The 72,089-nt window shown below is 35.3% G+C and overlaps 1 protein-coding gene across 1 annotated transcript; it reads left to right on the top strand.

Annotated features, from left to right (window-relative positions):
• Window positions 1-30,815: 30,815 nt before the first annotated feature.
• On the top strand, window positions 30,816-65,784 carry EPYC (epiphycan). Its single transcript, XM_017666308.2, has 7 exons — window positions 30,816-30,901; window positions 33,222-33,399; window positions 53,563-53,731; window positions 58,402-58,560; window positions 59,395-59,597; window positions 60,820-60,915; window positions 65,534-65,784. The coding sequence occupies exons 2-7, from the start codon at window positions 33,235-33,237 to the stop codon at window positions 65,702-65,704; spliced, it is 963 nt and encodes a 320-aa protein (XP_017521797.2). The 5' UTR covers window positions 30,816-30,901; window positions 33,222-33,234; the 3' UTR covers window positions 65,705-65,784.
• The last annotated feature ends 6,305 nt before the right edge of the window (window positions 65,785-72,089 follow it).

The following is a 72,089-nucleotide window of genomic DNA, read 5'->3' as shown; positions in this document are numbered from 1 at the left end:
GTGCACATGCACTCCTCTCTGCCTAAACTAAGGAGTATTCCTTTTCCTTCCAATTATAATATTTTGTTCTTCAGTTAAATGTTAAAATCGCCATGTCATTGCCTCCTCTTTTTCCTCTGTATTTATGAGGCTCCAAACTTATACTTTTTTATCTCTCCCGATTTAGTGAGATGCACTTCTCTTTCTAAGACATGAAACCCTATGTATTCTTGTGATTGGTGGGTGTATTTGTGTCCTAGGGCTGCCACAACAAAAATGCCATAGTCTCAGTAGCATAAACAACAAAAGTTTATTTCCTCATGGTTCTGGAGGCTGGAAGTACAAGATCAAGTTATTGACAGCTTTTGTTTTCTCCTGAAGCCTCTCGTCTCGGCTTGCAGATGGCCACCTTCTCTCTGTGTCCTCACAAAGTCTTTCCTCTGTGCACACCACACCCTAGTGTTGCTCAGTGTTTTCAAATTTTCTCTTCTTATTAGCACACCAATCAAATTAGATAAGGACTCATCATAAAAAATCTCATTTTAATTTAACCACTTCTTTAAAGAATTTATCTCCAAACACCATTCTATCTGAGGTACTGGGATGAGGGCTTCCACATATACATTTTGGGGGACAAAACTGAGTGCATAACAATGGTTACCTGAAAATTTCATGTTACCTTTTCTTAAATATTTTATTTCAAAACTGGTAAAGACACAGTAATAGAATATGTGAGTGTTTCCTCCATATTTTGGCAGACTAAACATTGTTATTCTCTAATATGCAAAGGTATATTTGTGAGGTACTGTTAGTGCTTGAAGGAAAACCTGATTGCATTCATTGCTATCGCTACAGGATTGATCCAAATGGTTCTTTTACATGCAATACAGCCCAGAAAAAGAAGACACACCAAAATCATTCCTAGAGTCAACCCTCAATCAACAGCCCTACAAAATACATCAAACTTTAAGTATAAATGTACATAATTTCTGATAGAAATAAAGTTAATTAGTAAAATGTTGTCTCAAACCAGTTCACTGTTTAAGATGAGTTTTTCACTCTCAGAAACTAGGCAGATAAATTTTACAAAGAATGACTGCTCAATCTAAATGTTCAGCAATACTGAACAGCTAAAATAGTTCAACAATATCTAAGTTATCTGACAGAATCTTTTAGTCCCAAGTAGTAATTCCAAATGTTTGGGGAAAGATCTCAGCAGAATAAAATGAGAATTGCCACATCAAGTCATCTGTGTTTAGAAAAGAAACAGCTGTGACTAAGGGGCCTGAGAGCAATGAATTGATATTCAAAGTTATCTTTCTGAAATGGAGTTATGAATTTGAGCATGTTCACAAGAAATTAAACTAAATCCACACCCATTTGAAATGATCTTTACAGATGCCATGTAAATATATACCAACCCACTTTGCAATTAAATCCACATAATTAGGCCAGGGACTTCATGCCAAAAGTATGTTGTAATTCTACTAAATTTAAAGTGTTCACAGTGGTAAATGAGAATAAGTAGTCTCAAATGATAGCTCATTTAGATGTTCACACACACACATGCAAGAATCAAACCAATTCAAATCTGGAAATACTTACATCATTTCTTTATTGGCAAACCCAAAGGGAAAGTTCACAAGGCAACTACTTTTACATTAAATTTATCATATTTCATGCACACAAGGAAAAATAAATGATAGCAAAAAAAATAAGGGTTTCTATGTACCTTTTGTTAAAATCAAAAGATTGCATATTCAAGGAACATATTGTAAAGATGTCCAAATGTTCTTTCTTTATCTACTTTACTAAATGATAAGCATTTTAATTCCAGATGGAAGGTATTACACAATATCATTCATCAAGAGTTGTGTGATTCCAAGCACATAAAATCCTTTGCAAAAAAGTAAATGCTCTGGAGTCCCTTCCTTTTTTTATTGTTTCTTTTTCTTTCTCCCCTCTCTTTTTTTCAAGAAGTGGTGGTATTAATTTCTAGTAATGTGATATCTGGCAGTATCTTTGAAAAGCAACAAAGATTCAGACCTCAGTAGTGTTCTTCTCAAAGGGGAAAGTTAGCCTTTACTTGCCCTTCTTTTAACAAACATTTATCTGGCTATGTACTTTGTCTAGGAGAGCTGAAAGGCTGTGCAATGTAGTAGCTAAAATAAAAAAAGCATAACAAACGTGCTGGGGATGGCAAAGAAACTAATCATTCTAATCTGAGTAGAAGATAATGTGTCCAAATTGCCATGCCATGTCTGTATGAGCTTTTATTTTTTTCATCATAACCTAGAATTAGAAGTTCTACCCACTCCTAAATCCTAACAGAATCAGTTTCCTGTAATTAATCAGCAGCCCACATTGTCTAAGGGAGAATAGTCTAGTCACTGAGGTATGACTGAGATTAAGAAAAATACACTTAAAAAAATGGCTGCTTTTTTTTTAATCACCAAAAGTAAACTGCTAAATATATATTAATAACATTATGAATATTCAGTATCTGATACACACTGAGCAGTGAATAGAAGTTTCAACTGTATGCAGAAATCGGTAAAATATATGGTAAATTTAAAAATCAGAGGTGTTATTTCTCAGCCTGGAAAGCAGAGAAAAGAGATCGCAGCATCAGCTAAGGCAACTTCTATTTCTGGTTTGCTCCAGCCACAGAGAACATGTTCTCATATCCTGTAGCTGGTGGCAAGCAAATAACAGATTATATTTGTCAGTCACACCACCGACAACTATGGTTTCTGGCAACTACAACCTATCTAGGTTTTAATTTTCTCATTTGTTCAGTGAGAGTAACAGCAGTTGCTACAGCAGAAACGGTTGCGCAGCTCTGCCAAAATGGGCCTACCATCGCCAAGTCCTCCTATTTTCCATTTCCCACTTTTCTCTAGAGGCTAAAAAAGGTTAAACCCTCACTTTCTAATTCTCCCGTTGTCCTCATTTCAGTTGTGCCTCAAGCAGATTCTGAGACAAGGATTCGGGTATGAATAGTTAGTAGAAGTTACCTGAGAAAGAGATTTTAGGGGGACATGAGGTAGGAAAGCCATTAAGAGATGTGTTGATGAGCGATTACCATGGTGGGCAGCTAGGGGCCACACACTGTGGGGACTTGGAGAGGCTGTGGGGAAGACCTCGCAGAATTATCCAATGAGGGGTGAAGAAGCTGGGGTTTTTATATAATGACTCCCATTCTTACCAATTCTATTTTTCATCTCTGTAAAAGAGGCGACTGAACGTGATTGCGTCATGAGTAATGGGAAATGTAGTTATAGTTTGAAAAATGTCATGTTAAAAAGATACGCTTGGGCATTATTGCAAATTTGTCCTGGTAGTTGAAAGAGTGCACAATTTAATCAGGAGTCCTGGGTTTATCTCATCCTGATTTTGACACTAGCTGATAACAAAACGGGATATTCTTTCTGTCTGAGCCTTAGAATTTTGTCATGTGACAAATGATGAGCTGGAAATATAGATGAAATGGTTTTCCAGTTCTAAATTCTAATAATCTTTGATTAAATGCATTTTTCTTGTGTTTACAATAACTTTACCCTTTTCTTTGTCAGGTTCTAAAAACTTTCAGTGCCACATCTATCATTTTGCTAAATAGAAAATAGACTGTGTTTCCAATGTCAGAAAGCCATCTGTAAAGTGAATAATTTAACATAGCTAAAACAAAATCTTTCCACAGGAGAAATCAAATTATCTGTTAAAGTAATTGGACATAGCTCACACAGATTTTCATGACAGTCCATGTGGGACAAGCAATATTACTTTAAGACTCGAAAAGAAGTTAGTCAATGTTTAATTTTGAATTTTAAAGACAATGACACCATGTGTGAGTAATAAAGCTAGAATCCCAAACAAACCAAATCCCCCAAAAAACTCTTATGATTAAAATTGTTTCCTAAACTACCATATTATTGATGCCAGATGTTAATCATAAAAACAGCAGATAAAGAATTTATGAAGCTCCATTTTAAACAGTAGGATGTTAACTCATGAAAATAAGGAGTTGGCATAAGTCTGGTTAGCCAGTAAGCCTTCTATAACATATTGTAATATTTTTCCATTAACCTGGGTTTATATATTCAAAATATTTTTCCAGGATGAAATACATAACTTTTTGGGTAAAAGTCTTAGTTCTGCTAGAGGTTAGCAGCCATGTGGTAAGTGCACAAAAATATATCTTGAGAGGTTTCTGGGAGTTTCCTTTCTTTTAATCATATTTTTTCACAATGAAATTAGAGTCTTGTCTATGATTTGTAGCTATATCTCCAAATTCTGCATTTCTCTTATAATCAAAATTCACACTTCACAGCATTTGTAATATCTTTGCCTGATTTTGTCTTTAGCACAACAAAGTTAGATTGCCCAAACTTAAGTTCTTTCCTTCCTCTGATTTCCCTTTCATTCAAAAATGCATTCTTTCCTCCAAACATTCTCTCATTTATTTATCATTTTTTCCCTCAATAACATATACATGCCTACCACGACACAGGTATATTGGTAGAGCTAAGGAAGATACAGAGAATGGTAAAACATAGTGCTTGCTCCTGAGAGGTCTAGCAGGGGATTGTCACACAGGGTAATTAAAATAAAATGGAATGATGTTATAAATGCTATTAAAGAAGCCAGAGCACTTCTTTACTCTGCAAATTCTCCAGAAGGTGCCTCAGGTGGAATCACTTGACTTGAACCTTGAATGCTGAGTAACAGTTTTCAGGGTACAAAGAAAGATGATGGTACAGCACAGTGAAATCAAAGGGGTGGTGGGAGTGAAGAGAAGGATAGCATGTCTAGCCTCTAGGTTCCTATTTCAGAGGACAGTTCTGTTTATCCCTCATCCTTTGTGTTAGTATTATTGTATATACTACATCTACATATGTTACGGCTCCATCCAGTTCTGCTGGATACAAATACTCTTGTTTTTCATATATCAACAATATCTTTACTCTTACTTTTACAATTTTTTTTTCCTAAATATAAACTTCACAGTATGCATCCTTTCAGCACTTAAGGGTGCTGCTCCATTATCTGACCTCCATTGTTTTCGGTAAGTCAGTTGTTAACGTGTGTTGTTAATCCCCTTATAGATATTGCTATGTTTCTCTCTGCTTGCTTTTAAAATGTTCTCTTTAATTTTGCTTTTCAAGTTTTATTATGACAAAACTAGTGTGTTTTTCTTTACATTTATCTCACCTGGGGTTTTCTGAGAATCTTGCATCTGTTCATAGATGTATGTTACCACCTTTGGGGAAATTTTCACCATTGTTTTTCTGTTATGTCCTGAATTGTGTCCCCCCTGCCCCCACACCAAAATTTGCATGTTGGACTTCTAACCCACACTGTGGCTATATTTGGAGACAGGGCCTATAAAGTGGGTAGTAGAGGTTAAACGAAGCCCTAAGAGTGAGGCCCTTACTTCAATAGGACTAGTGTCCTTTTCAGATGAGAAAGAACGAGATCATTTTCTCTCTCTCTCCCCCTCTCTGTACATGGCCACTGAGGAAAGGCCAGAAAGGAACACAGTGAGCAGTCAGTCATCTGCGAGCCAAGAAACTAGGCCTCAGGAGACCCACCCAGGCGACGCCTTGGGCTTGGACTTGCCTCCAGAACAGTGAGAAAAGACATTTATCTTATTTAAGCCGCCCAATCTGTGGCATTCTGTTACGGCAGCCAGAGGAGACTAACATATCCTCCAAATACATATTTTTTTCATTCCCCATTCTTTCTTCTTCGCAAAATCCAATTATATCTGTCTTAGATTCCTTGATATATTCTCTCAGATCACTGAGAATCTACTAGCGTATTTTCAACTTTCTTCACTCTGTTCTCTAATAAAATTGTATATTTTTATCGATCTTTCCTCAAGCTTTGTAACCACTCATTATACGATATATGAGGACATTTTCAATACTACATATTATTTCATGTAGCTGTAGAATTGCCATTGGGTTATTTCCTAGAGCTTCCATTTCTCTGCTGAGAACCTCTATCTGCCTGCTCATTATGCCCATATTTTACTTGAAGTTCCCAAACATATGTGTTATTTTAAAATCTTTGTATTCTAATTTTAATACTCAAGATATTTCATAACTGATTTCTGTTGATTGCTCTTTTTTCTTGACTGTGAGTCAAAACTTTTTGTTTCTTCTCATCATCACTAATTCCTTTTTATTGCATAATAAACAATGGGGCTGGTACATGGTCAAGACTGGTTTCTGTTACCTTTTTTTCTGAAGATTATTGTCTTTTATTCTAGTAAGCCATTACATCAGCTTGATTCAAACTCAAAATTCTGGCTCCCCTGAAGTGGTCATCAGCTGAAACTACTCATATTTCTCAGTCTTCTATCTTTTGCTTTCATTGAGAACTCTGAATTCTCTCCTATACACAGGCAGTTCAATGGTTAGTAAAGGATGTGGGTAGAGTTTATGTACACATTTGGGGCTCTACCTCTGTTCCCCCCTCCTTTATGGGATCTCCTTCGTTACTCTCCTCAACCCAGTAAAACTGCAGATTGTGTACTAATTTGAGAGTGCCCTATGGTGAAAAGTTAGTGTAGTTCCCTTCTTTTAGGGCTCAGCTCCTTCCAGTTTCTGCTTCTTTGGTCAATCTCTGTGTCTTCATAGATTTTATCCAGTGTTTATAAATTTATCTGCATGAGACTCAGTCATATATAAGCTACTTTATCATTACAGGAATAAGAATTTGAGAGACAGTTTTAATAATGGGTTGCATTTTTTAAATAGCTATGGAGCATATCAGATTTTTTTCTTTCTTTTTCTGGGTCATAACTGGTAATTTGCATTTTTCAAGTACTTTATTTTATATATTTTTGTGAGGTTTCTTGGCAGAGATACTGGGTGTTTTATTATATCATTCAGTGATATATCATAAAGAGGTGCCTGTCCTGCTTTTGGACTTTGAGTTTTATCTTATAATATTATAAATTTGATTAAGATTTTTTAAATTTTTATCTGAATGGACTATCTGAGTGGACTAAAGAGTGCTTGTTAAGTAATATTGGTATGAATTAAATAGGTGAGATCTAGAATTTTTACATTAAAAATTCACTTTGTTTATACATTACCATCAAATAAAATCCTTAAGATGAAATTGGAAATTTTTATTTCAAATGTTTCATAACTGTCACCAATCTATGACAGTGAAGGAGGAGTATGGAAAATTTGACTACATCATTAAAAAGCTTAAAGTAATTTGTTTTTATTAGTCCTTGGCAGACACAAGTAAAACAGAATTATTCAAGTTATTACCAAATAATGGGGGTTAGAGGACTTATTATAAGGATATAAGTGGATATGTGGACATATAATACCCAGGCATGCAGCCAGATCTGAAGAATAATGGAATCTTATGTCCAGTATCACAAAGGTTGGAAATGATTCTAAGTAGCTCTAGTGATCCAGTAGTGATCAGCCTTTAATGCATTTTTATGAACCTCCAAACATCTGCTTTTCATTGTTTTCCCAAAATCAATCTATTTCCTCAGAGTTTTTGCTCCCTCATAACTTTGACTCCTTATGATTCCTCATTCTTCTCTCTGCCTCATAAATGACCCCTATCTCTTTCTTTTAAGCTTCAGATTTTTTAATCTATTCATAAATTTTTTGTATTAATTTGGATACTTTCAATTGTAACTAATAGAAATCCCAAGCAAATTAACATTAACATGCAACATAATTTATTGGTATAGAGAATAGATAAATAAATGTCTCCCATTAAATTCAGGAATGGCTGATGTGAGGGCTCAGATAATATTGCACCCTCCTCAATCTATCTGTCTATTTTAGACCAGATTACTCCAGGTGATGGGCTCTGTTGACACTATCAGTCCTAGAGGTGCATCATATCATCTTGGTGTTCTGGTTGAAAGAGAGTGTATATCCCAATAGCTCTAACGTAATATTCACAAGGAGAACTCTGATTGACTCTAATTAGCATAAGATATTTTGCACCCATCTCTGACCTATATACAATAGGTATCTAATAAGTAAGATTATTATAATCCTAAAAGAAATATGGAAAGAATTATTGGACAAAAACTCAAAGGGGGAAACAAACTCTATATAATTCTTGTTCCAATTTCTGATGGTTCTTATGTTGCCCTTCAAAGCACTGGGCACTTCCGTAGTCTGGCAGGATACACACTCCTTGGATACCGCATTTGGTCATAGTCTAGTCGTAGGTTCTTATAACGTGGTGTCACACTGTACAAAGCCAGGGGCACAGAGCCATCCTGTGACAAAAACTCTGAGTTGGAATTGTTTCTCTTTTAGAAGTGTTTGTGGGCTTGGAGGATATCACAATTGTCATATTTATTAATAAATATTATTTCATATGAAAAAAACCACTTGGTCAACATTACTTTTATAAACTCTCAAACTCAGTATTATTCTCTTTTAATTTGCATGTAATAGGTGTATAAATCTATGCCTTAACTCTTAGTGCAATGACAAATATTATAAAATATAGGGCTTTTTGTAAATATGTTGGTATATGTGGTATTTGATTAAGTTTACTATTTAGGTGAATGACAGAGGCAAGACAGCTGTAACGAGCAAATTCTCTCTACTAAGGAATTATTTGAAGCCCTATTGACTATGATTCATCCCATAAAATTAAACAATTCCAAGGATTATAAACCTTTATTAGAGCCAAGATAACACTTATGCAAAAATGACCATTGAAATTTGGAAAGCAGTAGAACAAATTTCACCTGGATTGATGTCTTTATTATTATTCATACTAAATCCCAGTTGTGCTTAAATTCTGAGTGTTCTAATAATGTATTGTCTTAGTGTTCAAAGCAAAATGTGTCTAGAAAAAAATGCATAGAAAAACTAAACAAGGAGAAAAAGATCATATATAATTGTCCAGTTTTAACATAAAATGGAATACCAACTGGGCACAATTATGCTTCACATCTATAAGTATTTTCAGTTAAACAACTGGGGCATACCTAATTTGAATTCCAAATTGTACAAAAAGTAATTCTTCGTGCAGGAAACCAAACAGAAAACAGAATGAATGTTCCTTTCCTTTCTATCTCGCATGCTAGGAAAAGGCTTAACTTTGAAATGTAAATTCTGAATTCAGTATTCAATAATTCTAAAGCCTTTTCAGTAAAATTAAAAGGAAATTCTCTTTCCTCAACTAATTCCTCATGCATTCCTCACAGTCAGAGATACGTTTGGACTCATCTACTTACTTATCATAAACACATGTGTAAACACAATTTTCCCACAAAGTTCATGAAAAGTTTAAGCGACTTCCCAGTCCAACTGCACATGTTTGAAATAGCCCACAACTCTCACCTTCATTGAGACACAGCAGCAGAAGAGTCAGGCTGTGGCTGCAAACTTTCCCCACGTGTTTCTAACTTTGCTGTATTCAGTAAAAGTCTTTTATAACAAAAGCAGTGCCAAATACATCATTCGGTTTCTTAGGTTTAATATTTGCAAAGTACTCAAGTCTTCCCGAAGTGAGAAGTAAAAAGTGACTCCAGGAGAGACTGTGTTCCTCTGAGTCTGCAGCTAGACCAGTGGCCACTGTGGTATTGAAATTCTCCAAGGTAACTTCTGTGGTGTACTGGTTTTCAGCTAAACCATGATCTTCTACTTTGTGTCCTTTTATGAGACCTTTCTTCTAATTTTACAATTTCAGGACTATGAGATCTTGCAACTCGAGACATGATGTCTATACTTATAAACATTTATACTTATATTCATGTTTCCATTTGGGGATAATGCATATAAACATATATGTGAGAATTTGGAATAAATACATTTTAATTCATAATTTTGTAAACTTAAAATTAATAAAAATCAACCACTGCCTGTCTCTATAATTATGTAGTGTTTAAAGCTTAGCTCATAGTCAGACACTCTTTAGCTACTCTTTCATTTGGAGTCAAATTTCATGAAAATATTGTCCTCACACTCCTTTTCTACGTCTTCATTCCCTTTACTCCATTTATTCTGATTTGCCTTCTAGTCATGCTGTGTCACTGAAAATGGTTTTTAGCATTGACGCCAGGGACATCTTGGTGGCTAAATTTAATCATTAATTTAACCCCTGTGGCAGAATTAGTTCCTCATCCCATTTGCCAAGTCTACCCAAAGAGATAACTACAAGCAAGACTAGAGGAGATGTTGCACTATGTTTAGATTTACTGATATAAGCACCATATCCACCATTTGGTTGCTTCCATCTTCTTTCTGCTTGGATCATGAACAGAAATTTTGAGATGAAGAGCCATTTGCTAACTATAGTTTGCCAGAAAGAAAATTTGTACATGTATTATTATAATGTCATCCTTAACAGATTCAACCTCTTTGCTGCATGTATCGTTCACCAAGTTCTTTTTTAAGGAAGCAGAATACTTCCACTGTTTTATGAAAACATTAATACTCTTGTTTTTCTCATTTTTTTCACTCCCTTCTTTTTCATAGAATATCTGCTTACTTTGCTTTGTGTTGCTTTCACTGTGTTTTCATTATGTACTAATTTTATTTTTTCATTTTTCTTGAGTTCTGCCAAATCATGTTTCAGCTTTTCTGTTGTCTTGTTATTTTTTCCCTTGAGTACTTGTATCTCTTCTTAGCTGTGTGCATTAAAGCAAGTTATTACTCTTTGTGCATCAGTTTTTTAATTTTTAAAGTAGCAATAAGGAAAGTATCTAGCTTATAGAGTTGTACCATTAAATGAGATAATGTGAGGTGACACCTTAAAACTATTGTTGGCAGAAAATAAGCATTCAATAAATATCAGGTATTATTACTTTATTAAGCTAATTATTTTGTTGTTTTCCAAAAATTTTTATGGAAGTATAACCATGTATGAAAATTATTAAGCTCAATGAATGACAAAAGATATGACAGAAATTTACTAATGTAAATTTCTTAAAATATGCTTTCTAAAGTCTGTGGGATTGTAATTTTTTCTTTCATTCCTCATATTACACCTCTTGCTTTTTTCTTTGATTAGATTTGTAAGATATCTATCAATTTTACAAGTTTTTTAAATTCTTTCTATTATATTTGTTTTCTATTTTATTTTAAATTCATATTTTCATTCTTTTCTTCTTTTGTTAGTTTCTGACGTGAATCTGAATTCTTTAAATGAATCTTTAAATCATTGGTATCTTCTCTTTTCTTTATGTTTAATAAGTCCATTTGAGGCTACAAATTTCCCTCTATAAAATACTTTGGCTGCAACCCATAGGCTTCTGGTATGAAGTATTTTTGTTGTCATTGAATTCAAAATATTTCTTGATTTCCTTTGTGATGATTTTTTTTATTTATGTGCTATTTAGAAATATATTTCTTAATTTGTAATTGCCTTAGCAATTGTTTTGTTATTGATTCGTGGTTTATTTCCTTTGGTCAGAGGTCATACTCCATATCATTTAGTCCTATGGAATGTGTTGAGAATTGCCTCATGGTTCAGCATATAACCAATTTTTATAAGCCCTAAAAATAGAGTGTATATATTCTACTAAGTGTGCAGTGTTGCATACTTGTGTTTGTAGTGTATTTTGCAATGAGCTCCAATTCTTTGCCCCTCCCTTCAGCTATAACCTCCCCATGGCCTCTCCATGAGTAGAATGTATTTTCTTCTTGATTTTAACCTTGGCCATATGATTTGCTTTGGCCAGTGGTATGTGGGAAGAAGTGACAGTGTACCAGTTTGAAGCCTATGCTTTTAAAGGTCTCACTTACTTTCCGCTTGCTTGTAGCATTAGATAAATACACCTCAGCTAACCTATTGGTCCCAGGTGGAGCAGACCCTTTGCTCTTATAGCAATCTGTGAGGAGAGTTGTCTCAGGTAATCTCAGATCTAGGAGAATAAAAAACTGTTATTTTTAAGCTGGTGAATTTTTGGATGGTTTGGCTATTTTAGAAATAAGAAATCATCAATATTTTCCAAAGAAATATATTCCAAAAGGTGACTTTTACTAAAGAAGTGAATTTATTCTCTGTGAAAAAACAATCCCTTTATGAAAATTCAGACTCAATTCACAGCAAACTTACGTTACATTAATGTTCAATTAATAGTGCACAAACAAGGATCAGAGATTTTATCTTCATTAGGGCTGAAAGATCCATGTAAGTACTTTCAGTGGGCTCAGTATTCCTGAACTCCAATATTCCCACTCTGTGTCCTGCCCTGTAATTTTAATTTGTAAATATCTGAGCCACACAGTGATTCCAGTTTTTATGAATTCAGTGACATTTTAGAGGACAGTGAGTCTTGGTTTGAAGTTTCTAAAGTCCAGAATAGTATTAACCTATGATGATTAAATACATAAAATGATGGGTGATTACTTAATGTTTGTCCAATATCTTATTTTTTACTTCTAAAGTAGTATCTGTGTCTTTAAACTCCTCTAAAATGTGAACCAAACTAGGGCAGAATCCAGAAGGGTCTGAAGATCTTTATCCCTAGGCAATGACTCATCTCTTTTAAAACAATTATTTATACATGTAGGTATTTTTATAATGCAAAGCAAATTTATTTGCATGCACACCATGAGGATTAGGATACTGGATACAAAGGAGAGCAGCCTTCAGGTAAATGGAGAATATGAAGACTCTTAAGTAGCTGACTTTGGAACCTACCACAAAAGGAAGACCTGCTGTGCGCCTCCTCTCCGATGCCTTCCTGCTGGGCAAGCTCTTCTATTTCCCTGTATTCAGCAGTTTGAATTCCAGACAGTCCATGTTCTTCATCTGTTTATCCAGGAGCCCCCAGGAAATCTAAGAGATAGTTTCCCTGTACTCAGAAACCAAGATGTTTGGGTCCTACTGGACTTGCTTACCACGTTCTCCAACTGCACAGCACACTTCAGGGCTTAAATGCTGCTCTCTCAGTTCTCTGTCAGACTTCTCAATGACCCAAAGGCAGGCACTACCTTCATGTTTTCTTAGCAACGGTTTCACATGTTCCCTCTTCACCTCAGCCTGCTCCTTGAACAGTGAGGCAAAGGAGGTGTTTCCATCTTCATCATAACAACAAGCCATGGATAAATAAGTATTACTGGCATGCAACTCATAAGATGCTACCTGGCTAATAGCATCCTTATGCTCTTCAGTAAGAGGATCCTGGAGCTGGGATTCAGATGCTTTGTTATTGTGGTAAGAGCTAGCACAGCTGTGTTGTTCAAATCTTCTATATCTTTACTAACATTTGTCTCTTTTTTTCTGTTGATTTAATTCACAGAAATGCATTTGGTCATTGCATTTATCACTGTGTCAAAATGTTATCTTTCTATAGATTCTGTGTTGGCTTAACTGTGTGTCCACATTTTATCACAAAATTTTCAGATATACTGAAAAGTTGAAAGAGTTTTACATTGAACACACATACACTCATCCTTAAGATTCCATAGTTAACATTCCAATCTGCTTGTATTTATGACTTATTTATCATACATAAATTCTTCTAGCCACCTATCATGCATTTATTTTTGGCACTTCTCAAAAAATTGCAAATATCAGTATACTTCTTCCTAAATACTTTGTTCTCTAGAGTTCAATGTGAGTCATTTTCTTTTCATATAAAATTCACATACAATAATGTAATATTAAACATTTAGCATACATTTACTAATATGTAAACCTTTAGTATACATTTACTAAATTTTAACCAACAAATACACCTGTAATAAATTCTTACCAAGTTATAGAACATCAGTGTCAATTCAGAACAATCAGCTCTTGAGCTAATGCTTCTACAAATACTCATATTTCTAAATTTTCCATTATAGATGTACTTGTCTGCTCTAGGATTTGATATGAAGGGGATTATTCAAACATGTACCCTTTGTATAAAGGTTCTTTCACTGAGAATGTTTTTGAGATTCACCCACATTATAGGCCTATCAATAGTCCATTCTTTTTAATTACTAATCCTTTCTTTTTCTATTTTGATAACTTTGCCATTGCTTTGTATTTTTTGTTTAGTTTAGCTTACTAACATTTAAAGTAATTATTTATATTCATAGTTTTAGGTCTATCTCTTTACTATTTGTTTTCTGTTTATACTGTTTTTTGACTATTCCCATTATTTTCTTTTTAACTTATGAATTTACTTTATAGTTATACATCCCTTTTTGTTATATTTTAGGGGATTACTTTAGTGATTAGACTATGCATCTGGAATTTTCTTCTATTTAGATTGCATGTTGTTGCTGGTTCATTTTGGTAACCCATGTTTGAATATAATGATTGTCTTCTAGCCTGAAAATTTGAGGGGGTTTCTTGAAGGATATGTCAGTGTTATATTCCAGGCTGGTGGGAAATGTTTTTATGCCCTATGTTGGTGTGTGAGTGAAGTTTATTAGCTTTTACTTATCCAAAAAATACTGAGGTTAGCAACTGGCAGGCAGCTCACAGTGCCATTAAGGTCCTCTCACCTCTCCTTGGACTAAACTGCAATGTAGCTTGTCTGTGTGATTCCCCAACCATCCTGAACCATCTTCTTTTCCTCAAAACAGAGTGAGGCCCAAGGCAGTTCCCCGACATCAGACCAGACACCCTGTTGCCATTTCTGCAAATAAGAAACTGTTGCTTTTGAATCTTTGGACTGTACCACCTACATAAGATCAACAGTGTTAATGGCTTTTTAGTTATTTCTATAACCACAGAGATCCTCTTATACCCTGTTGATCTTTACTGTCTGGACAATCCTCTCTATTTAACAATTGGGGTTGCTTGCTGATACATCTGAGATTTTATTCATTTATTTTTATTTATTTTATAATGGACTTTATATTTCTGTTTCTTATCCTCCTTGTTAGTTCTGGGCAATTGCCAAGAAAAAGAGAGAGATACTGATTATCTCAGCCATATTAAAATTAAAAGTTCATATTCCCAGTAACTTTTTTTGTTTTTAACCTGTTTTATTTTATTCATAACACATATCATTATTTAAAATGTATTATTTTTTTCTTTTGTCTGTCACTCCCACTTGAAAGCAAGCTCAACAGAAACAGCAGTTTGAACACTTGGATTATATCTGCATCTGTAGTGCATAGAACATCTCCTGACATTATAATTGATAAATGTTTGTTGAAACAATAGGGGCTCAGAAAATAGCTGTTTAGAACCTATATTTTCACATACATAAAACTAATTTTTCCAAAAAGCATGATAACAATTGCAAGTGGTTATAGGAGATGCAGATTTCAACACGGTATACAGACAGTTTTAAAATTTATTTCACAGAATTTGAAATCCATTTCTGTGAAGTTTCACAGACATCATGAGACAGTATGAAGCTAAACTTTTAAAGCAATCACATTGCATTTGACTTAATAAAAATATTAAGTAGTGGAATGGGTTTATACTCATATAACAAATATCATTAAAGTGATCTAGGAATAATGGAAGTTTGGAAAATAGTGCATTCATATATTTGAACAGACATACAAGGCCATACCAGCCAGGGACTAGAAATCAGGTGACCTTTTCTTAGTCACTCAAATGGCAATGACTTTAGTCTCTTACCTGCCTACACAGCCTTCTCCCATGGTTCCTCTCTCCAAAATCCCTAATGGATCTCTGTCTCTGCTGTTGTTTTCCTACTGTTCCCTAACGCCCCTGGAGAATTGGAAATCCTGGGTTCTTGAGGCTGCTTCATAGAGCAGAGCAAATAAGGATAGGGTGGAGGAAAACAGCAGGTGTGTTGGTTTTAATTTAGTTTCTTTTTAAAAGGAGTGGCAGACCTGAGAAAGGTCATCAGAGGTGTGTTGGACCTTAAATATGTTTCTTTTTTCCTGCTCTCCCTTCAAGCACAGATGCTTTCTCCTAATGAGAACTGTTCTCAGGTATGTCTGCTAAGGACATTACTTGAAGCTTCTCCCACACTTTACTGCACACCTCCTTCCTTTCTATCAAAGGACACATTTTTTATCTGAATAGTCACATTTCAGGATAATGACCGGGATTACCTCAAAGGCTTACCAAAGAGCTCTGCCTTGAAGTATCCAGAAGACAGTTAATAATAAAATGTACTTAATTTCTTATTTCTTAATGTTCCCTGTCTGTGGAGATCCCTTAAAAAATCGACCAGGAAGAACAGTGGTCAGGCAGTATGTCAGCATTCCTTGGATGTCTAGCTAAATAACCCAGAAATCAGCAATATTCTAATGAAACTCCTGGCAAATTATAGAATAATAACCCCTACCAATATAAACAAAAATTACTATTTATTGAATGTTTCCTGTGCTTTGGAAATTGTGCTATATACTTTTACATGCAATATATCATTTAAATAAATCTTCATGTTAACCCTTTGAGGGTATTGTTTTTCCTGTTTTACAAAACAATAATCTCAAGTAAAGAGAGATCAAATGAGTTTCTCAAAGTTACATAGCCAGTGAACATTGAACTCAGGATCCATCTAATGTTAAGCCAAGGTTCTTCAGCCTGTATGAGGAACAAAATGCTTTGACACCCTTAAATGAATGTCAGTTGTAAGAGTGTGTGGTTGTTAATTCTATACATCAACTTGGCTAGGCTATAGTCCCAGTGGTTTGGTCACCACTATAAACGTTGCTGTGCAGGTATTTTGTAGATGTGATTCACATCTGTAATCAGTTGACTTTAAGTATAAGAGATTACCTTTGATAATGTAAAATGGGACTCATTCAATCAGTTGAAGTCCTTTAGAGGGAAAATTGAGGTTTCCAAGGGAAGAAGAAATTTGGCCTCAAGACTTATATAGAAAGTTTGCCTTGAGTTCCGTTTACCATCCTAACCTACACATTTCAGACTCAAGGCTACAACATCAGCTACTGTCTGAATTTCCAGCTTACTGGCCATAGGCATTTTTGACTTAGTGGCTCCCATAGTTGTCTGAACTAATTCCTTAAAATAAATCTCTATAGGATATATACATCCTTTCCAGGTGGCCATAGTTCAATAGACATTTTACCTTGATGGGTTGATGATAAGTAACACTTCTGCCATTAAGAAATTATAATTTTGGAAAATTAAAATTGTATAAAAAATATTTAGTGGCAACTATCTGTTATTTTAACACATATAAACATCATTTTACCTTGTATTTCCCTCCAGTCTTGTGTGTGTGTATGTGTATGTATGCATGTGTATATATATGTATGTATATAATGTATGTGTATATATATATGTAAATGTATTTACACAGAATGTGATACAGATATGTATAGGCAGAGTGAAGAATTTATACATATTCTGCCTGTTGCTTTCTGCCAACCTCTCTGGTTCTAAAGTTTATCATGTTTATTAATTGTTATTCCCTAATAACTATGAGTAACAGGCATATCAGTACTGAATAAAGACTTCTTGAATGAAGGAAGGGTGGGTACTTACAAAGTGCTGGATGAGAGAAAAAATTAGGAAAACTCAACAATAATAACCTAGGGAGTAGTTGGAATGTGTGTCATACAACCAAGTGTTCAGTAAGTGGTCCAGCTCAAAAGCTAAATAATCACCAACAGACATTTTGACCATATGAGGAAATAGTGATACAGGTGGTCCTCCTGAATTTTATTTGGATCTGATGTATTTTGGTATTAATTCAACTCAGTGAAACTGAGTGGCCATGCAATTTCCATTATGAAGCTATTTTTTCTTTGTTCTACAAACATTGATTGGAGTCCTCCTGTGTTCCAGAAACATAGCTCAACAGTGGGCATCTAAGGATGGTAAAGATAGAACATGATTTTTGCCCCCATGGAATTCCAGTTTTGTGGGATTTAAATTTGATAATAAACACAACATATTCAATAGGGAATATGAGAAAATTAAGCAAGATGCTATGGAGAATAATAATACAAACAAGAATTTTGGTTTGGAGGAGTCAGGAAGGCCTCTCTGAGACATACAAGATTGGTGGTGATGTTTTGAGAGAGGATAGGTAGCACATATATTCAAAAGAGAACAATGGAGGTGAAGAACTTGAAACGGGAGAACTTGTTGTACTGGAGACAGTGACAGACTGATGTGACTGAATCTTTGGTGAACAAGGCACATGACAGAATAAGGTTGGAAAGGCCCTGGCTCGTATCAAAAAATATTTTGGATATATTTTAAATTACTTCGTATTTAATTCAAAGCACAATAAAGAGTCATTGTTCTGTTGTAGATCTTAACAACATTATTGGAGGGTTTTTTTAAAAGAAAACAGTGTAGGAAGATGTACTATAGATGGTTTAAAAGCATTCAGACCAATGCATTAGGTAGAAATATGAATTCTATAGTCCTTAGAACAGAAAAATTCCTTAGCTGTCATAAGCAGATTGTCCATATTTTCTCTTGTAAAAGAGAAACATTTCTGATTCTTTGAGGCATTTACTTTCTATTTTAAGTCATAATAAAAAGATCAAATGGAATGAAATCTTAAGGTTTGGGATTCATATTACTCAATATACCATACAGTTGCTTTATAAATATGTCATCAATTATCAATAAACTTACTAAAATCCGATCTTAACTCCCTTTTTTGGGTATATTTGTTTTCAATTTTATTATCTAACTGTGTTTTAAAAAATAATCTTGGCAATTATATATTTAAAACATGAAGTCTAAAAAATAATTATAACTGGGAGACCTATGAGACAAGGAGGGAAAAACTTAGTAGCAACTTAAAAAAACTGTATTAAATGTTATCTGAAGCAGAGCAAAGTTAATGTTGGAGGCATAGAAAGAGTCAAAGCTGGATGATGTTTTGGGATCCGAATCAAGCTTGGAGCAAAAACTCTATTCATCTCCACCAGCTGTGAAGGCGAGAGGAAAAACATATCATCTCATGACCAAGTACGTGAATTAACTTATTCAATTCAGAACAAATGACTTAACCAAGTTAGACCACATAGAGTTACTTCAGCCAAGAGAAGACTAGATTTAAATTGTAACAGAGCCAACAAACATCAGAGTTAGAAAATTTTGGAGCAAAGCGTTAAGAGCACTGGAAACAGTGCTTGAGTATGCATGAGTAGAACTTAAGAGCGAGAAGTCAAAAAATATTCTGTAGTAAGCACACCGTAAACGTACTGTGTGCCACAGTCCCCTGCTCTGGTAAAAGCCTCTTTTGATTCCAAATGTTTTCCTTTTTTGCTAAAGGAGACAAAATTCTTAAACATGACAATAATGTACACAGTGTGTGGGTTATCCCTGCAGATTAATGTAGGAACCCATCCATAACTAGAAGCAGTAATAGTGGGAGTGGGAATACCCATAATAATATTTACCTCATTTTAAAATGTGCTTTATCCTTAATCAGAATGACACTGTATATTTAGTCTAGGTTCTCACTACACCAGGAGAATTTCATAGAGGCGTATAACCCAAACACAGAGCCTAGGATATAGTAGGCTTCATAAAAAATAAAGCACATTAATGAGTAAATTAACATATTAATCTTTTCTATTGGTGTGAAATAACTAAATACTCTTTTGGAGGAACAGTTTTATATTTACAGAAATATTGCAGATGGTTCAGAAAGTCCCATGTTATTCTGTCCCACCCCCTACATATATTTCCTCTATTATTAATATCTTGCACTGGTGTGGAAATTTGTTGTAACTAATACACTGATATTAACACAATACTATCAACTAAAGTCCATAGTTTACATTAAGGTTCATTATCTGTACTACACATTATTGTACTATACAGTTGCCATGGGTTTTGCAAATGTATTATGTCTACTATTACAATATTATACAGGATAGTGTCCCTGCCCTAAAATCCCTCTGTGCTTCACCTGTTCACCCCTATCCACTCTTTTTAAACCTCTGGCAGCCACTGATCCATTTCTGCCGTTTTGTTACAGTTACTTTCTGTACATTTGTCTTTTCCAGAATATCATATGGTTAGAATCATATAATATGTAGACTTTTTAAGATTGGTTTCTTCCATTTATCAATGTGTATTCAAGTCTCTTCCAAGATTTTTTTTATGGCTTGAAAGCTCATTTTTTTAAATTTAAATTATGCTTCATTACATAGATACACCACTGTATATCCATTGATGTTTGAAGGATATCTTGATTGTTTCCTTTTTTGGTAATTATGAATACACTGTTATAAACTGAGTATTTTCAAATCCTCTTACTAATGCTTTATAAAATTGCTATTATTCAGTTCATTTGTACATATGCTATAATCACTTTAAACACTATTGCTATTATTTTGAACAAACTGTTATCTATTAAATAATAAAAGAAAGAAAAAATTATTTTATCTTCATTTATTCTTTCTCTTGTGCTCTTCCTTTATGCAGATTCAAGTTTCTGACCTATATCATTGTTCTCTCTCAAGGACTTCCTTAATATTTCTTACAAGCAGGTCTACTGAGGACAAATTTTCTCTATTTAAGTTTGTCTGAAAAAGTCTTTATTTCTTTTTCACTTTGGAAATCCATACTCAATGAATAAATAATTCTAGGATTTGGATTTTTTCCTCCCAACACTTTTAATATTTCTTGTTCACATGCTTTCTACCAAAAAGTACAATGTAATTCTTATTCTTGTTCCTCTAAGGGTAATTTTCCTCCATCATGTAAGGATTTTCTCTTTGTCTTTGGTTTTCTGATGTTCGCATATGATATATCTAGGTGTACATTTTTTAGTATTCATTTTGTTTGTTGCCCTCTAAGTTTCCTAGATCTGTAGTTTGGTGTCTGTCAATAGTTATGGAAAGGTCTGTTGTTACTACTTCAAATATTTCTTTGTTTCCTCTCTCCTTTTTCCTCCTTCTCCTGCTTCCATTATACATATGTTATACTTTTTATAATTTGTAACTCTTTTATAATTCTCCCACATTTCTTAGATATTCTGTTCAATTTTTTCTTTTGTGTTTGCATTTCACTTTTGGAAGTTTCTATTGACATATCTTCAAGCCTACTGATTCTTTTATTGGTCATGTTTAGTCTACTGATAAGCCTATCAAAAGCATTCATCATATCTATTGAAGTCTTTGATTTCTAAAATTTCCTTTTTACTCTTGGAGTTTCTATCTCTCTGCTTATATTACCTCTCTGTCTGATAATTCCTAAACCTATGTCATAATCTAAATCATGTTTTGATACTTTCTTTTTCTCTTCAGGCTGTGTTTTTCTTGTAGCATGCATTGTACTTTTTTGTTGAAAGTTGGGCATGATGTATTGGGTAACAGGTACTGAGGTAATTAGGCTTTTAGTGTGAATTCTTATGATCATTGGCTAGGAGTTGTTTGTGTTAAATGTTTGTCATAGTTGTAAGTAACAAAAGCTTCATTCTCTCTAGTTTTCCTTGTTAAACTTTTTACTTCCTGTTGGGTTTGAGCTTCCCTAATAACTTCTCTGTAATGGGCTCTGTGTTTTGAAGCCTTCTCAGTTGTAATCTGTTGTTTTTCTGTTGAAGCCCTGTTGATGTGGTAGTGAGGTGTTCAGGAGGTTAAGCATTCTATATTCTTATGACTAAATAGATTTATCAGTAGACTTTAGTCCCTGGTGTATGATTTTTCAGAAGCTTTTCTTAGTCCTTTTCTCTGTCTTTCTTTATGCGAGACAAAAATGCTACCAAAGGCTGGAGCTGGCTGACTTCCCTTTCTTCAAGTCAGACAGGACTCCGGTACAGTAACTTTCCATGAAGGGCAGGCCTTTGTTAGTTTTCCTTTGAGTGTATTTCAAAATATTTACTAAAAATAGTGGAAGAGTGGCAGGCCTAAGAAATTATTCAGAAAAAGAAGAAGAAGAAGATTGACTAGAATGAAAAATGATGGTGATGGAATAAAGTAAAATGAGTTTCAATGCAACATAATTATTATTTCAGAAAAGTGATTATAATGAATTAAACAGAAAAATAAATTTACAAGTTTGCTAGAAGAGATTTGTGCCAAAATTAAAAATAGTAATTAATCTGCAAGTAAAAATATATGCCTTCTGCTCCTGGAAAGATTGATACAGAATCATAAAGGCCAAGCGATCATTTGGTGATGTTACCAAGTTCAAGTTCTAGAAAACATCTTATGAGCCTCCAGAGGAGAAAAGAAAATGACCTAAACAGTGGAAAATAATTAAGCCAGCTTCAAATTTTTCCATTGCAACCTTTAGTGCCAGAAGACAATGAAGCAATGTCTCAATGTTCTAAGAAAAATGTGACCTAAGAATATCATACCAAACATTTTGTCCTTAGAATAAGAAGTTCACAGACATTTTTAAATATTCAAGAACTCGGGGATTATAGCACATATGAGACTTGTTTGAAATAAAAATCTGGAAATGAATATAGCTAAAAAAGACTTGTAACAAAATTGTACCTTCAAAAATGGAGGTAGATGTGGGGAAAAAGAAAAAATCATTAGACTAAATACCACTGTGTGTATATCTAAGATCAAACATCAGTGACACAGTATCATGTAATGGGACAAAGAGGATGGTCTGGATCCAGATTCTTATCATGTCAGTTGTGACATGTTTTAGGTGTATAATTATGTGCAAATTAATAACAATTACTACCTCCTAAAGTTGTGAAGTTTAAATGTGCTATAACATGTAAATAAAAGTACAGGAGACATTAGAAGCCCTCAAAATATGTTAGCTAAAACAAGCAATGTATATTCAGATAATAGGAAAAATTGTTATCAATCTCTGCAAAGTAGAAACAACAAAACTGAAAAATGAGAAGTGCAAATATAAATAAGTACATATAAATTTGAACCATTTTCAAATGATTTATCTCAATATTTTTCATAATTATTACTTAAATGGACAATTCTGAATATTTTTATGATGAAATCTCTATCTGATTTTCACCAAAGCCTTTACTTACAGTTCATTAAATTCTTTTCATACTATATATACAATTAAATACTTAAGTAAAATACATTATATTTTGTAACATTTTTGCATCTATCGATATCATCCCTTTTTTACCTGTAGATGTGCAGAGATTAACACATTTTGGGTGCTAAGTGTTTGGATGATTACTTTCCCTTGTTCTCAAAATATAAATATAGTCCTTGAATTTTTATATTCAGAAATACACAACTTCTACCAAAATAGTACATTTAAAAAAATGATAGATATGAAAGGTAAGTAAATTGTAATAATTCAGAGTCCAAATTATGATGAAATAAATATTAACTGTGCCTATAATTGTTATTTAAATCATTATTGATTAAACATGAGTAATTGAAAATGATGGAAAACATAGTACACCATACACCATACATGAAGCAAGAGATTTAATGACACCATCGTAATATCTTATTTGTCAATGATTTGTCAATATCTTACATCTGATTCATTTGGAAGCTAGATAACCATAAAATATTCGGCAAGTTTCAGTTCTACCAAAATAGGCTTCAGGAAATGTCCATGCACCAAAGTTCACAGACTTTTGCTAATCATAAGCCACTGGGATCCACTCTCCATTTCTTTTTCGGTCTAATACAGGTTTAGGGATAAGGCATTTGACCAGTCGTCTAAGTCAGTGCATTAATTTATTCAACAAATATTTATTAAATTCCTACTATTTCCTATGGACTAGAAATGTAACCATAAACAAAAAAGAGCATGCTTTTGTAGATATAACATTTCAATGGAGAAAATAAGTAAATAATAATTTATGCAATAATGTCAGATTGTTGTAAGTGTCATGAAGAAGTTGATGCTTTTCTAGATGGACTAGTCAGGGAAGGAGTAACTGAAGAGGTAACATTTGAACAAATACTCAAATGAGGTGAGGATTCAGACAATGAATCCTCTCAACTCCTTTTTTGAGTCATGAGCATGTGATTTGATCAATATCAATAACACAAAGGAATTACTTTCTTGGGTTACTAAAATGAAAAATTCCTCTCTTCTCCTCTAGATTTTAACCAGAAAAGATATAAGATAAGGAACAGATGTAGTCACCTCATCTGTTCAGAAGCCCAGTGAGAGTGGTGTCAGCCAGAAGAAAGTTCTCTGGGAAGAGAGAAACATACCTTTCTATACTTGGATCAATAAGTTATCTTTTTCCTACATTAGTTTGGTTTTTGGTTTTCTATACTTTTTTTCTGGAAGATGTCCTAAATAGTACAAAAACTCTCTCAAATAGTCATCAAAAGTCTGTAACATATATCTCTGTACATGCCACAAGAAAGTCTTAGCAACAAATAAAACTAGAACATTGTTGTAAGTGGCCCATTAGCAATGACTTAAAAAGTGTCACTGGACAGCATGGTAATTAGAACCAAAAAAAAAATGTAAGAAGAGAAAAGAGAAAGGATTTAGCATATTAAACAAGAACCACTTAACATAAGTGTGAGTAATCCAGAATATCTTAGAACAGAAAATCATAATAGTTTAGTAAGTAATTATTACTCTGAATTACTACACATTTAATTTATGCAGTTAATCATTAATTGATCGATTCATTCAGAAAACACTGAGCACAAATTCTTGGCCAGGGACTATTTTAGACACTAAGGATACAATTATGAATATTACCAGTAAGATGTATGCACTATGGGGTTTATATTACCTGGGAAAGATATGTATCAGAGCAAAATATATAACAGCTTGTGACAAGTGCTATGAAAAACAGTTGTGATGAGACATTTGATTGTAATGGGAAGGAAGAGGGTCTGCTTTGATGGGGAGGGGGCAGCTAGGGAAATCTCCTTTCAGAGGATTATTTATGCAGAAGCATAAACAGTTTAAAAAGTGAGCCAGCCACTCTAAAATGAGAGGCATCAATATTCAGTGCACCACTTTGAGAAAACAATGATCAGCATTATTCAACAACAGAGAGCTCATCCACATGGCGGTAGGGAGAGGCTTGATCTAAGCTCAGGAACTAGGCAGCCTTCAGCTGACTTTAGGGACATGACTTAGGAGTTTTAATTTTATTCAAAGAGAAATATGAAACTACTGAATGTTTTCAATGAGAAAATGTGGAGTTTCATATATTTACATTTTTAAATGACCTCTGCCCGGTGTTTGGAGACTGGGTGACAGAAGTAAAAAAGAAGCAAGGAGACTTGGTAGAATGCTTGTTTGGTAGCCCAAGTGAGAGAAGATGGTAGAATGTGATCTCTGAAGGAGAACTGACTTCTTTTGACAGATTAGATGGGGGAAATATTAGGGAAATGGAAGAAACCTATAATAATATTAAGGCTTTGGGCTAGTACCAATTAGAGAGGTATGATACCATTTAATGAAACATGAAGAGTAGAAGAATAAAGTTCAGGGAGTTTCCAGAAGCCATTATGTTAGCATACTGTGATTTTCCAAACAGATGTCCAAAGGAAGATGTCAAGTCATAAGGCGACAACAGCATACAAGAGTTTGCAGCTCAGAGTGAACTGTGAGGACCGGAAGCTGGAAAATTTAAAAATAAGGTGGTGGTACACTGTTGTGGGTAGAAACTTCAGCTCTGCTGCCAGACTGCCCTGCTTTGATTTTGGCTCTGCCTCTTCCTAGCTGAAGTCATTTAACCTCCCTGGGCCTTCGTTTCCTCTCCCACAAAGTTAGGGTGATAAACAATGTCAGGTGCATAGTGAGCATTCAAAATGTTAGTATCATGAGCATTAGTCTTGTTTTGTTGTAATTACAGCATGGAAACATGAAATCAAGGGAAAGGAATAAATAGAGAAATGGGGATTCATTAGACTAAAACCTGAGGCACTCCAAAATGTAAAGGCTGGGTGGAGAAAGAGGCGGCTGACCAAGACACTGAGGATGTAGAACCAATGGGGTAAGCGAAAAACCACCTGGAAACCAAGGTAGGCTGCTAGGACAGAAATTAAAATAAAGTCAGAGAATTCCTTATGGAGAGCCCAGACTGCAGTGGGATGGATGCTGAACAGGAACAGAGCAAAATGAAATAGTCCATGAACACCATTTGTTGGGGAATTTTTTTCTATAAAAAGGAACATAGAATATAGTCAAAATATTGTAACAACTTGGTATGGTGATAGCTGGTACCTAGAATTATCATGTATATAAATGTTCAATCACTGTGTTGTACACCTGAAACTAATGTAATACTGTGTGTAAACTACCCTTCAATTAAAAAAAATAATTATCTAAACAAAAAAAAAAGAATTTTTTTGAAAAATATAATTCTATAGTGTTTTAAAGGCACAATATATATTGTGATACATAGCTTTTATAATAGAATGCAATAGTGGTTGAAGGTTAGAACAACTATTTTTAAAACAATTTTCTATGCTGAAAAAAAAACAGAGATCAAGCAATATATGGAGACAAATGACAACAATTCTACAATGCAAAATCTGTGGGACACAGCGAAGGCAGTGCTAAGAGGAAAGTATATTGCAATACAGGCCTATCTCAGGAAAGAAGAACAATCCCATGTGAATACTCTAAACTCACAATTAACGAAACTAGATAAAAGAAGAACAAAAGAGGCCCAAAGTCAGTAGAAGGAGGGACATAATAAAGATCAGACCATAAATAAATAAAATCAAAAAGAATAAAACAATAGAAAGAATCAATGAAAGCAGGAGCTGGTTCTTTGAGAAAATAAACAAAAGATAAACCCCTAGCCAGACTTAGCAAGAAAAAAAGAGAGTCTACACACATAAACAGAATCAGAAATGAGTAAAGAAAAATTAAAAAAAATAAAATAAATAAAAAAAATAAAAAAAGGAACATAGAAATAGAACCTATTAAGATGAAAATACATTTTATAAAGATAAGGCATAACTTCAGAAGTCAAAATCATGATTTATAAGATAAGTCAAGTCTGTAGATACATTTTTAGGTTTGAAAGTATTTGGAAAAAAAAAACGATTTTGAATTTCTTTAGAATTAGCATGTGTTCTCACAGATCCTACTGTAGCCGCTGCCTTTTACTGACATGCTTTGGGTCCACCTGTGTCACACAGATTGTCAGTCTGAATTTTGCCCAGACCAAATATGTCTGTACATGGAACTGACCTAGTCGAGAGGGTGATACAGAGAGGGAGGAGATAGTTAAAGAAACATAAACTTTAAAAAGAGAAAAGGGAATGAGATCCTAAGTGTCATTTGGAGAATTTACTTTCAACTTCTTGCACTGTCGCCAAAGGGCAACCAGAGAAGATGCATATAACTGCAGGTGGATTTGACTATGAGTGTTAAGTGAGTATTCTCTGATGACTTTCACCGATACTCTGATGACTTTCAGTGAGGAGAAAAGGAATATAAGAGATTTGAAGACAGAGGAAATGTTATAAAACAGTCATCTTAGAATGTTGGAAAGAGAATCACCATCTGATCTGCTGGCAAGGGTTGAAACTTATCTTGAAGACTTTAAGGTGGCATCAATCATTGTTGTGTGTGATTTTCACTAATAATATACAGCTATTCAGAGGCAGGAGAGGAATGGGTTTGGAGTTGTGCTCCACCAAAGTTGAGGTTTTTCCAGGTGAGTATCATAGACTGAAAAGAACAGAAAGTGCTTGGAAAAGAGTAAATATGGTAATGGCCCATCAAATCTAAAGGTAAGGAGGGATGTGAAGATACGAGGCTTAATGAGTAGTAAAAAAGTCATGAAGTCAATGGAATGAAGATCTCATGAGGAGAAAAGAAAAAATTATATTAAATCAATATTTTTAAAAATGTTAAGAATACCCCACTAACAGATTATGCAGTACCTGGTGATAATAAGCTAGAAGGTATGACAATGATGGTGGATGGCTGCGTAGGAATGTGGTAACTTTATGACACATGGGAAGATATGTCATAGCAGCTCTCAGGTCACCAAGATAGATGGATCGTGCACTTGGAGGTTGGCATCACTTTGAATGATGGCAGGGGTATGCACTGAGGATATGAATGAGTCAGGAGCAAAAGCCATCAGCGAGAGATTTGGCTAAGAGGTCAGGCAGTGGATGACAGGGGAGAGGTTATAAATAATTAAGCCAAATATGTGTTTCAGAATGGATGAAGTCTTTGAAAGAGTAAAGAGGATAAATTATTTTGGGAGATAAAATGTAGAACAAGAAAATTCCTCCATCTTTTGAGTTATTTGAGTGAAGAAGAAAAAACAGCCACACTTTAAAGGATTGCACTGAACAACATTTGCCAGAAGACAGCCAGATTCTTTTAAGGTAAAGGAAGCAATTAGAAATTTTCAACAAACCGAAGACAAAAGAGAGTTTGCTAATTGCAAATCAGACTTTAAAGATGCTGGAGGAGGAGACAGGGTAAAACTAGCAGATAGAGGCAGCACCATGTGCATGGTTTTATGGTGATGGTGGAAGACAGAGTTTGGGCTTTCTCATGAGTAGAAGGCCTTTACAGCAACATGGGAATTCTTCACAGAAAGACAGCTAATCATTTCAGGCAGTGGTTTTATTCTTCAATAACAGTGGGATGAGATATCTGTACCCATCCGCAGCCCTTACTGATGTGGCCTTCTGGAGCTGAGGACAGGGCAGGTAGCAATGGGCTATTCTCAGAGTGACTGCCCTCCACCCACCACTGCTACAACTGAGAGAAGGCAATCATTAATAAAGACCATTCTGTTTAAAATTAATTCCATTTAAGCAAGCAGGGTGGCACTTAATTAATTTTCTTAAGAGTTATACCCAATTTGTAAAATATGTTGGATTTAAAGGAATACAGCCATAAAGCCTCAGTTCCTAGGTAGTGCAGCTTGCAACAATAACTGATCCCCTGAGGGTTTCTGATAACCAAGCTCAGGTTCTATTAAGAAAATTATCATGAAACTGGGAGATATTTACCAGAGATAAGAATGACTGGGACTGGAAATTAATCCTTCCTCACTATTCAAGGGAGATTAGGTTCTTAAGAAATTGTTACAAATTTGAGCTCCCACAATTCAACACAGATTTTGAAATGTTGGCAAGGACACAAAAGACCAAGAGAAATTATTTTAAAAATTGTACACATATCTGAGGAAAGGTGAAAGGTTTATGTATTTGGAAGAAGAGTAGATTCAGGAATGATCATTTCTGCTTTCAATCCTATATTAAGACAAGTAATTTTGTCATTAAATTGGCATGAAGGAACTGCAGTAGTAGAGAGTGCGCTGAAGCCTAAGGAAGACATCGCTTAAATACCAATAGTTCATCAAAGGGGAGTGTGAAAATGTTACTTCTGGAGCTAAAGTCTTACAAGTTCAGCTGACGCTCTCCAGAAAGCAATGGACTAGGTAGATCCCACCTCTGTTACCTAACAGTGTGTGCAGAATACTAGATTAAATAATGCATTAGGAGAAAAAAATGTTAGGCATTTTCATAGATATTCTATCTAAGCCATAGAATCTAAGGAATTGAGAGGTAACACTGCCTATTTACCTTTATCTCTATCAGACTAATTCAGTAAAATCTGGGAACTTGACCAAATTTGGTTTTCTTTGTGTCACACAGGGCACTGGATAGTTTAATGTCTGTCAATTTACCCATGTGTGAATAGTGATAACCGCTTTGAGAATGTGTTGGGAGAGTTGACACTGTATAAGACCAACTAACAGCCAGCATGGGGCATTGCTGCTACACAGAGCCAGCATAAGAACTGAGCCAGGTCTCTTTCCAGGGAAGCATCTGAAAGTTGCCTTCTATATGATGTGGGGAAAATGGAAGAATGCAGGGAAGTTCTCCCTCAAAGATGGCCTCACTACTTCTGGAGAGGTCTCGACAGATTTCGTATTTTACCCAGGATCACTGCTTCTTTTTCAAATAAATCTGGTCCTGGAAAAATAACACACACACAGAACAAATCATTTGGAAGCAGGTATGGTTAATGGGGATAATGACTGAGAGTGCTCTGAATAGACACGCATACAAGTTTTTTGGGGAAGGAAGGCAGAAGGGAAGGCAGAAAGAAGAGCAAAAATTCTATGGACAGAACTTCTCTTGGTCAATTTGCCCAGGACCCAACCTGCTTTCAAAACTCAATACCGCTATTTATTTCTGGTCATGAAGGAAAGATTTCCGATGTGTAGGTTAAAACCAGAATCCCAGATTTATGTAAAGCATTCCAGAAATACAAGACGCAAGTTTCATCTTTCTGTAGAACTTGTGCAGTGTGGATGAAAGGGGAGGATGGAAATTTAATACAAATATATTTTCTCTCTATACCTGTAACAAAACTCAGTTTCACAAACCTGTAACAAAACTCAGTTTCACAAGCCACTTCAGGCATCAAGAACCTAAAACACATCTTGTATTCTGGGGGAAAATTTTTTTATGTAACTTGATTTGTTTGGCTCTGACAGATAAAGGAGAGAAAAGAGAGCCTTTTTTTTCAAAACGCTCAGATCATATTTATGCATTATTTCTGGACATAATTTTTTTTGTAAATGTTCATGCAAAAGTTCATTGTTTCATGGCTCTCAAAGCATTCCAAGCAATCACAATAATTTGGAGATTTCTTTTTTTACTTAACATTAAACAGGTGAGGCTTTTGCAGCATTTACTAAATTTCAGTTACCATAAATGAAAAGCCAAGAAAGCAATTCAAGACATGCAAGGTTTAGGAAAATTATTTCTTACTAGAACAGCTCTGAAATATCTATCTATAGTATCACCATACACATTAACTTCTTTTCTTAACTGATGAATTTGTTATGGGTAAGATATGTTAAAACAAACTTTTTACATGTAACGTTGTTAAGATGACAAATTGGCAATTAGAGCTCCTTTAACATAATTTTAAGAGCTTTATATATACTATGTAATTTGGATTCTACTGCTTAATTTGAGTGACTATAGAGTAATTGGGGTTTTTCTGAGACTGAGAAGCATTTCTCAAGGTTAGTCTTTCCAAACAGAAAATTGAGTGTTGTGAATTCCACCTCCCACAGACCAGAATTCACAACCATTGGTCAGGGGCGAATACCACTGGCTCTGCGTCCTCAGTCACTTCGTGCCATTTCACCAAGTAGGAGTCAAAGGTAAGTTTTTACACTTGCTTTCTTCTTAGCCAGAGACTTTTTTTTCCTACTATAACAACCTTTAAAAAAATAATTCAACTTGCTTTAATGTCTCGTGGTGAACTTGGATTCAATGGGTTTGGTTTAATTATTTTCTATTTTCTATTTATATTATCCTTGGAAAATCCAAACTTCTGAATTAGCTTAGGAATTAATAATGCATACATTAAAACAGTTGATCTTAATAGCCAGGATAGATGCCAATAAAATTATAGTAGTTTCCAGTATAGTCCTTAAATCAATTGCCCTAACATAGTCCATGTTCTTTGCCAATATAGACAGGCACTATTGGATGATGTTGGTTGTAATGTTATGCAAATGAAGAAAATGGTTAGGTTCAGGTGTTCAAAAATATACTGATGATCATATGGATTTATGCATTTAGAATGCCTTTTTAAGCTATATATTTTAAAGATTTACATAAGCATACATTTTCAAAATATCATGAAATGGTTTAAAGGGACAACAAATTCAAAGTTTCAACAGACACCACATTAAATACTAATACAGTTACTTTAAGGAAGCTATATACAGTTTTTAACTAAACATAGATAAGCATTCTTCACTTTTCTAAGGTTCACACAGACTGCCTTATTGATTATAGTTTCAGGGCATACGCCAAATGCATACGCCCTGAAACTATAATATCTACACATTTATAATAAAATATTGAGTATAAAGTGAGAAAAAGACTCAGCAAATGCACAATTTTTTGAACAATGAAAGTTTACAAGATTTACAAGGAAAACAATTATTTTTAGGTTACTGGTACCCACTGTTAATGCTTCCCACTTAGATATGGAAAAATGCTTCCTGACAGATCTACAAATACCACTGTTTTATTAGGTAGGACTCTCCTGGTAATGGCATAGAACAGCTCCAAATATGCAATCCTGAAAAGCCCTCTGCGAGGGCAAGTAAAATAGAGGCTCAGTTCATCCAGTGTGAATAAAAAATTTTATTTGAAGAAAGTATAGGAAGGGATAAAAAGGAACTCCTTGTACTACTTCTTATTCTCAGAGGAATTTCATATCCTTCTGCCTAAACCTGCTTCATAAAGACTTTCTTTCAAGGAACTGAAGGTCAGTTTGTCTGCCAGTGCTTTCAAGTTTAAAAGTAATATTGATTATGAATTCCCTTTTTTATGGGTGTGTAGGTACAAACAACATATGTGCTATTCTTACAGTAAACCCAGAAAGTGTATCCTAAATACAAACCCTTTAAAATTAGATGTGCTTGAAAACAAGTTTTATAAACACTTTGCTTCCTCAATAAATGATTACTAGGAGACATTTTTGATAGGTCCAACTTAAATATTTAAAATTTAGCACGAGGGTTTTTTTTAAAACTAAAATGTATTCAAAAGAGTACATCCAGAGATAAAAATAATTAAAATTATAAGCTCTTGATTGAATTCTGCAAGATCATATTGTTCTCATAGAAGGTAAGAATTATTCTTATTAAAGAATTACAAAGGAAAAGGTTGCTCTAGTCCCTCATGTGTGCAAACTGTAAGGAAATTATGTCAAATAGTACCTTTTAGACATGCATTCCTATTGATTCTGGATTTAAACCTGAGATAGCTACTGAGAATTGAAATAAAACAAGAAAGACTTAAGGAAAAAAAATATAATCATCTTGTCTGCTTTACTTAGTTAAAAACAAGTTTTCAAAAATATTTCATGAAATATTAATTTATGTACATATTAAATTTTGTATGTATTAATGATATCCAGAGGCAGCAAGGAGGTAAGGAATAAAAGTTCTGTCTGGAAAAAGCCCTAGCTTTGAATGTACAAGAGACAGGTAATGATTTCTAGTTGTATCACTACACAGCTGTGTCCTCATTTCCTTCTCTCAGAAATAGTGTAACCACTGTAGCCATCATCATCATCCATCCTGCATCTCAGAATTAATGAAAGAATCTTAATGTTTAGTAAATGATAAGATCAGATCACATAAATGCTTTTGGGAATGAGTGTATCACAATATTTCTGCGTCCCATTTTCCCCATGTTTCTCTATAAATAAAATCAGTTTCACTGTACTTACAATATCTATTGTAAGAAGGTGGACAGATGTGTGAATTAACTTGAACATCAGAGGTAACAATACTCAGAATGCATACAATTTCCTGTGCTATGCTTATAAATTACCCATTTAAAGAAGCTACCAGCTTGAGTTCCTTTGTGTTAACACTGAGTCATCATTTTTATTTAGTGCCAACTATTTGTAAGTTACCATCAATTAAATATGTATGCATTTTAATATTTTATGATTAGAAAAGCTTGAAAAATGAAAACACTAGCAAGACTTATCCTGGGACTCATCATCTTTGATGCCGCTGTGGCCGCTCCAACCCTGGAGCCCATCAACTATGACTCAGAAACCTACGATGCCACCTTGGAAGACCTGGATAATTTATACAACTATGAAAACGTACCTATTGGTCAAGCTGAGGTAATTGATTCCTCCTACTCTTGAGACTTTTAAAAGCGTTTTATGAGGGGTTATTGGGGTTTGTTCTCTTCAAATAGATTTTTTATTAAGAAATGTAAGTGCTGTATCTCAATAATTCCCTATGAATATTTTCCCCAGAACATGTGCCATCCATTCATTGCAGGTGAACACTGGCACATCGTTTTGTTTTTTTACGGTTCACTTTACTTCCTTTATATCTCCTCATAACATTGGGGGAGAAAAAAGTTTCTTTCAAATTAGAACAGAGAAAATTCAAGGAAAAGACAATCATAAGGACAATAAGAATAACACAGAAGCAATGATAAGCTGAAGATAAAGGGTAAAGGAAAAAGGTGTGAGATTAAGGTAAATTAGAAGAAAATAATAAAGATGCAGAGAAAGGACAATGGTTTGGAATACCACGCATTCCAAGAGCGAGTATACATAATTATCTCTCAGCGGTAATGTAGGCATTGGCAAAGTTACAGGCCATTACATAAATCTGAAACGACATGTTCCTAATTAAATGCTAGGCTTTTTCACACAGCTAAAGGATACAGACTAATTTTTCTGAATCAGAAAACAAACAGAGCTTGAAATGCTGGATTGTAATTAGTGTACAACATTGACGAAAACCAATTAAGTATGAATCAACCAAAAGGGAAATTACATCACCTTTACAGGATCATAGCATAATTTCGGCAGTCGGTCAAGTGTAAATCTTCTTAAAATAGCTACTTTTGATAAGTAGGTCAATGGAATGTTTACACAAAAAGGTATGTTTAAATTGCATGGAACTCAGATATATCTTTATTAAGATGGCAAACTTTCTCATTTTTGTTTATGTTGCCATATCAAATACAAGAATCAGATTTTCACATGATTGTGTTCACACATCTTCTCCCCTGTTGAATTTGCCTCTCCCTGCCTTTCTCCCTTTTGCCCTCCCCTCCCCCCACCAATTCCTCTCTGTCCCTCTTTCTCTCTTTCCCTCCTTTTAGTAAAGTTTCAGTCTTGGCAGCAGATCACTATATTTCTGCACTTTTGGTCATGACTCTATTTTCAAAGTCTTTATTAATATTTGCTGTTTGATTCATTTCACTGTGTGGCTTCTCTTATTTTAAGAGTATTTTCTGTTAAGAATTTATGTTCATTGACCCCAGTCGCTCTGTATGTGGTCTCCAGCTCCAGCCTAATGCATCAATAGAGAGTATATGTTGTCAGTGCTTCACTCATCTGGCCTGCTCCTATTTGCCATCTTGCATAAATATTTTTAAAAGCTCAGTGTATATCTGCAATTATTTATTTAATGAAATATTTTAGTTTAAACTTCTTTGTCATTCCTCCAAAAATATTTAGTAGGATCAAAGAGGTTTGGTGAGTACCATAGTCAATCCTCTATTTTGAGCTGGGCTGGGGAGTGTCTTCAAGGGATAGCTTATTCCTTTCACAAGATCAAATGCAAAATAAAAGCATACCATGTGAAAACAATGCTGCCCTAGACAAAATTGTGAAGGAGGTGGGTTTTACCTGTAGACCTCCTTTAGCTACTCATGCTGTCAGGATTCCTTTTTGCTGCTCTGAAAGAGCTAGACCTTCTCATGAGATTCTGAAGCTGTTCTTGCCAATAAGAAAGTAAGGCTAATAGGAGATAGATAGATAGATGATTTAGTATACAACCTTCCCTCAGTACTTGCTTATTCTGGAATAGCAACCTTCCTGCAGGGTCCTAAATATGTAACATTGTTTCCTTACACACCCCAACACACCCCAACCTTTTCCTCATGTAAACATCCCTATTTTTCACATGAGCTGTTGTTAATAATCCCTTGTGGCTGACTGAAGTATATGTCATTCCTGATCTAATATCAAATTGGTTTAAAGAGAGATATACATGTGCTATAATGTATAAAACATATTCAAAAACATAAACTGTACATCACTTTTTTAAGTTACAAAATTAATTCAGTAGCAAAAATTAATCAACCAACCCACTCACCCACCACCTATGAAAATAATTTCCAAAAAATGGAAACAATATGACAGAATAAATAAGATGTGAGGAACAAAATTCAGAAGAGCTTTAGCTCAGATCCTAGCAAATTAGTAATTAAATGGGTTTACAAACAAAGAACAATATATAACTCCCTATGGGAAGATACGAAATGAGGCCAGTAGACCTGGTTGTATGGATGGATTCTAGAATATAGTTCCTTACAATATGAATTTCTTGAATGCAGTCTTGGAAGTTCAGAATTTGGCAACTTCTGGTAAGCTTATTTGTCTCATCTTTATAAATTAAGGGTAGTTCAACACGTTCTTGGTTTTACATGACACTTTTTTGAGTGAACATTGGTAACACACCCATATAAGGTACAGTTAATGAAAAAATTCATGGTAAGTGAAGTACATGGAGAATAGTGGGATCAGATTCTTCAGGTTTTTATCCTTGATCCCAAGAGTAAGGTTCTGCTTGTTTTAGCCTAGAATTTACTTATTTGTAGAAAAGGCAAACTTATATTCTAAAATTATAAATCTATGGGATAACTGAGCAATGTTTCTGAAATATATGCCAGTTTCTTTCTTATAAATCCTGAGGCTTGGCATCTTAGGCCAATGTAGTAGGCATTTTGGTCTAGACTTTGAATGATTAATCCTTAAAGATTTTGATATATGTTATAGGGAGAATTCTAGTGTGTCCCCTAAGTGGCCTATCCCCTAGTGTGTCCTTGCTCTCTATAATTCTTAACATCACGAATATATTGAGCTATCCCTGCATATATAAATTATGTTATATGGCACAGTTGAAATGTAAAAAGGGAGACCATCTTGGCCAATCTGACCTAAACTCACGAACCCTTTAAAGTTAGTGTTTTGAGATCAGGGATCAAAGATTATCTCCGTTAGCCTGCTTAAACTCTGAGCCCTTTACATCAGTGTCTTGAAATCAGGGACAAAATTTGAAGCATGAAAGAAATTCAGTGCAAGAGAAATCATCTGTTGCTGGCTTGAAGGTTGGATGGGTCCATGTAGCAAAGAATACAGGGAGTTGTAGATGCTGAGAGAAGCTGACAGTCAGCAAGCATATGGAGACCTTAGTTATGCAGATACAAGAAACCCTGAGCTCTTTATGAGAAAACAACCCTGGCTGTAACCTTGATTTTGGCCTTGTGAGACACTCAACAGAGAATCCAATCCAGCCATACCTGGACTTCTGACTCACTGTGAGTTAAAAAACAGTAGAGTTTTAAGCTGCTAAATTTATGGCAATTTGCTATGCAGCCATAGAAAGCTAATACAACATGTAATAATTTAAACTTTTGTCTGAAAACCACATTTGAATTATATTGCCACAAAGCTTGCATTTGTGAGTCCAGTGATTTATCTAGTCAATGAGCCAAACCCCTGGATCCAGAGGGTTAGAATCTCAGTACAGCTTTATTGCTATCTAACAGTAGGTAGTATGTTCATTACCTCCTTAGTGCTTAGAGAAGGGTCATGAAAGTTATTTCCTTTATGAAAGTTATATGCAGTAATAGTAATACAGACTGATGATCTAGAATATCCAGGATCTGCTGGATCCTGTGTTAGGAGATTTTAGAGCTAGCAATTCCAGCATAATGCTCTGTATCACCTAGTGTATAAATTTGTTGGTGGAACATAAAATTGTTGCAGTTTTTTACTTTATTTTACTTTAATGGTATGAATAGGAATTGGTTATAAGTGGTAAAACTAAAATACAAACCTTTTGCTTCCTGATGAATAATAGGTAACCCTGATTGAGCACTTATTATGTTCTAGGTACTGTTCTAGGCCTGTCACATGCATTATCTCATTGATTTCGCACAACAAAACTATAAAGTACTTATTGTCCTTCATATTGAATAGGTGAGGATATTGAGACAAGGAGCAGTTAAGTAACTTGACTAAGATTACATACTTATTAATAGTATAGAATTGTGGTGATGTTATAGTCTCCTATCAGAAAATAATTTCCAGCAGATTAATAAAAGATTACTTTATCCTCCCTCCATTTTCTGCCATTTTCCAAATTGTCCTTTTAATTTGGTATTGGTTTTAGTTGAACTGAATGCCAGGGACTCCAACACCCCTAAAAGAGAAAGAAAATTATTCTTCTATGGGTACAATAATGTCTAAAACCTTTATAGACAGTAGACTGTTACCTAATTACTATAAGAAAGAAGAATTTATGAGTAACCACTTCAAAGAATAATTGTGGATACCCATTCTCCAACTTATATCCAAGTTATGAGCAATAGCATAAATATATTTATATATGTATGTATATATCATGTTTGGTGGTCTAAGATCCAGGAAATAGTTTTGCTCTTTGCCTTCAAAGGTTCATCAAAAAACTACATAGTTCAACATTTAGTATTCTGTGAGTGTTTTAAATTGATATATGTTTGACCAAGGTAGGTATTTGGTGTTTCTATTTTCATAGTATACTTTTTGAAATATTGACTAACCATTTGTCATAGGTCTCAGAAAAACGCTGGCCCTGTCCATGAGTGATTTATTTTGCCTAGTAAAAAGCTCAGTGGCTGTATTAATATTTATAGGGGACCTGCCAAGGGTTATGGATTTCCATTCCTCCAGTAAAATTTCTTTGGCTCTATCCAGACAGACCTCTCATCTATACTACCTTACTTTCATCTTACATAATTACTTTCACTTAATTGCATTTGCAGTGTCACTGTATCTGCACAGATACCAAGAATGTTAACCTACAGAGCCCTGTGGGGCATTTCACAGTTTTCCTGGAGGGTGGTGTTGAGGATATTTGCATGACACTGTATGATTCCCTTCACAAGAATGTGGGGAAGAACCTTCTCTCAGGCCTCAGTGTCAGAATGGGTTGCAAAATTTAAAGAATTTGTTTGTTTTCTTGGCTTTACATCTTGTAACTAATTGTGCTTGTCGTTTTGCTCAGAAACCTGGAGCCTAATTTTTTACCTCATTCTTCCCTTGTTTGAGATTATTTCCCTCACTTTTATTCCCCTGTCTCTAATCTACTCATTAGATTATCTGAAGTATTACCATACAGGCTTTTAATACTGCCTCATATACTTTCTGGATTGAGATGGGCTATATATTTGTAAGTAAATGCAATAACAGCTCATAAAGGAATATCAATAATGACTGACCAACAGAAAGTCTCTTGAAAGAGGCAGTCTTTCCTTGCTACTACTCTCCATTGATTTTAAAATTGAGGCTAATTTTTCTCTTTCATAGAGAGAACAAATAGCTAGATTACTTCCTCATCCTTACAAAGAAAACTGCCATTAAAACAAATTAATTCAAGTTAAAAATAGCTTTTTGAGATTAAGGAACTATAAATTTCGTCAAAGGAAGGAAAATTAAATTTAGTAGAGTTGTAGGAGAGAGGGAAAACTCGATGAAGACAGTTTTATGAAGTAACAATCGAGGAAAGGTTTCTTTTCACTTGTCATCTTAATAAAATGGTGCCACATAAAATAAGTTTAGAATATATGTTGAGACCCTGTAACACCAGTAACTGCTTAAGAAGAATCAAATTGTTAGGCAGAAAAATAAATGTGAGTGGGTGGAGGGAGAATACGGCCAGTAAAGCCCTTTAAATGGGACTCAAAGAGTCAACCTGATAAAACCAGAGAGCCAGAAAAGACTCAACAGTGTCACTGCCCTTTGCAAAGTGAGCTCAAGCCACATGCTCTAAATCTGGGCTGACCTTGAGACTTGCCCTAGCTAATGCAAGTGAGATAGGTCAGAGACCTATGGGGACAAGCACTATGGTTAATTTTCCTAAAATTGCTGAGATGTGAATAGCATAGGGGAAACAAGGATTTATCTTGAGGCTAAGAGCAGAGAGTTGGGGGGTTAGATTCCTAACATATTCTTCAGTAATCGGCCAACAACTTACCTTAAGGCAGGGCAAGCAGTCTTAAGTGATGTGTTTCCAGTACTTAGGAGTAGCCACTATCCTGAAGAGGAACAAAAAGTTTGTGCTACAGAATTACCTAGAGGACTGACTATAGATAATGACATACTGTCTCTCACTGAAGATAGACATCGTGAGACCTCCTGACAAGTCTACATCCCCCAACCCTTTACCTTTATCCCATTCTTAAAACTCCTTAAAAGAAAAAATCTCAGCTTTTGGATACACCTCCCCTCAAAGTTGCCTGCATTCCCCTTTCTTCTGGTGTGTCATTCCCTCTGTCCTACTCCAGGTAAGTAGAGAGGGGCTACTGAGAGCTCTGATTTGGGCTTGCAAGTTCCTGTCGCCTGGATGACGGGGACAGAAGTGTGCCTATACAATCATGCTCCTTAGTAGCCTGCCTGAAAATCTCCTTTCTTTGCCTTTGGGTGGTTCTCAGGACATAATCTCACTCTATCCACTGCTCTGTGGCTCCCCCAAATCCTGGGGTAATAGGTTCTTAGTTCACATGCCATGCAGATTAAAGCAGACAGTAGATGCCACTGGCTTTAAGAATGACACTGGCTTTAAGAGTTGACAAGAGATTATGCTCTATGCTAAGCAGTTCAATGAGCTTCCCCTTCCTCTCTGCTTTATTCAAATAAACATGCCTTTATCTCCCTTGACTCTAGCCCGCTCTTCCTTTGGAGTATATTTGAATAAAACTTCCATTCTACTTCACTACTGTGTCTCAGTCCTTCAATTCTTTATTGCAATGGGGACAAGAGCCTAGGAGAACAAATTCAGCCCCAACAAAATAAATTTTGGACTACTTATAGATCAGTGTCCAATTTACATAATGACACACAAAAAGAATGTCTAGTTAGTTTACCTAAATATAATATATTGGTATACAACTTTGTTCATGCCGGTGGTTATCTTTTCTCAAAACCATCTCTGTATTTTCTGAATGAAAACCAGTTAATTAGTAACATGTCTACTAGTTATTTCCTCTGTTGACAAAAGGCATTATCTTTATATTTGGAATGATGTCTCACTTTGGCCAATTGATACAATGTATTTTAAAGTTCAAGCCCACAGTTTACATGTAGAACTCTTATTGAAAGAATTAACTCAAACTGAGCCTGAATTTAATATTCCTTTGAGGATACGGCAAAAAAAAATAAAAGCTAACCTTCCTCTTCACCTTCCTTCCCTCGTGACTGAAGATGCTCTGGTGGAAGGGAGGAATAATTTTGCTGATGAGCTTTTAATATGCTTGCCTGATTGACTTTCCATCGGCTTTTAAAAAAGTGTTAAACCGTTTGAGTCCCATTTTAAGCTATTTGAAAACCTTAAAAAAATGAAGCAACAAAATATAGAATCATATAGGCTCATCAGGAAACAAAAAAACACTGATAACCTCTGCCAGTGACTTGTTTGTATTTATACTATATGCTATTTATGAGACCACAAACATAATTTAATTCTCCTAACTATCCCTTGAAATAAGATGTTATTCTATTATTATTATTATTGAGAACAAGTAGGGATCAGAATTTTGCCCAAGGTTATTTAGCTGGTAAGTTCCAGGGTAAAATTTAAACCAGATTCTTTTAATGTCAAACCAGAAAGACTCTGGCATTAAAAACCTCCATTATTTTTCTGCTTCTTCTCTTTAATCTCTAATTCTTTTAGCTGTTTCCAATACTGAGGTTTATTTTCTCTGAAATTAAGTAATTTGATTATTAGAAGTCAGAACAATGAGAATTTTCAAGTGATTACAATTAACACACTATCTAAGCATCTCTTTTAGCTATCAAAGTATTTAAGGGAGTGAGAGGTAAGATGATCCTTCTTCACAGAAAGCTGCTTTGTGGGAAATTTGGAGACTGCTCAATCTTTGCCAAATACATTTCTTCCTCATCCATTTTCAAGATAAAATAGAAAAAAATATTCAGCCTGCATTGCCAGTGTTAATGGTCACATTCTTTTAGATAATTAATATGGATTACTTAAATCAGTTTGAGTCGCGGACTCACATTTAGAGCAGAATTCCATTGTGCTTCAGATAACTACAGGCCAGTCTGCGAAACCCATAAGAATACAGACTTAGTAACCCAGGCTGAACAGCTCAGAGCCTTCAAGCACCTTTGGAAGCCAACTGCTGCTGACAAGTTGGGACAATAGGCATAGCTTCAACAGTCATTTTATTTATTTATTAAATTGTATAGGACAGTTTTGGACAAAGATAAATTTAAAATTCCATTTTATTTTTTTAAAAACTCAGTTTATGCTAGAGTAAAAATTCAAATAACATTCTGGATTTCAAACACTTTTATTTAAATAAGAGACAAACCTATAATTTACATATCAGTTGAGGTCCCCGGCTTACAGGTTTGGAATTGTCTGGCCCAGTGAAGATCCTAATCAAAGCAAATATGTAGATGAGGATGTCTCTTTCTGTAATCTGGCTTTGCTTGAGCACTTAAACCATTAACACTCACTGAACAAAGAATGGTGGGAGAAACCACTGGCTTTGGGTGTAGCTCATATAGACATCTGTTTCATCATTAGGAGGCAGTTTGTCACAGTGTTGAGTGACATGGGCTCTGGAATCAGACTCACTGTGTGTGAGTCCCAGGGCTGCCATACCAACTGTGTGGCCTTGGGCAGTCATATACTCCTCTGGGCTTCAGCTTCCCATTTAATAAGATACCTTGAGAGGATTAAATAAGATAAACCATTTAACTTTGAGCCTGGCATATAGCAAATGTCCAACCTTTACCACCATTTCAGTCATTCAATCAACAGCCGTTGGAGCTTATGCACTAGTAATCAGGGAAGCCTTCATGGAAGGGGTGGGATTTGAGCAATGGTGACTAAGTCCATTGGCATGAGTTTGCTTTAGATCCACTTTTGCTGAAGGGCCAGTAATTGGGGTAGGTAAATTCCACCAAGTTCCTCCCAGCCCCTAAGTACCTCCCCAGTCCAGTTGTCTTATAAATACACAATTTCAACCCAATAAAAGAAGTGAAAAAAGATAAATATAAACAAGGTCTATTAGGACACAGTTTTCTATGGTTTCAGTCACAAAACACACATACTGAGAAATTATGTCCCCAAATCTGTCACCAGTTGCTGACCTGACAACAAATTTGAAATACATTACTTTACTTGTGTGTTAATCCATCATCTTTTCTGAACAGTTTTAAGGCTACTTATGTGAACAAATACTACAATATGTATAGAAATATGTTCAGAAATATGTATATAGATAAAATGTAATGTATATATAATTTTATCTCTTAAAATAATGTATAATATAGAGTATATTGTGTTATATGCTCCACAATATCAAATCTTGTATATTTTTAGTATTATGTTATGTTACATTATGGTCTGAAAAATAGAAATTAAGAAAGTGAGCCAAAGAAAAGAATAAAAGTTGGAAACACAATATGAAGCCAGGAGTAATGTACATATATGAAAATGCATATTATTTTATGTTATAACACACACACACATATATACATATACATGTAATATTGATGTTTTTCAGGCAATATATGTTAGGTTCTAAGGACTCCATACATGTTCCTTCTATGCCCTACCTAATTTTAGAACCAGTTGAGACAGAAATGGGACTCAAACAAATAGAGTTCAAAACAGCCCCTTTATTACTGAGAAAGGCTAGGCTGAATTATATGGCTTAGCTATGAAGCAACGATGGGCATCCTAATATAGAGTTCTAGAAATAGACTATGCCTTCGGTGTCAGGCAATGGGGCAATGGTGGTTAACCACAGTCCTCCGAACAGTACTAATCCAGTAAATCTTGGCACGTGGGGGCACAAAACAGAATGTATGCTCTCAATAGGCAGGCAGTTTCCCCAGAAAGGGAAGACAAAACACCCAGGCCTAGTTCTTCTCCCACTCACCAGTTAGCTTAGTCATTCTTCTTCCTGGAGGAGTGAGTATAGGGGCTGCAGAGGAAGCACCCATTCTCTAGGGTGGTGGGCTTTAAGCCATTACCCTCAATCATTATGCTCAATACAGCTCCCTCCTTCAAGAGAGAAATCAGCCCATTTTTAGGACAGTCATGCTCCCACCTTTATGAGAACTCCCATGTCTACCATCACTCCTAGGTGTCCCTTGGCCAAATGTAGATTTTCACCCCAAAAACTCTGAAATGGATCCAAGAGCATCAGTGAATTTATCTCAAAGTCCTCCCTGTACCTGAGCTTGACATTTCACTCTCAGTTCTATGTTCTACTTCAATTGTATCAAGTCACATCAGTAACAACTTATGAAAGGTTCTGCAGTGAAAAGAAAGGCTTAGGAAATATACTCAGATTATACAATTCCATAAACATTAGATGCACATTTGTATATGTCTTCTCTACTTCTATGAAGTTCTTAAGGAAAAATAAAAGATGACAGATCAACATCTCTTGCAAATTAAAGTTTTAACTTGTTTAAATCCAAAAAGGATAACAGTACAAAATCAAGATGCCTTGCCTTGTGATTTAAAAGTCCACAAAATATACAGTTCAAAACTCCCCTTCCCTAATTGCTTCTGCTTCACCTCAGCTACATGGATTTGTAGTGTCTGAGTTAAGCTGGACGCTTTCAGCAACTACAACCTGAATGGACTCCGAGATACCGGGGTAATTCCTTCAGAGGCAAATACATTTTTGCTATTCATTACCAAGTCTCCCATGACCTTAATATTTAAAGAGAATGAAGCATTAATTACACACAAAATATTATCTCAACATTGACCCAAACCTCCATCAGATTTAAAGACCAAGTTCATCCTGAGTCTCTAAAATAATTTCTCTGGGCAAAAGTACATTCCCCAAAACCAGTACCACAATGTTGGCAGAGACCCAAGAAGAGACTTGGTGGTGTCTGAGAAAATTCAGGTGGAAGAATCTTGGGTTAGCCTCATCCAGATGTTAGCCAGCTTATGGTTATGCTTGTCTGCAAATTTTGAGCTCAAACACAAATTGGAAAAATGCCCTACCAAGAGGAAAAGGATGGCACCCTTTTATTATCATTAGAGCCGCTGTTCTGAAAGTGTAGTTCCTGAACCGGCAGCATCTTCCTCAACAGAGAACTGGTCGGAAACACAGATTCTCAGGTCCCACCCCAGACCTAATGAATCAGAAACTCTCCAGGGGCCCCCACCCCAGGTCAGTGGGGTACACCCACCTGTGCTTTGAGCAGCACTGACCTAGGAAACATCCCCTAACATAAGGTGTCCTTTCTCAGAATAGCATGTGGGATATACCTGTGTTCCAGCACAGTGTTGAAACACACAGTGGTGGCAGGCCCAGTCACCAGGCCTTCCGGAACTTCTTCCTTCTGCATATCAAAGCCTTTCAATGCCCATTTTCCTGCTAAGCCCTGGGTTTCTGGCACCTGATGGTGTACAATGTATGTTCTGTCAGGTGGAGACTCTCCAGTGAGCAAGAATGTTCCTCCAGAGGGGTTCTCAGCCAGGAAGCTGTCTGTGTCTTCTCTGCCCTTGCTTCCTGCTGTGGAATTCAAGAAATCTGCCTCCCAGAGGGTTTTGTCTTTTCCCATGTTTCTTTTTTTCAGCTGGAGAATCAACCTCAGCAGATTCCTGAACTGAAGCTGCTGTTAACAATTCTGAAGGCTGTACCCCCAGGAAGTCTTGAAAATCGATCCTTTTACCACATTTTCATTAAGATTTTACTCAACATTTCAAAATTCCAGGACCTAATTAGAATTTCTATCTCCTACATCCTGTTCAGCAGAATAAATTTCCCCTCTAGCTTGTTGGTTCTCAAGTTTGGCCACATATTTGAATCACCTCTAGAGCTTTTAAAAGTCCTAACACCTAAGCCACACCCCAGAGAATTGAAATCAGAGATTCAGTTTGGGTGTGTGCCTTCCACCAGCTATTCTCTCAGTGTGAGTCAGTTGCTATTTTTAAAAAGAAATCATTTTAATCTGCATTCAATGTTGTCTCTTTACTGCATGCTAGAAGAGTGTCTTCTCTGTTCTCTCTGGTCCACACTTCTGTGTTTTTTCTAACATAGTCCTTTCAGTTTTGTCTTGTGACATCTTCCATAGGGACAGAGTGAAAAAAAAAAACAACTCAGTTAATTATAAATCTATCAAAAGAAAGGTTGTTCAAAATATTTTTGGATATCTCTCTATTCCTGAGTTGGATAATCTTAGTCTGGATGTGTTCTTCCATCATACAAATTTCTAACCCAGGATGGGAACTGACCTGTTACTGTCCTTCTTAGCTCTCTCTTCCCTAATGCCACACATTCTCCATTCTGACACTCCCAGGTAGCCCTGTATTTAGTTTGCTAGGAACAGAGAAACTTACCCTGTGTTTGCTAAGGTCCACACATATGGTCATTAAAACAATTCAAGACTTACTCCTTGGGACTGTTGTCATCCATCAGGTTGTACAAGTGTATTGGCTTGTGATGTCAATGCAGCCAATACGAAATACAGATAGGTGGCCTCTAAAGGATATTCACAGTGACATCATGTCAATGTCTCTGCTTACAGTCAATGTGGACTTTAAAGAGATAAATGGACTTACGATATCAAAACTCTAATTAAAGACATACATACGAAAGAAATCAAATCCAGGACATTTAAGATAAAAATCCTTCTATGACAACTATATTGAATCTATATTGAACTATATATGCAGTTTATATAGCCTATATAAAGAAAGAATGGAGACTGAAAGGGACTGGTACATTTTGATACTGAGAGAAAAAAGGAAGATTAGAGAATTGAATATTGCCAAGGTCAATGAATTTACTATTTAACAGCCTTCTCCTACTGGCAAGATGCTAATAAGGGCAAAAACTTAGGACAGTCAATAAATTTAAAGATTTTGACCCTTAGAAAACAGCTCTTTCTTTGCCTTTTACTGTTACAGAGCTGACTTATCAAGAGTCCTTTGCTCTGGTTCTGTAGTCATCAACCACCTGTTGGTCACCAACAAATTTCCAGGTGAGACAACTACAGAGAACATATTGTTGGCTATAAGAGGATTCAGTTTGACCTTCTGGTTTCGTACAGTCTTTTGAGTTTGCTTAAAGTAAGTCTGCCCCTAAAAGATAAAATCAGGCTTCTAAATTTGGAAACTTTAACAAGGCTTTAACACTGATAATAGACAGTAGAAAAATTTTAATGTAATAATCATATCTTTCAAAGGCAATTTGACTATTAGCTGGTCTTCCCCAGGACAGCCTCTGTAAATGCATATTTCCTATTCAAAATGTCTATAATTACCCTAAACTAATATATTCATCATCATCATTACCATCATCATGAATGAAAATGGTAGTTTAATGCAGAGTTCTACATATTAAAAGGCATGGCTTATTATGTCTGTGCCTCAGTAAAGTCTGTGTTAAAAGAAACAAATTGTTTTGGGATGGGAAAGATTGAAACTTACAAAAAAATGCTAAATTACTAAATCATAAAATAAAGCACTAGAGTGCAGAAGGTTCCACATATCTTGGTGTTCGGTCCAACTTCTTTGTTTTCAATTACTGAGATTGATTCTCTCCCCTTACCCCTGTCCTCAGGAGAGTACTGATTCCAGCCTACATTAGTTGTCCTGGCAACCTTACTCGGGGAACAAGGGCAGTAAGGGGACAGGGAACACGAACTGACTCTGTTATTAGATAATGTTTCTAAAGCTTTTGCCAAAGTTCTCTAACAATATTATTTGGAGACATTCGATGAGAACTAGATGATACATTTTGTGAGAACCAAGATATTGGAAACCTATTAAGTTTCTGGAGTCTAAGTGGATGATGGTGAATGGAGTCCTCAATAAATTGGGATGAAACTGAAGTAGAAAACCTTTCTGACATCCGAATATGGAATATTGCCATTTTCTGAGAATAATAAAAAGAAGTAAGAAACAAGACATGTGAACAAAGAGAAAAATGCTCTGGTCCCAGAAGAGAGACAGATTAGGAAGGGTATGATTAAATGAAATCTTCCAATCATCAGCTCTTACTCCTTTTGCACTGAATTTTTGACTTAAATATTGAATACATTGCATTGAGTGCATTTATTTATTATACTCATTAACCTTGACTTAATCAAATCAATAAAATACTGAGATTTATTGATAAATAAATTTAAATGATGGTAAATTCACTGAAATTTGTTGGTATAACATTTCAATAAGTACTACACCAAATGATCAAGATCAAAGAACAGTTGTTTGTAAAAGAAAAATCAGAGGACAGAGTGAAAAAAAATACTCATTTAAATTTTTTCTAATATCAATGATAAGTGTTAGGTAAATCAGCCATAAAACTATTAGCGATTGTACCATCAGCATAATTAGGAAATGGATAATGAAACAAAAATTGTAAAGGTCTATATTGTTCTATGTTAGCATATTAGCAGCTGTAACAAACAACTTCAAAATCTCATATAGAATGAATAGTGCCTCTCAGAGCTGTGAGGTGGAGTGGCTCTGATTCTAGGTGTATAATTCCATCTTTCCCTCATATATAGAACATACCTACCCAATATCCCTGGATCAGCAGATTTAAATGAGTTTCCTCAAGTGAAGTCAGAGCATACCTCTGTTACTTGCCCTTCACGATTGGTTTGCATCTACAGCAAAGGTTTGGCAGACATGGAGGTATGCGAGCCATAACTAATCTTCTTCATACCTCCTCTTTCATGTACTTTTAATATGTTAAAATATTGTTACCGTGATATCCAAAACAATCCCTTAAAGTACCAAAAATATGCCATTGTTTATCTATACTGCTTCAACTGTATTTATCAGGAGGCCAAATAATTGCTAGGCAAATGGGTAAGGAGAGCCTAAATAGTGAAAAAAAAAGAGATATATAGTGTTGATTCTCAGGGGAGATAGATACTTATAAAATATTCACATATACATTATGTAATGTATCATTTATCTTTTTCTGTCTAACAAGCAATCCCAATTTTTGGTGGCCTAAAACAACCATTTATTTAGCTCACAGTTCTGTAGCTCAGCAGTTTGGGCTATGCTATGCCCATAGTTTGCACTGGGCTCACTCATGTCTCTGCAACTAGTTGTTGGGTTGGTTCAAGACTGGCTGGATTAGATTGGCCTCAGTTTACTTTGATTTCCTCTATTCCATGTTCCTCTGTTCCTCTCATCTTCCAACAGGCTAGCCCCAGTTTATTCCTATGATGACTGAGCAGGGTTTCTCGAAAACAAATAGAACCATGCCGTATTTCTGGAGAACCCTCAAAATTGACACAATATCTATACATTCTGTTGACTTGAACAAATTTGACACAATATCTATACATTCTGTTGACTAAAACAAATCAGAAGCCCAGTCAAAATTCAAAATTCAAGGGAAAAGAAATCAACCTTTCATTCTTGATTGTAGGCATTGAAAAGCCATACTGCAAAGGGGCAAGGATCTGTAGGAAGGGAATAATTGCAACAATTAATAAAAATATAATCAACCACAAATGTAATGGGCGATGTGCCATCAAGTAGAACGCAATACCCAGAGCCCCTGGATATGTTTTTCTAAGCCAGGTAGATCCTGAATAGCTTCCATGAAGAAGTAAGACTTGAACTGGATATGAGGGCTAAATAAGCAGGTAATTACAAGGGAACTTTGGGCAGCGTTGGATAGGTCTATTGCCTTGATTGTGGTGATGCTATCACATGTGTTTGCATAGGTTCAAACTCACCAAACTGTACATATTAAATATGCACATTTCTTTGTATATCAATTATACCTTCAAAAAAGCTGTTATAAAAGAAAATAAAATTGGGGGGAAAAGATGGGGAATGGAGGGGATTCCAAGCAGAACAACTCTTACATGCGTGAAGAAGCAGCGTAAGAAACTAAAGGGCCCTGTAAGCTAAAGAGTTTTGGATTTATTTTAATAAGATAACAAACATTCCCCTGGTACTTACTATGTGTCTGGCATTATTTGAAGTGTTTTGTGTGTATTGGTATTTTCATCCTAAGACAGCTATACTATTTATACCAGGATTTTACGAATAAAGAAAGTGAGGTTCAAGGAGGTAAATAAATTACCCAAGGTCTCACTCGTAGGCTACATTCAAACTCATCTAGTCTGAATCCTTCCTCTTAACCATTAAGTTACAGTGCTTCAGCAAGGCCATTGTTCTGCGGTGATTAAGAACAATAAGAAGCTATTGAAGGATTTTAAGGAGGGTTGACATGATCGGTTTTGTCTTTAAGAGTTTATCCTCAATGCAGAGGGACTTCCTACAGGAGGAGATCCCGACTTCCTGTATGTAGACATTGATGTATCCCAGACAAGAGAGGACAGTAACTTGGATGGTGGTGATGGTAGTAGACAGAGAGAAAAAAATGGTTTTGATCGATGTTTTGAAAATAATATTGATAGGTAAATGGACAGCTGATTAAAGCTTATGTGTAACGCTTGGCACAGATATTTAGTCTGGTTGATTAATAATTACAAAGGCAAGCAAATCTTTTATCATTTACAAATTCAGTGATTTTGTCATTCATTCATGAAGGTAAGAATCAAACCTGAGTAACATGAATTCTTTCATAGCATTCTTTTCATCATGCACGTGTTTTCACTGAATTCCTCCTTGGAAACTTAGCAGAAGATTAAGCGCTGAAATAAAAAACAAATAGGAAAATATATTTTTAAAAGCACCTTAAGTTTTATTAGTTCAAACACAATGTTTAATGGTACCAAATGGTTTGTTACCATCTGAAACAGTATGTTCAACAAGTAGTCTGTTCTTAAGAGATTCAGGCAAACAAGACAATCAGTAGGAAGTGCAATTGCTGTTTCTGAACACACTATTTTTTTCATATTTTCACTCTAAATTAAGACAAATAAGTAGAACATAACTTCAGCAGACTTAATGGTAGCAATACGGGCATATAGACCATTTTGATGAGTTTTTGCTAAAACACAAATAGATTTGATTAAAATTACTTTTAACCAAATAATATTGTCACTTAAAATGATGCTGAATATTTTTATAGAAAGATTTTTCTATGGACAACTCTGCTGATTATTGGAGATAAAAGTCTTAAATCTTCTATAATATCATTACTAATGATACAAATATTTCTGGTTAAAGTCTCAGTACACATAATCAGGTATAAGCAATGTAACTGAATAACTTTCTACTGAGAGTCCTTATTTCTTCAGGGGACAGAATCGTTGTCGAAGACACCTTGGATTCATTTTAGCCCTTTTTCCATGAGATGATATTGAGGGGCTGGATTGATTATGTGGAGCTAAGGCCCTGCAGGGTGCAGAGGCTGAGATGGGCCTGAGGGCTCTTCTTGGCTCAATATCTTTCTAGCCTGACGGCTGCTGACACTTCACTCTATGCAAGTCACGCTCTGTGAGCTATGCATTTGCCATCTCTTGTGTAGACAGGCTCTTTGGTGGACTCATAAGCACAGTCTACCATGACATAAGTTATCTGTGGTTCTAAAGCCAGGTAAATGAGACTGTAGAAATAGACCATTTACTGCAAGCCAGTCAACTCACAGATGTACCCTGATGACACTATGTCAAAAAGATAGGCTAAAGTGGCAGTGACTAAGTGCACAGTCTTATGCGGGAGTGACTACCTGTATTGTGTTTACAAACTTCAGGGAGATACAATGAACACATTAAAAAGTCAACTCAGGAGGAGGCAAGTCAGAGTAAAACAAGTAGTTGTAAAAGGAAAAAGAATGGAGGAAAACTCTCAAGAGTGAATATATCAGAGGCTCAGGTACACAGGCATTTGAGTCAAGCTACCAATAGAAGTGTGAGAAAAAGGGGCAGGGATATTTTCTGGCTGTTTGTTTACTCCCAAATTTAGGTTTCTGCATCATAAGCATAAAAGTCAGCCACATGGAAAGCCAGGTGGTCATGTTTCCCTGGCCTCATTTCTTTGCATTCATTGCTTCACCACTTCTTACCACAGGTTGAAAATAGTTAAAAGAGGAAATAACAGACAGAAGAAGCCAAATCATTCCTATTCAGTAGTGAGAATGAATGTGCAATGCAAAATGCTCACTAGCACAGTACTTTGAGGTTACTGTTCTGCAATTTTGCTAAACTGAAAAGGTATTTCTTTCCCTTGGTCTTAAAAGTTGTTCAACATTCACATTCTATTAGCAGCTAAGCATGGACAAAACAGTTTTTGGTAAACACAAAAGCTGTTTTGCCTCATTATATTGGATGACAAGTGAGATCTTACAGCTTCATGTCAAATAAGTGGAAAAACAAATCATCTGTAAAAAGTATGTGCAAATATTTTTCCTACAAAACTAAAGATTCAAGGCAATGTGTCTGGAATGTGCTTCTCCCTTTAGGCTGCCTCCATTCCATGAAACATCTGTCTCAATTTCCGCTCTTCCTGGAGCCTCCTTTTGGTTTCTGCAAATCCATTCCTTCTGAATCTGCCTCATTCTGGTCCTGCAGATGGGAACCGTATGTCTCTCTGTTTAAGGAAGTGTGCCCAATCTTCTCAAGTGGAGATTTCTGGCCAAGTTTTACAATATCTTCATGTATGGCTTCCTGCTGCATCAAATACAATATGATTTGGTTGATCCATTAATTCTTATCAGCAATTTCTAAAAGTAAGCAAAGAGCTGTAAATTAGATATAGTTTGGACAAGCATTTTTTATTATATTCAGTAAGTTTTTATTGATTGCCTATTATGCTACAGCTTTGAGGTACAAAGATAAAAAACATAACTCAGAGTGTACCATATAATAGGCTTGGAAAGGCAGAAAACTGAGGCAGCCAGTATAGTACAGTGTAGGAAGGGCTGAAACAGAATTTGAAGAAACACAGGAGACACAATTCAGAAATGTGAACTGACAAAAGAAAGTTCAGTGTTTCTTTAAAAGGATAATTTCCATTTGTGAAGCAATGTATTCAAATGTAGCAAAAGTGACATTAAATAGCAGGTATTTCTTTCAAATGCTATGGTTATCTAAAACATCTATTTAAAATATCCAGAAAGCATCTGGCCAAGCTATGTAACTATTTTATACATGAAAGCTTGCATATCATTTTGATATTAAATACATTAGAAAGGAATTTGCGTGGTTTTTTTTTTTCTTGTTTAATGAAAGCAAATAAAGGAGATGGGTGAAAAGAATCAACAAGTTGTATCAGGCTGGTAAAGAGGGAATCTGGGATTTCTGGGAATGCCATGAGGAAATGAGGCCCCAAATAGTGGGTCTTGCATGTTGTTGGAAGAATTTTCTTGAGCGTATTTCCTGCCCAAGGATACAAAGTCATCAGGAAGGTAGATGTTTATAAAGTAATTCAAAGGAACACACATTGAAACATAAGAAGGGAGTTGAGATTAACAGTGTTCTTGAAAGAAATAACTCATTACTTAAAGTATGCAAGTAAGAAGAGAAAAGCAAGTGTAATCTAAAATATAAATGCTGAAAAAAAGAGTACTTTTTCAATTTTTTAAATCCCTCCTATTGTCAAAGCTCTTAGAAAGGTCAATTTTAACATACCCAAATACAGTTGATAATACTTGTTACTCAAAAAAATAGTGAAAATGTATGAGAAATGACCTATCATAACCAAATCATACAGTTTTCATGTCTGTATCATATATATTTTATTATAGTAGAAAGGATACGTTTCAGTCAAATACAATTGAAGGACCTATAAGTTGTCCAGGAACAAATATTTGCACCTAGAAAATGAAGAATTAAAAAGACTGGAGCATACATATCAATTTCTTATTGGTTATTACCTTCATTGGAAGTAGGATTAGAGTTGCAGGGTGAAGGGGACTTTAGAATTTTACTCTGCACACTTCTAGACCAATTTGACTCTATCATGAGAATAATAATGCATTCTTGCAATGCTATTTAGAAAACAATAAAAGAAGTTTTTTGAAACCTATGAAATGAATTCATAGGGATGTTGAGAAGAGCAAGACCAAAAAAAGGTGGGGGAGCTGGAAGGTGGAGGGTATTGCAAACTATTAGTAAGATTTGAGGGAACAAGATTAACTAAAAGCAATAATAGTCGTAGACCCACACATACCTTTCCAGGCAGGCCGGTCCCAGCACACTGGGTTGAATTTCAGAACACGAGTGACCTCTTGTGGCAAAGAACGGATGCATTTTAAATCAGTGTCATTGCCGCACAGGCTGATTGAGAAGGAAGGGTACCTGATTGATGAAATTCGGCTTCTTTTTCAGGTTGAAATAGCGACAGTGATGCCTTCAGGGAACAGAGAGCTCCTCACCCCGCCCCCACAACCAGAGGAGGCTGAAGAGGAGGAGGAGGAGTCCACCCCTAGGCTGATCGATGGCTCTTCCCCACAGGAGCCCGAATTCCCCGGGGTCCTGGGCCCACACACCAGTGAAGGTCGGCTCCGTCAAAGTTGACTTGTAATTAAATCCACTTGGTCATCCCTCAAACTGCGGAGCACCTACTCCAGAGGAACACATGCAAGCCAAGGGGAAAGTTATGCAGTAGGTTAGGTTTGAAGCACGAGATACACACATATTTTGTATTCAAATACAAAGCAGTTTTAGTAATTCAGCTCTATAATGATGGAAATTATTGAATAACCAAAGGTTGGGGTTGAAAATATTTGTCTGGCATCACTACTCAAAACCTTTGTGGTGAAATGCATTTCTAGAACAGAGGACACACTATTAGCAAGATCAGAATTGACATCTGAGAGATCAGGCCACAGCAGTTCAGGGTGATAAGGTGATGACAGATGAGGATGACAATGGTACTAATAATAATATTACATTGGTTGTGCACATACTACCTGTGGACCATCATGCTCAGCATGTCACATTATCTCATTTGACTATTACAGTCTTGCTGTGAAGGTGTTAGTGTTAATCTTTTCATTATGACTGAGGATATTAGCTCAAAAAGGTTGGGAATTTGCAGACTTAGTGAGTATTAGTCTCATACACTGGGTTTGAAGCAAGCCTATTCTGATTCTTGCTTGTGATCATACTGGAAAACAGGCTTCTTTTCAGTCACTCCTAGAAAGCGCTAGAGAAAGGAAAAGAAAGGAAAGTGTTGTGTGACGTTGTACTCCACTTTGTACAGCCTGAAGGTGATCTAAACCAAAGTCTTTTAGTTCATGAGAAGGTATTCCTGGTGCTAATTGTGATTCTACGATTTGTCTGTATTTCTTGTTAGAATTTGTCAGTGTGAAGTATGGGGGTACCCAAGGGGACTCACCCCAGAATAATTTCACACCCAAGGAATGGCACAGAGAAGGGTTATAGCACAAATGAGTAGGGTTCCCAGTGCCAAGGTTTATTTAGTCTCAACTGTCTCTGTACTCTATGTCCTGGAGATACAAAATTTATCTTAAAATGACTACTGTTATGGATACAGACGTAACACATTTAGAGGCAATAATGCATTGCAGGGAATAGGAGAAAACTCTGCACAGAACACACTGCGGAAACAAGAGAGGGAAGAACATTCAAATCCCAACTTTGCAACTTGCTGGATATACAGTCTTGAACAAGACTACAAATTTTTTTTTTGGCTTAGTTTTCTCATCTAAAAAGAGGGCTAATAAGTAATACATCTTCCTTCATAGAGCTGTTCTAAGCATTAAATGAATGAATTTAGTGCCTAGCCCATAGCAAACATAATGTTAGTTAATCTCATCATAAAAATAAATGTTATTCTCATTATTCTATTTTCAATAGAAAAGTTATACTTTTTTACTCTCAAAATTCTTCAGTGTACAATACAGCATGGTTAACTATAGACTCTACGTCATATAGCAGATTTCTAGAACTTGATCATTTTGCATAACAAACTTTATACGTGTGGAACAACAATTCCGCATTTCTCCCTACCCCAGCCCCTGGTAACTACCAATCTACTCTCTGTCTCTATGAGTTTTTAACTGTTCACCAGCAAGTAATGTAAAAATTTGTATTTTGTGAATTGCTGATTATACTCCAGCCACTAAAGTGTTTTATGGACCTTAACTCTTTTGAAGAGCTGCAATAGCACTAAGTACGAGGTATTATCACCACTTTATAAACAGGAAAACTAAGGCTCCAACATACTGCAAAAGTTGCCTAAGATCCTGGAGGCAGGATGTAGCAGTGCTGGAATGCAGAGACCGATCAATCCTAAGCCAATGTTTTTAATCACTACATCATATTCTTTCCACATAGTTAACTTTCTGTGGAGCAGTCGAATACTTATATAAGCAGAACTAAGAAGATACACTTACAATAGAAGGAAAGATAAGTACATAGTGAAGCACTCAAAATGGGAAAATTGAATAACCCTGGAACATTACTTACTTTTAAGTGACTTTAGATCCTTCAAATATTGATGGATTTGCCATCATTACCTACAATCAAGTCTTTTAGCAGAGTCAGGAACAATAGAAATGTCCGTTCTGAAACAATATTAAAAAATCTGTGACTTTAAAGCAAATTTTATCTCTAGTCTAAGGATGAGTAATAAAGTTAAAACTTAATTAACATTTTAATTCCCAAAGAAAAAAACACCACCATAGATTCTAAATTTTAAAATTAAATTGAAATCTTATAAATTCATTGGAGTTAAATAGTTCGGAAATATTTAGAATGTTAAAAATTAAAATATCATTTTTTCACTATTAGTACAAATTTCTAAAAGTAATAGTGTAAATCCATATAAAGTCAGCTTGAGCTATGAATGGGAAAGCTAAAATTAAATTATAACTGGTGTGAATATATAAATTACCCTAAGCAATGATTGTTAAATTAGCAAGGCCATGAATACAGAGAAGATTCAAATTCCCTGATTTCTAAAAATTTAGAAGTGGCAAATATTACTTTATAATGAATGGAGAAATTAGCAAACATTAAATATTTTATAGCTCCCCCTTAATTTTCCCCCTAGATTTCCATTCCTAAAATAGTTTCCATTCCTGACATTGTTACTGTACCTGATTTTTCTACTTAATGATAACAGTAAGAATTTCATAGGTGCATCATGAGCTCTTGATCACAAATCACAAACCACAACTGGATCTCTCAACTGAGACAACCAAGTGGCCCAGCTTGCCTGCGGGGGAGGCTACATGCTAAAGCTGGAACAGTCCCAGCTAAATTGGGATGAACTGATCCCTGAGCAATGCCTAGAAAGAAAGCCCTTCTATCACTTTCTTCTTCCAGCTGCTCTCCTGGCGATTTCCTGTTCTAGTCATCTCACATCTTGCAGCCTCTTCTCTCCTCCTGCCTACACTCTTTCAGCTCATCAGATAGCTTAGCCTCCCATTTGACAAAGTGCAGTCTTTGTCTTTAGGGCAGTAGCTCTGTGGTCTTTCTACCTCTGACATAATGTTTAGTTACATCTGCACCCATGTACCTTATCCCCCTCTCTTCCTATCACAACAGAGGAACTGCCTGTCTCCCCCATGTGGGATGAGAATCCTTCCCACTCAGCTTCAATTCTCCTTTCCTCCTGCTCTCTCGGGATCCTTTTTATATTCAACCTCTCATCCTTTGGGTCCTGTTCTTCAATTCTCTCCCGGTTTCCCTCATCATACATCCCACAAATACGTCTTCTTACACTTAGCACCTTCTCTCTTCCCTCCTTCCTCACAAACATCTCTAGTATTGTCCATATTTGATGTAACTATTTCCTCAACTCCACCTGCCTCCTTAATTGGCTGTAATCTGGTTTCCAGCCTCATCACTCCACAGCTCTTGCTCAAGTCTCCTACAAACAAGGCAATAACCCGAGACGTTTTGCAGCCCTTAATTTCCTGACATCTCAGCAGCCTTAGATTGCTTTCTGTTCCCTTTCCTTCAAATTCACCCCACTCGGCCCCCATAAAAGTAGTGCCCCATCCTGTTTTCCTCCTATCCTCTGGTCATTGCTTCTCTAGCTCCATTGGAAGCTCACTGTCATCTACATGATCACTAAAGAGAGAGTGAAGGAGGGGTAGGTGTGTGTGCGTGTGTGTGTGTGTGTGTGTGAGAGAGAGAGAGAGAGAGAATACGTTGAGATACAGTCCAGCCTCACATATCTTTGGTCTGTTGCCTCTTCTATCACCGTGACTCTAGCAAAGAACCATGATCTTTTATCTCAACAACAACTCATCTCCACAGTGCCCACGGGCCCTGCCCCGGTCTTCCACCATATATTCAAGCAGAGTGACCTCTTAATATGCAAATATGATCATGTGATACCCCTGCCCATCCTGAGAATAAGGACCAAAATCTGTAACATAGCCGGTATGTCCTCTGTACATCATATCCCACACATCCCCGTGCTCTGTGCTACAGCCACGTGGACCATCTTTCAGCGAAGGGACTTGGCACGTGATGCTGCCCTCACTCTTCCCTCCCACATAGTCAGCTCCTTGTCCTGCAGATCTCAACGCAGTGACCACCTGCTCAGAGAACCATGACACTCGGACGGGGTCAAATTCCCTTATCTCATACTTACGTGGTATTTCGTGGCATTTACGACAGTCATCATTTCATCTGTTTGTGTGACTAACATTCATCTTAGAGAGCATATCGTAAAATAGTACTGTGTCTTTGTGCCCACCAGTTTCTCCAGCTAACACAGTGTCATTTACATAGAAGAACTCAATAAACACATATTGAGTGAATTAATATTAATGGTTATTACCCTATGTTTTTCTTGAAGCAGATTTTGTTTCAGTAGCGTGTTTAAATATTGACCCAAAGACCTAATAAAATTGTATGTGATGTTTTACCTTTATAAAAACCACAATCTTAGTATGTACACGTGAAAATAGAATTTCTAATTAGTATAAAAACAACCACATTGTATCCACTCAGTAATTTAAAATAAATCTTTAAAACATTACAAAAAGTATATTAATTATTGTGGCAGCTTTAATTTATCTATTCAGCTTCAATATCCACTTACATAAAATTATATGGACAAGTATGAAACATACCAGGATGGTCCAGATGAGACTCTAATCTTGTTTAATAAGCGACTAATCATATTGTTTCTTAAACATTGCTTTTGTTACTTACATGTAATTATTTCCCTGTATCTTTTAGACTTTCCAACCTGCCTTCTGTGCGCTTGCATACGCACCACCGTGTACTGCGATGACCGTGAACTTGATGCTATCCCTCCACTGCCCAAGAACACTGCTTATTTCTATTCCCGCTTTAACAGAATTAAAAAGATCAACAAAAATGACTTTGCCAGCCTGAGTATGGATGACATTAATATTCTTCTCTTCTTCACACTTTCCTAACATGTTTGCATTATAAAATGATAACACTGAAATCTGAATATCGAAATGTAACTCATAAATCAATTATTTTTTCTTATCTGAATTTTGAAGGCTTGTTTTAATTGTAAGAAAAATGATGAATAATTAAAGGTTATGATGAAACTATATAGTTGTTGATATTTTCAAATAAACTATTTTCAACTTCATAGAAATCATAAATAATTATACTTTATAAACCAGGACTCATTATCATGTTATGACATTAAGAGCAAAATGTCATGGTCCTATATTTTCCAGGATTTGTTTGTTTGAATAGAATTTCATTAAAGCACAACTGTTTTATGATGGATGAATACAAGCCTAAATTTTGACTTTATAATTGTCAATTTAGAAGAACTCTGGTACTTATCTTCAAAAAGTCTTTTCATCTTTTGAAAATTTCTTTTTAATGCATTTGTATTTTAATGTTAATGTATCTATGACTATTAAAGAATACAACAATCTGCCATCACTCAAGAAAACGTTTTAAGCAGTAAAATCAAGACAAAATTTATTAATTACATAGCGAAAAGACTACTTATTTTAAATATAATGTGTCAATTCTTTGTTAAAGCTGCATTTTCTTCTAAGTGCATAAATATGAATATTTGAGAGCTAACAAATTTTTATACTGTATTTAGAAATAATTATCTCCTTAACTGTCCATTGCTAGTTAACTTTACATTTGTTTGTATGTGAGAAAATTTTTATTCATATATTTATGTGAGCAAAATATATTCAAGAGTATTTATCGACTTCATTTTTCTTACAGATGATTTAAGAAGGATTGATCTGACATCAAATCTAATATCTGAGATTGATGAAGATGCGTTCAGAAAGCTTCCTCAACTCCAAGAGCTTGTCCTGCGTGACAACAAAATAAGGCAACTTCCAGAACTGCCCACCACTCTGACATTTATTGATATCAGCAACAATAGACTTGGAAGGAAAGGAATAAAGCAAGAAGCATTTAAAGTGAGTTTTAAATTTGGAAATGAAAGACTCTCATCTTCTCCTTCCAGCTGCTGTCAATGACTGACCTTTTCATTTCCATAAAGGGATTTGATTTGATGAGACTTTTGACTCCTAAAATAAACTTTACAACACTATAATTATCAAGCTTTTGGGAAATACTGTGTTCTGGTAAATTCTGAGGCTGGTCAAGCACCAGAAAACAGAGCTGGAATAAGAAGTGGGGTGGCTACCAGGACTACTAATCTTTAAAGAGCATCTGGAAATGGTGTAAGCCAGAGAATTTGTATTTCCCAAAAACACCACCGAAGGCGAATATTTTTTTGTGGTTAAAAGGGCAGCTACTTGTGCAGGGTGTGGGTGGTGCCTTGAGGGTAGAAGGCTTCTAAATACCTTGTAAAGAGGTTGGATTCAGTTAATCTTAGGAATTTTGTTTCTAAGTGAAGGAAGCAAGTTTGGGGCTAGGCTGACTTGCTTAGAATAACAGCATGGAGTGTTTTGCATTATGAGAACAGTGACCAAATGGCTTTCTTACCCACTCTTACTCCATTTAAAGTGCTCCTCTAAAGATATGTTGAACAAATAAACTTGAAACACTGTTTGAGGGGACACCATGTTACTCCCAGGGAAACCACAGCAGGACGTGTGGACCCATTAGCCCTGAGCAATGGTGAAAATCTTGTCTCTCCACTAGCCCTCATGCATCCCACCCTGGTAGGCAAGAGCACTTGTGCACCTAATGATAGCCTGGCGAGGGTCAAAGTTCAGGCTCCACTCTCAGCTATAGGTTGGTGTGGGTGATGATGAGTCACAGTTTGTTCGGTGGTGTTTTTTCTAAAGTGCAAATGTTATCTAAATGTTTACTGTCTTGCTAGACTGCCCTTTTCCTGGTCCCTGAGCTATAAAGAACGGACTTTTGTTCTCTTATCTTCCATGGGAAGTAGCTGCCTTTCTTGAATTGAGAAAGTGAGAGTGGAAAAAGCAAGATTCATCCCAGAGATTGAGAAACACTTTTCATTTTCATCAAGAAATATTTGCTTACAGTCAATTCTTCCAAAACTCACTTGAATTGTCTAGTAATGTGAAGACTAATCTGTTTCAACTTTACAAAACAAGACCTGAACTGACATGATTATTCTACAAATAGCTGCATAGACAGGGAATGGTAAATAAAACTGTGGCCCCACTAATTTCTATTAAGTCTCTACATTTGGTATGTTTACAGGATATGTATGACCTCCGTCATCTCTACCTCACTGATAACAACTTGGACCACATCCCTCTGCCACTCCCTGAAAACCTACGAGCCCTCCACCTCCAGGTAGGCTTCTGGTGAGGTATGCCCAACTGCTCCATGGAAAACAGAAGCACAGAGGAGGAATCAGGACACAGGGAGCTGTTGATAATGGCACTTTGACACACTGTGACAATTTTTCTCCCCTCTCTCATTCATTCTCTCTCTCAATCTTGAGTTCAAAGTATTTGCACATTCCTGACTTTGTCTATACGGATTGATTTCCGAAAACTTTCAACTTCATTTTCAAATCATAATGCATCTTTTTGACACAAAAAACTTCCTTTGAAAAAAAAAATCTGAAAGCTTCCGTGCCTGACAAAATGTGTAAAAATTAAAAATGGAAGAGAAAAAGGGAGAGAGAAAAATCTCATTTCATTTCTAGCCTTTGGGGGGAAAAATGACAACCTTTGTTTTTATTTTAGGTTTGATGTATTGAATTCAATTCAATCCTAGGGCATTCCTATCCACCGAGAGATGACAGGCTTACATCTTTATGGATTAAGAAAATACAGTTTTTCCCTAAACAAACAGATTTGAAAATTTGTGTTATTTTAAATCCCATTAAGGCATATTTTATCTCTGAAGTAATGACTGAAAAGCACATTTTTTAAAATGTTAGTGTCATATTTTCTAAAAATATTTCATTAAATATATTAAAATATGTTCAATTAACACAAACATTTTTTTGTTGTTAAAACCAAGAAAGATAAATAGTTTCTTATTTCAGATGTGAATAACTTTGGTCTGCAGCTATAATCAACTTCCTCTAATAATTTCATCTGTTCAGTAGAATAAATCTGTAGAGAACATACCATTGTATGCTCAATGTGATAGTGTAATATTACAATTTTTGAGCAGAAAAAGTACAAATCTTTACGAGAAGTGGCTTTGCTATCAGAGCAGATCTCTGATTCCCATGTTTTACCTGTGGATTCTGTAAATATTTATGTCTGTGTCTTTTCTTCCTGTTAATATATATCTTTCCATACTTTTTTGGTGTCTTTGTGTTTATCTGCTTATGAATCTTGGAGTCCTGTCTCTTTTGAAATTTCTTCTATTTTTGCTTCCTTGATGTGTATGTCCTTTTTGGTCATCATCTTGTTTCTGGACGGCTCTCTGCCTCTCCTGTTTTGCCAGGAGTGTGTGTGTGTGTGTGTGTGTGTGTGTGTGTGTGTGTGTGTGAATTTCTAGATGTATGAGAATTTCTTGCCTTGTTTTATGTCTGAAAGGATTTTCAAGGGAATCTTCCAAGAAATTTTGGAATGTGTTTTCCAATTCTGAATTAAATTTTATTCCTATTGTTTGTGATGATACTCACCTTATAATGTAACTAGGTCTCTGATTTTATATTTAAACACAATATACAATGAGATTTTCTTTTAAGTAACTGGATTTACATTTCCTATTCTAACGTTTTAAAAGGCATTAAGTGCACCTTTTAAAATATGTCATTTTTATGACCACCTCACTGATATCCAGTATAAATAATTGACATTGTTTTCAATTTATATGTACTTTTAATGATTACATAAAAACACCATTTTTGATTCTTTTGAAAAAATGCTTGCAAACATTATAGTAATTAAGAATAAAGGCTCTGGCAAAAGTAGATTCCCTGCGCTGAAATTCTGCTTCCAACACTATCTATACATTGGACGAACATCTGAACTTACCTGCATCTCAGTTCTTGTTTATAAAGTGACTAGTACAGTTACTGGAACATGGTAAGTACTTAAATGTGAGGTGCAATTATTATTTTTTAAATGTATCTATTACCTACCAAAGGCAATAGTACAGTACATCAGCATTAAATCTGTTTTCCTAATACTTTGTAATGATAACAGGGTCAATCCATCAGAAATATGTAAGTATAAACATATATGTACCTAACAACAATTATATAGTCATTATCTATCATTATTAATCAATGCTACATAGTTATACAATCCTTATGTAATGATTGTAAACAATATGCATCAGAAAGTGTGAAGTATAAACTGTCAAGATAATTTTAACAAAAGAAATACAAGATTTGTGTACTGAAAGCTACGACATACTGTTGAAAGACTTCTGCACAGCAAAGGAAACAATCAAGAGAGAAGAGGTAACTATGGAATGGGAGAAAATATTTGCAAACCATACATTTGAGAAGGAGTCAGCATCCAAACATATACAGAAGTCAAACAACTCAATAGGACAAAAAAAAACCCCAAATAACCTGATTAAAATTTGGCAAAGTACCTGAATAGACATTTTCACAAGAGAAGACAGAGAGATGGCCAATAGCTATATGAAAAGATGCTCACCTTCACTAATCACCAGGGAAATGCAAATCAAAGCCACAGTGAGATGTCACCTCATTAAATGGCTATTATCAAAAAGACCAAAGATAACAAGTGTTGGCAAAGATGTAGAATAAAGAGAACCTTTGTTCACTGTGGGTGGTAATGAAAGTGGTGCAGTCATTATGGGAAACAGTATGGAGGTCTTTCAAAAAATTAAATACAGAACTATTAAATGATCCAATGATTTCACTTCTGGATTTACATCCAAGGAAATGGAAATCAGTATCTTGAAGAAATATCTACACTCCCATGTTCACTGAAGCATTATTCACAATAGTCAAAATATGGAAGAAACCTATGTGTCTATCAATAGATGAACTGATAAAGAAATTGTGGTATATGTATACAACGGAATGTTAGTCAGCCTTTAGAAGAAAATCTCCCACTTGCAACAACATAAATGAAACTGGAGAGCATTATGCTAAGTGAATCTGAAAAAGTTCAACTCACAGAAGCAAAGAGGAGAATAGTGGTTGCTGGGAGCTAAGGAGTGAGGGATCTGGGAAGATGCTGATCAAATAATGTAGAGTTTTAGTTATTCAGGATGAATCAGTTTGGGAGATATAATGTAGAGCATGATGACTACAGTTAATAATACAATACTGTGTACTTCAAATTTGCTGAGAGCAGATCTTAGGTGTTCTCACAAGAAACACACACAAAGGTAACTATGTGAGGTTACCTGGAAATATTAATTAACTTCATTGTGGTAAGCGTTTCAGAATGCATACGTATATAAAAACATTACACTGTATACCTTAAATATATACAATTTTATTTGTCAATTATACCTCAGTAAAGCTGGGAAGAGAAATCTAAAATAAAGGAAAGGTAATCCCATATACATGGTTTGGAAGACTTAAGATGGAAATTCTCCCCAAATTGACATTTTATATTGAATTTTATATTGAAAGTAATAAGTGATCCCCTAAACTATTTATGCTATTAAATGAGTTCAGAAATGTGGCAGCTTACAAAATCCGTATATAATATCAGTTGTACTGTATACACTAATAGTGAACTAAACCATGATGAGCTAACACTTCATATAAGTTGGTTGTCTAAAATTAAAAAAAAAAAAGACAGACAATTAGATATGTTGACTAGGATGCAGAGAAAATTGGAACACTTAGGCATTACTAGTAGGAGTATAAAATGATGCAGCTACTTCAGAAAACAGTTTGACAGTTCCTCAGAATGTTAAACATAGAGTTACTACATGACCCAGCAATTCAACTCCCAGGTATATATTGAAAACACGTCCATACAAAACTTGTACACAAATGTTCATAGAAGCATTATTCATAAGAGCCATGAAGTGGAAACAACCCACTAATTGATGAGTGGATAAACAAAGATGTGGTACATCCATACAATGGAATATTATTAGGAATAAAAAGAAAGAAGTACTGATATATGTATGCTTCAACATGTATGAACCTTGATAATACAATTCTAAATGGAAGCACCCAGTCACAAAAGATGATGTAGGATTCCATTTATATTAAAATGTCCAGAACAGGAAAATCCATAGATACAGAAAGTAGATTAGAAGTTTCCAGGAGCTAATGATAGAGGAAAACAAGGGATTATTGTTAATATCTATGGAGCTTTGGGGCTGATGTTTAAAATGTTCTAAAATTAAATTGTGGTAATGGTTGCACAACTCTGTGAATATAATAAAAACTACTAAACTGTATATTTAAAATGGATGAATTTTATGGCATCTGAAATATATTCAATTAGACTATTTAAAAATATCTAGTTCTGGGCCCTGCTTATCTTTCTGATATTTGTTCACTCTCTCCCTCACTTCACTTCTGCCATGTTGACATTTTTGCCCTTCTTGAACATACCATGCTGATTACTCAGAATTGAACTTGGCATTCTCTCTGCCTGGGATATTCTTACGTTGGCTTTTTCAACACCCATGTCATTCCATTTTTGTTATTCCTTCCTCAGCTCCATTGCTCTCTCTTAAGATAACTTTTCACAGTTATCATCCTTCACAGTACTCATCGCTTTTGGAAATTATTTTCCTTTAAGTTTGTTTTTTCACCTCCTTTTCTTGTATTTCCATTACTGAAGTGCCAGCTCCAGAGGGTAAGTACATGTCTGTTTTGTTCTTTGATTTATCCCCACTGCCCAGAAAGTGTTTGATGTATAACAGTCATATAACATGCATTTTTGGATGAAGGGGGAAACAAAAGATTAAAAATAGGGGGAAGCAAAATTGACCTATTTTATAATACTAAGTACATGTTATATTTTTTCTGATTTATTTTCATCTCTTTCAGAATAACAACATTCTAGAAATGCATGAAGATACCTTCTGCAATGTTAAAAATTTGACTTATATTCGCAAGGCACTAGAAGACATTCGACTGGATGGAAACCCTATCAATCTCAGCAAAACTCCTCAAGCATATATGTGCCTTCCTCGTTTGCCTGTTGGGAGTCTTGTCTAATTTCAGATAATACTTAGCATTATAATGCCTTCTATAACCAAACAATTCTTACTGCTCTCTTCAAAAACAAAATTCAGCATGATGTGTTCTGAAAAATTGCATAATTACATAAAACATACAACTAAAAGATGTAAGATACAGTGACAATTTTGTAATTTAAGGAAACAACACACGAGTCAGGAATAAACCAAACAGCACAGAAAGAGCAGAACAAAGTGATGGAAAATATCTCACAGGTATTCTTATAAATCACATGTAACTTGCAAGTTTTATATCCTATATAATTTCAAATTAAATATATAATAAAGAAAATTTACAAATGAACACTTTAGGTATATTGCCAAGAAGTAGATATTTTTAATTAAACTTTCAATTCTTTTTTTTTTCACTCTGACATGTTTCTGTTTTCAAATTCACTAGAGAAGATGAAGAAAAGAATAAAAATATTTGAAAATTATAATGGCCTTGTGGGAACAGATTCATTATCATCACATGCCAATAAAAATATCCAACAGTAAAACACATAGCTTCAGTTTTTGAATAATATTTTATCATATTAAAGACCTGTCAAATAATTTTAGACCTTAGCTTAACTAGCTAGTTATTGCCATATTTCTGTGCCTGTGAAAAAAAATAAAATATGGCAAATGAACAATATAGATGATGAATGATAAACACACTAGAGAAGAAGTCATGGCTGACCTTTAAAGGAAAGTTAATCTTTCTGAAATGTATGATCATCATACAGGCACATGGTTAACTGAAAGATGACAAAGAAACAGTGGAAGGTGAGTTTCCTTCTAGTTGCAAACCCTAAACTCCACTCCCAGAAATAACTTGTCCATGATTTCTTGCATACCTTAATAAAGGTTTCCATGAGAAACAAAAACTTGCACCTAATTTCCCTTTTATACACAAATATATATATATATTCATGTGCCACATTTATATACATCATCATTCTGTATGTATCTATACATACGAACTTGAATTTTTAGGTACAAATGCTATTCAGAATCTTGCTTGTTTCACTCAAAAATATATCTTGACAAGTTTTTCCTATCAGCACATACAGCTCTACTTATTCCAAAGACCATATATTAGCCCATTATATGGATGTCCATTTTATTTTTTGTATTTACACTAAAATCACAAATAATATCCTTGTGTGAATATAGTAACTCTGTCCACATATGAGAATATACCAATGGAAAAATTAGTAGAAGTGGAATTCTGGATCAAAAAGTATATTATTTTAAATTTTAATAAATGTTACTAAGTTGGTCTTCAAAGATGTTATACCCATTTATGCTTTCACCAATAGAGTAGGAGAGTGCCTGATTCTCTAAAAGCTCATGAAGATGGTTTATTATCAAACTTTTTCATAATTGCATAATCTATTTCTGAATTAATGTCTTAAAGTAAAAACATAGGACAAAAATTGGCAATAGCACACTTCCAACATTTAAAAACTATGTATATTTTTATTTTCAACTATCTCTTTCAGGAAAATATATTTTTTCATGTAAATTGTCTGAATTTTTTCTCATTGCTTCAATCATTTACTATATACCATTATTTGTAGACATTATAGCTAAATCCAGGATTTCTGAAGTGTAACGATTGAAGAGAATTGCTTTCATGTTTCTCCACTTTAGATGTATAAGCATTTCCTTGTTTCAATTGAAAGTATATAAATACCAATGTCTTTAATAATGGAAGTATATTAGCCTGTTTGAGACCTATAGGGGAAAACTACGCATGTCATCAAAATTTGTATATCCTGAAATTGAAAAGTTTAAAAATAAAATAACGTCAAACCATCAAGCACTACAAGTATATTTAGAAATTGATTGCAAGAGTTTTTGTTTTGACGTTTTACATGGATCTCTCACAAATCCATTATTTTAGATACACTCCCTCATAAATACCATTAATACATCAGACTAAAATTAGAATTCAATGCAGAATTTGTAACTGTTATTGCCTTTAAAATTTGCCACAAAACCTGAGCAGCTTAAAAAACACCCATTTACTATCTCATAGGGAATTATGAAAATACCTTAACTTTTTAACATAAAAAATGATAATAATGATAAATATGAAGTAATGAATATAACCTGGATTATATTAATCTTTATAGCAACAAGTCAATCAAAATATAATTATTTTTTATGGAGGAAGGAACCCTTGAAAAAGTCATAATGGAGCTCTACCCACACAAACACTTACTGATCCCAGATCCTGCACAAATGGCCTAGAATACCTCTCTGTCCTCACAGCCTTTTTAATGCGCCATTATTACAAAAATTGGGTGTGGGAGGAGCTGTAACAAAAAATACAATGAAATAAAATACTGAGATAAGAAAAGCCAACTGACATTCTCACAGGCATTGTGATCACCTACTCGCCAAGCTACTTTGCAGATTTAATTCACCATGAACTAAGACAAAGTGCTTATTATAACTCTGAAAAATGTGACGATAAAATTTCAGCATTATTTTGAATACAGTGTATTTTGATGGACATTTCGAACACCTCACATTCTTAATTGAAAGCTCTAAATCTACAGCTGACTCCTGATTCAATGCAGTATTTTTTCAATAAACATTTTTTCTCTATTCAATAGCTATAGGTGTTTATTTTTCTCTGAATATTACAGGCTATTTTCTAAGGAAGGAAGAACACTGCATTCTAGTGCCCCATAATAGAGTGTACTTTAAAACTTTATAAGTTAACATTTCCATGATAACAATTTCTAATTAATCATTACAGAGTAGACATTTTTTATATGTCATGACAATATGTTGTGTTAATCCTCTGGAAATCCTGTTATTATAGGATTAATAATATTTTCAAAGGGTGATAGCATATAATACCTACACGAAATACTATTCTGAGTGCAAAATTCACATCCTTACTTCTCTGTAAATCTGTAGAAACATTGTCTTTGAGGTTATCCCATTAGAAATTTAGCTTTCTCTTTATAATTTGCTTAAGTGATTGAATTGAATATGAGGATTTGTAAATGGAAAATTATAGACAGCGTTATTATTCCCTAAAGCACAACACAAGCTCACCAATTTTCCAGCTAACCCCACAACTTCCTAAAGTATCAAGAGAAAGCAAAGGTTATTTGTCATCCCTTTATCTCACTTGGTAAACTGCAGCCTTAATACTTTGTTCTCAGCCTTTGTGACCAACAGATGGCGCCTACCTTTTTGGTTTTAAATTAACTGTAAATGACTATCTTCAGAGGGGAAAGGCAAATTTTTGAGAGTGTGTAAAATGTGTCTATTTACTTATATACTATAACCTTTAAATGGTTACAAAAATGGATCTAAAAGCGTATTTGTTGAATTTTAACCTGGCCAAATATATCAGTTATATCCAACTTCTCTATGAAGAATTTTATTTACAATTTTAATCAGCTGAGGTTTGCTTTCTAAAAGTCAAATGAAAAAATGCTGTAATCTTATAAATATACCCAACCTCACTTCACTAGAATAAAGGGTAATTTGTATTGCAACCTGGAATAGTTTAAATATGGTATTCATGATAAAAATATAAAACAAAAGTATCTGATTTCCCAGTTTGTTTTGTATATGGACTCTGGCTGACTGAACTTTGAATGCATTACTACTGCCATCAAGTGTTAGAATTCATTCTTCTTAAGTCACACAAAATGCACAGAAAACACCACCAAGACTGCAGTGTTTTCATCTTAACAATATGATGCTCTGCATACTATGAAGCATAGCATAACCTCTGCCACCGTATGGCACTCACCAGAATTTCCAAATGCAAAATATCATTAAAATCTCCCACATGAAGTTGTAACTAGTTCATAGGAGGGACATGTTTTACTAAATTTACTTAATGTACATGGCCAACAGACGCTAAGATCATCCCACAGTGATTTCCCACCTCTCGGTATTCATGCCTCTGTGTAATCCTCTCCCCTAGAGACAGCATGACCAGGGTCCTCATCTAACCTATAGAATCTGATGAAGCTGATGGATGTCACAAATGCCAAACATCAAGCCCGTGGCTGTAATGCATGCATCGTGCTAGGAAGCACTCGGGAGACCCTCCTTCCTGACCTGATGGACTGAGCCGCCACTTGGAGGTAGCCCACGACGAGGCCTTGAGGACAGGCACGAGGAGCTGCTGTTGGCCCTGAGGTCCTGCCTCTAAACCTGAAGGTGTGCCCTCCTGCTAACCCACAGCTAAAAGGGAGGACCTCCAGGTATATAGCCACAAGGAAACAAATACCGCCAATAACATGAATAGTCTTGGAAGCAGATTTTCCCAAGTTGGGTTCCCAAATAAGAACCCAAACTGGCCAGATACCTTGATCATAACCCACAGTGAGACCCTGAGCAGAGGACCCAGCTGAGCAGTTCCTGGACCCCTGACACCTGAAAACTCTGAGATAACAAATGCTGTTTTAAGTAAGTTTGTGGGAATTTTTAATGAAGCAGGGGAAAACCAATATATTAAGATATGGTAAACCTGTTGTTTTAATGTTGAATCAGAACATTTCATTTTGCAGTATTTAAAGAATATGAACCAATTAAAAATGTCTTAAAAATGTCTTAATTGCATTTCTGACAGCTGTGTTTAACATGCTCTGGTAGTAATTTTCTTGGGTGATTTACTGGCACATGAACAATTTGTATTGTAATGTCAATCTACTGAGTAAACTAAAACTCATAAATCATAATTTTATGCTTTTCTTAAGAAGAAGAGCAGAATAAGACAATACCATGCTTATTTTGTTTAAATAGGAAGAATTATTGTGAAAGACATAGATTTCACCATGGACAATGTATGGAAGGCCATGATTATTTACAAAAAGTTTACATCAATTGGTCAATAATTAACGGTGTCCTTAATGATCTGCAGTAAACTAATCTTTTCTAAAACAAAGAAGAAATTGATGGGAATCCATTATAGCAACATGGTCAATTTCTAAAGTTTTCAATATAAGCCCAATATCTTATACTACATATGTCCTTAGAAAAATACATCTGGAATTCCACCATTCTGTTTTGAGTTAAGTAGTGCAAGGGGAAAGTAACTGCCAACTGTGTGAGTCTATAACCAGAAAGGGACATTGGAGGCTAGAAAGTGTCAACATGTCGCACTTGGAGTCAAGCAGGCCACAGAGCACACAGAATTGAATGAAGCCTGTAGAGTTTACAGGTCCCCTGGCAATGGTTGCAGTCCTGATCCAAGCATCCCCACACTGTTCTCAATTCTCAACTAGGAATCCTAAATGAACTTTGCAGGCTTCAGGGCTTTCCCCCATTTTACTTCTCTCTCATTTACTGGAGGCTTGTATAGACTCCGGTTGCCAATGGGCAATCATCCATTTTGCACAATGTCACCGGTCACAGGAAAACAATAAAAGGATATACTCTGGGATGGTTTTCTCTAGGATCACAGCTGCTAGCATCTCCTTGATGTTTCTCAAAAATGGAACAAGGACAGGACACAGGATAGCGATCCCTCTTTTGGCATCAGGCACAGGGTTATATATCTTTACATATACGGTATCAACTTCTTCAAAAGCACTGAAATATTTAAATTTGCTGTGATGACAGTTAAAGTTGCTGAGTGCTCACAAGGTACAGCACTAAGTGCTTTAATGCAATTTCTTACTGATCTTTAACATGAGTCTATGGAAGAGGTACTGTAACTAATGGTAAGGAACCTGAGATTTACAGAGGTTAGTAATTGGTGAGATGAAGCTAAAGCACAACCTATTTTTTAAAGTAGATTTTATTTTTTAGAACAATTTTAGATTCACAGCAAGATTGAGTGAGAGACAAAGATACAGAGATTTCTCACATGCTCCTTCTCCCCCACTCAAATACATAGCCTCCCCCATCATCAGCATCCCCCACCAAGGGGTACTCTCCTGGCAGCTGATGAACCTACATTAGGACATAATCACCAAAGCCCATAGTTGACGGTAGGGTTCACTTTTGATGCCATTCTATGGATTTGGATAAATGCATAATGACATGTACCCACCATTCTAGTATTACTCAAAGTAGGTTCATGTCTATTTAAGTCAAAGCTCATATTCTTAACCCCAGTGCTATGAAGTCTTCCAGTGTTTGTGCTGTCTGGTCACTAAAGGTACAAAAGGAAAGATATAACTGGTATATATGTATTCTCAAGAAAAAAACCCATGGAATACAACCTAATATTTAATCAACAGGTATCTGCAGGGTGCTTTGCCATATAGATTTCATATATTCACCACAAGACTCCAGTTTAAGGTGGGTGGGCAGTAGAGTATAGAGATATCATTAAGAATTTGGGCTTTGGAGTCAAACAGGTGTAAGTTTAAATACAAGCTCTTAAGTTCCTT

This window comes from Manis javanica, chromosome 10 (genome assembly GCF_040802235.1).
Source record: "Manis javanica isolate MJ-LG chromosome 10, MJ_LKY, whole genome shotgun sequence".
Lineage (NCBI taxonomy): Eukaryota > Metazoa > Chordata > Mammalia > Pholidota > Manidae > Manis > Manis javanica.
This window is presented reverse-complemented; position numbering and strand designations above follow the sequence as displayed.

What these genes read in the sequence shown, in the direction of transcription:
- EPYC (XM_017666308.2), top strand. Translation starts at nt 33,235, where the DNA reads ATGAAAACACTAGCAAGACTTATCCTGGGACTCATCATCTTTGATGCC. An exon ending in TACCTATTGGTCAAGCTGAG is followed by an intron (nt 33,400 to 53,562) that starts GTAATTGATTCC and finishes CTTCTTTTTCAG; the next exon opens with GTTGAAATAGCGACAGTGAT. An exon ending in AAATGACTTTGCCAGCCTGA is followed by an intron (nt 58,561 to 59,394) that starts GTATGGATGACA and finishes TTTTTCTTACAG; the next exon opens with ATGATTTAAGAAGGATTGAT.